The sequence below is a fragment of the Myotis lucifugus genome, unplaced genomic scaffold, assembly GCF_000147115.1.
Source record: "Myotis lucifugus unplaced genomic scaffold, Myoluc2.0 scaffold_163, whole genome shotgun sequence".
NCBI lineage: Eukaryota > Metazoa > Chordata > Mammalia > Chiroptera > Vespertilionidae > Myotis > Myotis lucifugus.
In genome coordinates, this window is record NW_005871211.1 from 2117885 (window position 1) to 2189973 (window position 72089).

A 72089-nucleotide genomic window follows, 5' to 3' on the forward strand; every position below is an offset into this window, starting at 1 on the left:
AATTTCCATGACCTCAGCTCCAAGGTGGCACATATGACTCTTGCTCATATTTCATTGGCTAGAAATAATTACATAAGCTATTCAAGGTGACTGAAAAACATACACAAGACAAATAGAGTGCTCATTGAATACCACTTTCTCTGTGACAGCCAACTCTTTTATAAAGACTATCTTTTTTTAAAAGTATTTTTAGGTTCAAAGCAAAATCGAGAAGACGGTACAGACATTTCCCATATACTCCCTGCCCCTACATATGCACAGCCCCCCACTACCAACATATCCAACCAGAGTGGTGCAAAAACTTATGAACCTACATTAAAAGATCATAATCATCTAAATTCCATAGTTACATTTAGGGTTCACTTTTGGTGTACATTTTATAGGTTTTGCAAATGTATAATTGCCATGTATCCATTAACCTATATAATAAAAGCCTAATATGCAAATTGTCCCCTCCACAGGGAGTTTGACCAAGAGTTCTACCTCTCACTATGATGTGCGCTGACCAGCAGGGGGCAGCGTGGAACATGGCAGGTGTCGGCAACGCAGTGCTGGCAGCTGCTGGCCCCGATGGGCCCTGACTAGAGCAGGACCATAGTGGGATGGTGGAGCAGGGGAATGGGCAGCACCAGTCCAAGGCAGTTGCAAGCAGGGGCCCAGTCGCCCCACCAATCACCCTGCAGATGGTGACCAGTGGCTGCGGTGGGAGGTGGGGCCACCTCCCGGCTCCCAAGGGCTGAAGGATCTGGGCAGGGGTTCCCGGCCCTGACTGATCACCCCGCAGACAGTGACCAGAGGCCGGCAGGCCCTAATCGCCAGATTGGGGCCGGGTCCCCAGGCTGGGATGGGAAACTGGGAGTGGGTGGCAGAGATCAACCTTCCGAGGTGCCCAGGTGGGGGCTGCGGCCTCTTGCTGGTAGGTGGGGGCAGGGGTGATGGGGATGGAGGTGTGATGAGAATGCAGGGTGTCCGCTGAGCTCAGTCTCACTCCCCCTGCTACCCTCCCCCTGAATGTCAGGGCTTGTGCACCAGGTAAATCCCCACGCTCAGGTGCCAGGCACCCACTAGGAGCCCACCCCACACCCGTGCAGTCTCTTCTGGGTGATCCAGGCCACAGCCGCCAGGACAGCAGGGATCTGTCGGGCTCCCTGTGGGTTCGCACAGGAGCCAGTCTGCGAGGCCATCCGGGAGAGAGTGCGCTGCCTGTCCAGCTTCCATGCAGCGCCTCTGGGTGACCCAGAGGCCTATGCTGTGCCCGGCCCACTGCACCCGACCATGCTCAGTGCATCTCTGCATGGGGACTCGGGTGCCGTGATTCAGGCAGAGGGGAGCGCGCGGGAGCCCAGGGCCCCAGGTGCTGCCCAGAGCCCAGAGGTCAGCTGGAACCTGCCCTTCCATGTCAGACGCTTGAGCTTGATTGCCGGCCAGGCCTAGGGACCACACCCATGCACGAATTCCATGCCCTGTATACTGTTACATGTATAACTCATTCAACTTCTACCAAAGAAGTAAATCCCAAGGTTTCATCAGTCATTATCTCTGATTCAAAGTATAAGATCTCTAGGTTATGTGTGGCAGATTAATAAATGAGTAAACATATATAGTCTAACAAGCCAACTATTTAATTCACAGTACTTTAGTATCTCTAAAAATGGAAAATATAACTGTTATGAATATCTATATAATAAAAGCCTAAGCAACCATTAAGGTGGAATGACCATGACAACCGGTCACTATGATGAGCACTGACCACCAAGGGGCAGATGCTCAATGCAGGAGCTGCCCCTGGTGGGGGGAGCACCGCTCAGCCAGAAGCCAGGCTTACAGTTGCGGTAGCCTCTCCCGCCTCCATGGCAGCGCTAAGGAGCAGTGAGCTGAGCAGGCGGGTGGTAAGGAGCGAGGGGTCCTGGACTGCGAGAGGGCGCAAGCCGGGCTGAGGGACCACCACCACCCCTCTATTGCACGAATTTCATGCACCAGGCTTCTAGTTACAGATATTTATGTATTTATAGCTTTCAGTAAAGTGGCCTTTAGGTGTGAAAATGATGTCAGTTAGATTTGCACAATAATTTCTTGGAAAGTTATGATTAATAAAGAATGAACAACATCAGTAATACCAAAAGGACATAAAATTGAAAGGGGAATAAGAAAAGCAACTTGGTATAAATAAAAAGTCTCTCCAAGTTCCCTAACACTTATGATTTGAAGATTAGAAAGCAAGGTGATATATGAATTAGTTTACTTTGGCCTTTCTTCTGCCACATACTGACTTCATAAAATGTAAAGTTGCTAGTATAATAAGACACTTTATGGTATTTTAATGTCCTTATTTATTTTGTTTTGTTGTGGAATCAATAGCTGAAGTGGAAGAGATGACTCAATTAACTATTGTTTCTTATATACTTCATGAAATACATGAGCTGTTCAACAGTCATTTTTGCCTTTGGGATTTCCTTTAAATTGAACCTGGGGAAGAATAGCAGGATAACCAATGAGTAAGATTCTATATTAGTGAAATAAATATGGTGAACACTGATTCATCAGGTGACTCCTATAATCCTTGGCTGGAAATGGTGCTATGGAAAATGTAAATGATGACAGTTTTAATTTCTCTTTTGCAATGAGAAAGAACTAAATTAATCCATCAACAAGCAGAAATGATCAATTTACCCAAATTATTGAATATAGTGTAAATGCAAGCTGCATTCATATTTTTAAAGTATTAAGTACCAGTATATAAGAATAAAATAAACATATATATTGTTTCATACATTTTTCAATTAAAATTAAACAAGCTTTTTAACTATCATGACAGATAAGTATGAGGCACACAAACAAATTTAATGTTTAATGGAGGTACCTTAGAGATATCACTTAGGTAAAATTAGAATTCATTCAAGACTGGATCTGAATATACTACCTTCATCTGGCAGTTATGTTGAAATTCCCCAATGTACTTCTCATCTTTATATTACATGTCTCATAAAAGTAAATGTATTTAACATACTCTTTGTTCATACTATAGATGTCAGTAATCAATTAGGACCTTTGTTAAATATAGGGTGGGGCAAAAGTAGGTTTACATATTTTGTATGGAAAGTAATACAATAATTAATAAATAATAGCACAAGAATAAACTCTATGTTTTGTGTGCTTACAGCTATAAACCTACTTTTGCCCCACCCCGTATGTGGGACTAAAGTTCTGAAAAAGCTCCATGGGACCCAGTCACATGCCCAGTTACAATGGCATGTGAATAAGATTAATATTCCAAGACAGAATTAAGCCTTACGGTGAAATTTTTTAGGAAGTGAATGCTGCTTACCTGGTTTTGTCCTCTATGAAGCACCAAAAATTGAAATACAGTGCTTTGGTAGGACTTGTTTAATTTCTGTATGCCTTCATACAATTACCTTGTGCAACGGCAAAGTATTTCATAACTTAGGGAACAAAAAGGGAGGGTTGGGGGGCAGGAGGGAGGGGGGTAAGAGATTAACCGAAGGACTTGTATGCATGCATATAAGCATAACCAATGGACATAAGACACTGGGGGGTAGGGGAGGCCAGGGGATTGTCAAGGGCGGGGAAAAAAAAAAGGACACATATGTAATACCCTTTGTAATACTTTAAGCAATAAAACAATTAAAAAATAAAAATAAATAAATATCCATAAAAAAAGAATTCATGACATATATAATATACAGAAAACTAAATAAATTTTTCATAAAAAGTGTAGTTTTTTAATTTAAAAATATATATTTTTTATTGATTTCAGAGAGGAAGAGAGAGATAGAAACATCAATGATGAGAGAAAATCATTGATCAGCTGCCTCGTGCACGTCCCACACTGCAGATCGAGCCACAACCTGGGCATGTGCCATGACTAGGAATTGAACTGTGACCTCTGGTCATAGGTCAACACTTAACCACTGAGCTACACCAGGTGGGCAAGAGTTTAGTTTTTTTCCTAATACCATAGAGTGGTAAAGAGAAGCATCTACATCTTTGGTTAGGATTCTCTTAGGTGGGTTTTAGTTTGTTCTTATCCCAGGGAATCTGGTCTCAGTCTGTGTTGGAATGAGCACCTTTTCTTTCCTTTCTGGCTTTCTTTAATCAGAGTGATCCCACTCAGATCCAATCATTGCATGTCTTTGTTCAGAGCTTGGATCTGAAGTGTCCATCCGTCCCTCAATAGCCTGATGACCACAGCCGCTACCAAACCTGGAGAAGGCATACTTTTGCATTGTCTCACTACCGCAGGTGCTCTCTGAGTTTGTGTTGTTTGTTTGTTTCTGCTCTGAATGGTGCTTTATGCTCTCTTTTACTTTTTTGGAGGACATCTTATCAGAAAAGTCACTGCTGCCTCTGCCACCTAAAGCAAATCTCATCCTATTATTAACTTGGTCTCATGTCACATTACAACAAATGTTTATTTTATTTGTTTACCTCCGTGTTTTTGTCATTTTCATACACTAGAATCTCAGTTCCATGAGGACAAGGATTTTTATGTTTGTTGTACCATTGTCCCTGACACCTAACACCATCTGACACACAATGGGGGCTCAGTAAATCTTCTGCTGATTAATTTATTAGCATCACTGTCGATGTACCTTTATGCAGAGATACTCAGTGAGCTGGCCTTGTTTGTAAGCATACCTTCATTTCTGTGGGTCCGTAATAGGGTGTAAATCACAGAGTAGTCTTCAAGGTGGCAGGAGTTTATACCACCATATCCATGTTTGCCTCCAGTAAGGGTGATGCAACAGGAAACAGCCCTCACCTACAGGTGATTCTCCAAAAAGAAGTCAAGGTGTATGATGAACCACACCCAGCACTGACAGTGGCCAGGCCAGTAAAGAGAATCCGGGAAGGGCAGTGATCGTACTGATTACCATTCATTCCATCAAATCAGTAGTATATTTTTTGAAAAGTAATGTCCTTTAGCAAATGCTCATTAATTGCATTTCTTCAGGGTACTTTGAGACTAAGAATTTATGAAAGCTTCAAATAAAGCAGACTGGTAGCTATAAAATAAAAAGATATTAGGTTCTGACCCTTAATATTCAAATGTGTGCTTCGTTTCATTTTCTTTAATAATAATTTCACAACCCATTTGGAGAGAAAAAGGATGCCTGTGTATTAGTCAGTAAATACAACTTTGAAGGCATGAAAGTGTACTCAAGAGTGCTCAGATATTCTTAAGAAGTGGTTTTTCTGTTAAAATGTCATGAGATGATACTTGGAACATGCTTTTGGCTAATGGCAAGGGACTCAAATCTTTGATGAAGGAATTCAGATCTGGATATTGTCACCATGCAGAAAAAGTGATCCTCCAATTTTTTAGTAGGAGGAAGCCAATGCTTTGGACATGATGTTCCCTTCTGTTGAAGGCACATATTTTAAATCGTGGAAAAGAAACTGCTGCTCCGGATTTGCTTCTAAAATGCTTTAATACTCTATTTTAATTTCTGTATGAAATATTATTAGGGCCTGGGTAAGTGATGCAATTGTTGGTTTGGGGTTGGCAATATGAGAGATTTCCCTTTCCTCTGTTTGGGAACAAAAGATGAGCTGCTGAAATTTAAAATCTTATAATCTGTACTAAATATAAGGGCAATAATTTTCCCTCAGCACGTGCATTTTTCTTTCAGCAGACACATTTTTATCAAGTACATCTACTTTTTATTAAAATCATCTGGAAACCCTCAGTTATAGTTGCCATTGGGAGAAAAAGCTGATAAGCATCATTCTCGCAAATGCATTCTGTGAGTTTAAAAGACCAGGACCCTGTGTCTTCAGGAGTAGAAAGTAAATGTCAATCAAGTAGCAGAGTTGTTTTATTAAACTACTATGATAGTACTTCCCACGGAAAAGCAGGTTGTAACACCTTTTGTTCTGAACCCCTCTGTACACTCTTGATAATTTTAAAATACAGGAAGGTGGAGGGATTGAGTATAAAAGAAAAAAAGAAAGAACTCATAGACACAGACAACAGTGTGGGGATTGCAGGGAAAAGGGGGGAAAGGGTGGATGGAGGTCAAAGAAGATATAGGGGAAATAAATGGTGATGGAAAATAAATAAAATAAAGAAAAAATACACAAGCAATACATTCCATTATCAGCTATGGTGATGTCATCATGATATGCCGTAACCCCTGGAAAATTCCACTATACGTTTGTAAGAGGATGAGAGTATAAAAGACATATTATGTCTTAGCATTCTTAAAAGAAAAGGTTTTGTTCCCATAGATCTACTAAAAGACAAACAGAGGTTTCAGAAACCATGTGTGTGATCAATTTGATTAAAAAAAATAAATGTCTAACCGAGACGATAGGAACTGAATATTGCTCAACATTGCTCTCTCTTCTTAAACTTAGCCTAACTATTGCAGAACTAAGAAGCATTATTTGGCAAATAATATAATCCAGTATTATATATCAGTGTATTTATTCTCATAATAGTAGTATATTTTTTCTTGCTAGATTATTTCTACTATCACTTGTTGTTAATAGAAAAAATAAATATTACATTGAGTTAAAGGCCACTTACTGAAATTAAGGATAATTATCCAAGTTGTTTGAATATTAGCTCATATTTCTTTTTAAAAATATTTTTATTAATTTCAGAGAAGAAGGGATAGAGAGATAGAGAGAGAGAGAGAGAGAGAGAGAGAGAGAGAGAGACATCAATGATGAGAGAGAATCATTGATCAGCTGCCTCCCGCACGCCCCACACTGGGGATCGAGCCCACAACCCAGGCATGTGCCCCCACCACCGGAATGGAACCCAGGACTCTTCAGTCGCAGGCCGACACTCTATCCACTAAGCCAAACCGGCCAGGGCTCTGAATCAGAAGTGATACTTTTAAGAAATCTCATTAAAATACATACTGTTTGATGCTCTAAATTGAGACATAGACTCTACCTGTTTTCAAAGGCTTTCAGATCTGTTAAGGAAAATGCATGAATACATAAATAACTGTGACATAAGATGGATTGTGTTCATTACACATCTGCTTGTAATGTCAGGAAAATCTTCTGGAAAGAGTAAACTTTTAAATGTAAACTACATTAATCATGAAAAAGATGGTTGCCATTTAGTAATTCTTATAAAGAATTTGCATTCTAATTAATGATCCTGATGACTCAGACTCTTTACACCCTAACAGGCTGGTTTTTGTAAGAGATTAAAAACAGAGCATGACTTTTCTACTAAATGTTTTTGTCTTTGAATCTCCAGATTGTTCAGATAACCATAGGAGAAGGAAGAAACATTCTGAAGTATCGTTCCCTGAGGTACAAGAAACTGATTTAATTTAGGGATAGGGCTGAAAGTCTGAGTTCAGACAATACTCATTCTTAATCAGAATGTTACTCATAAAATGCAGGCTATACAAAATAAAGGAAAGTTCATGTGGCAGAAAGTTCAAAGACTATTTATCTAAGCCATGCCAAAAAAAAAACCACAATGTAATAGTTTCTTAAAAAACATAGAATGAGAAGGAAGTATTCGACATATTTAACATAAGTGTATACTAAAACATTCTCTTAAGGTTATGTACAAATTATTACAAATTGAATTTCAGTCCCTACCAGATAAGCATATGAGAATCTGGAGGTCCAGAAACTGCCTACCTTTAAGTTTGTTTTGTGTTAATGTCAATATTCATTTAGGAAATTATATAAAGGAGTCTGTATTCTTTGATATATATCCTGAGAAGATCAACTTTATTTTACAGAAAATATAATGTCTTTAAATATTTAATGAAACATGACATATTACAAATATTTTAAAGGACATTCAACATATTCTATTCTCTTAATATGTATATAGTAGGCATCAGTTGAGATCCAGACTGCAATTGTATTGTGCTTTGTGTTTGCAAATATCTTCATTATGCATTTCCATTGAGCCTCACTACTTCACTGAAATATAGGTATTATTATTACCTGTTCTATGTTAGACTCAAGCTCAGGAAAATTAAGTTAGACAGGAGTATGACCCAGGTCTTCTGACTTCCTTCTCATTATAATCTTTCCCATAACAACACAGCTTAGCCTACACGAGGTACCAATATACCCTCTCTTCTGGTCTCCTTATCCGCTTGGGAAAGAAAGGATTAAATCTTGTTTAATCTCATTAGTATCCTTATAAAAACCTATAACCTAAGCAGTCGAAGAGCTTACCATCTCACCCCTGGAATCCTTTGTTTACTAGCTGATAACCAAGAAAAACTTTTTGTTGGTATTGCAAAGATTTTTGTTCTAAAGCTAGACACGAAAACTTCAAATTGAAAATGTTTTGAAGTTAGTGTACACTCACGTTACAATTAAATCAATAAATCAATCAATCAACTAGAATAAATCCCTGATAATAATATAATAGTAAAACTACAATTTCAGCCAGAAGACCACACCCTTCTAGTGCTGGCTAAATTAAGAGTATCTCTCATCTCTGGATGAGAATCTGCCTGAGCTAGCCTGAGATTTTTATCATGCAAGAAAATTCCCTTCTGGAAGTAAGAGAGACTAGATAGCTCCAAGATATACCCATGATAAATTGTTTTAGAGTTCAGATAACTTTCAAGACATCACTAACTGCTTTATTAGTTTAAACCATATGAAATTGCCACTATCTTTAGGTTAACACCAGTTTGATAACTTCATATGGTTCAACTTAATACCTTCATTGTATGGGAAATAATAAAATACATTCATTAAGGGTATAAGCTTTAGGGTCCAAAGACCTTCATTCACAAGTAAGCACTTGCCCATGCTAATTAGAGCAAGTTAATTAGCTCTCAAATGGACATGATTGTAATAAAGATAGGCCTCATAAAATTGTTGTGAAGACTCACTGAAGCTATGAATATCTTTATATTTAACACATCTGGTACTAGATACCAGAGTAGTACTCAACAAATAGAAAAATATTATAGAGCTAATATTGTCGCTGAGCTCCTGTATACGAACTTTGAACCCTTCCCAGCTTTCTCACTCAGGAAGACTTACTAGTTATTTCTGATGAAACAGGACTGAACCTCCATTTTTGAGCTTATTCCTGCCATGGTCGCCATACAGCACCTTCCATCCAGGGTGTTCTGGGAATGGCTACCTCACTGAGCCTAGGTAGTGCTAACACTAGGATTTGCTCAAATGTGACTTTAAAGATCTCATAAATAATTTCACTTTTAATTCATACATAAAGAATGCTTTTATTATTCTATAATAAAGTCATGTGTAAAAATATAATGTGTTACTTCTGAAATCTCACTGCTCTTTGCTCTTGGATCTGGAGGGCATGGATCTGGGCAATCAAGATCCCATATTTGTTTCTTTACTAGCCTCCCACACATTCTTTTGAAATTCTTCCTTCAAATTCACAGACTATTACTTTTCTCAGCCATTGGCTTCTTCACATCTTTGCTCTGACTGCTGTGCAGCATCAATTGTACATTCCTTAAAAATAGGTCTGTTTTTACATTTGACATCATCATTGCATATGATTAGCACATGACCTTGTATATTACCAGCACCCTAATAATATATGTTGAATATAATTTATTTCACTATCCAATTTATAAGTAATTTCAAAAGTGTGTTTCAAAATTTATACTTAGAACTTGGAAGACTTAGGAAGTTTTTTTTTTATTATTTGTTTGTTTTAATAGTAAATTACATATTAATTTACTAATTTAATAGTAAATTACATATTAATTTACTATTAATTACATATTAATATTACATATTAATTTACTATTAAATATTGGAAAAATTTTTATGTACTTTTTATTTTCCAATTACAGTTGACATATGATATTATATTAGTTTCAGGTGTACAACCTTGTGATTTGACCTTTATATAACTTAGAAAGTGATCACCTGATAAATCTAGTATCCATTTGACATCATACATAGTTATTACAATACTAGAGGCCCGGTGCACGAAATTCGTGCACGGGGAGTGGGTCCCTCAGCCCAACCTGCACCTCTCCAATTTGGGAGCCTCAGGGTAGCCCTCTCCAATCCGGGAGCCCTGATGGCTTAGGCCCACTTCCCATGGTTCTCTGCTCTCTGTGGGGCCTGGCCGCTCCATGCCCACTGCCCAGAGGCTCTCCGTGGCCAGGGCGGGATGCTTGCCTCATCTCTGCAATGATGAAGCAAGCATTCCGCCAGGTCGCTCACACTGCCCGCTCTCAGCAGCCGCCTCCCAGGACTGGAGGACTCCGGCGGGGCTGAGGGGACTGGGCGCCTCCATCTTGTGGCTATGGGCACTGCCATCTTTGTGACAAAGTGATGGTTAATTTGCATATTACCCTTTTATTAGATAGGATTATTGATTATATTCCCTATGCTGTACTTTACATCCCTATAAGTATTTTGTAACTACCAATTTGTACTTATTAATCCCTTCCCCTATTTCACCCATGCCCCAAAACTCTTCCATCTGGCAACCATCAAAAAGTTCTCTGCATTTATATATATATTTTTCTGTTTTGTTTGTTTATTTATTTTGTTTTTTAGATTCCACATGTAAGTGAAATTATATGGCATTTGTCTTTCTCTGTTTGACTTATTTCACTCAGCACAATATCCTCCAGGTCTATCCATATTATTGCAGATGGAAAGGTTTTACTCATTTTTGTGGCTAAGTCATATTTCATTGTATATACGCACAACTTCTTTATCCATTCATCTATTGATGGACACTTAGGTTGCTTCCATATCTTGGCCATTGCAAATAATGCTACAATGAACATATGGATGCATAAGTCTTTTTGAATGAATACCTTTAAGGCTTGCAGACCCACCATGACTGCCTATTGACCCACATTGTAGCTTAAATAATACTGGGGGGGGGGGGAATCTACCTGTGAGTTTCAATGCCCCTGCAATAATATCTTGAGTACTTGATGCCAGAACTTCTTGCCTCTAAGTAATGATTCTTTTGCTATGTGGGAATAAGGATGATTGCCTGGGTTACTGAGAATGAAGGCTCCAACTTCCAAGGATCCTTGGTTGCACCAAGGGAAGATTTTTACAAGAGGAGAATTCTTCAAGTTCTTATGTCTATGTTTGTATTCACAATAGCCAGTCTGCTGGCTCAACCTGGGCTACACAATATGGTAGCCAACAGCCATACAGGGTTATTTATATTCAAACTAGAGGCCCTGTGCATGAATTCATGCATAGGTGGGGTCCCTCAGCCTAACCGGAAATCAAGGCCTATTGGGGGGACAGCCATCAGGGGGCAAGGACCATAGGTTGGCCACCGGTTGGCGGGGCTGGCCAGGGGAGGGGCTAAGGGAGGTTGTCAGGGGGAGGTGATGGGGGCCAGATCAGGTCAGTTAGCTGCCCGATATATATATGTTTTAATTAAGTAAAATTTAAATTTCAGTTCCACAGTCACATTAAACATATTTCCAGTATTTATAGTCATATGAGGCTAGGGTCTAACAAATTGAATAGCACAGATATTGAGCTCCCCCCCCCCCACCCCATTTTGTAAAGTTCTATTTGGCCACATTAGTCCAAACAATTAATGGCAACAAAGGATGGGAGTCACAGGGGAAGGAATAATTCGTAACTCCCATTATCAAGGAGAGTCAGTACAGGACAGTCATGGTTTCAGAAAAGACTTGCCAATTCTCAGCCATTGGAGGCATTAACACACCTCTTCACATGGAACTGGGATTTCAACTTCTCTTTATTTGACACATATAATCTTTCTATACCAAGGAAACACAGATCTCTTTTTCCAAAGCTGAAAGGTAATAACAAGTAAAAGAAATATTTCCTAGTGTATTTTTCTTATATTCTCTCTCCAACACTCTATGATTAAGTTATAAAATTTTCATTATATATGAAAGCATTTTATGTAGTTTTATCCATCAAATATATATATAATTCCAACCTTTAGGTGATGTTTTTATTTAAAAGACTATTCAATCTAGGTAATATTGCAGAACTTATTATCTTGGCTTTCCAAGATGCAAGAACTTTGACTTTTAGCAAATTCCCTCTGCTGTTATTAGCAGGATTACTATGAGGAAAAATAACACAATTTAGAAACATGTAAAGTTCACCTTTGAAAAGGAAGATCCAATATTGATTCTACTTTTTCAAGGAAATTATTTTCTGAGGTTTAAGTTTTCACCACTGACATATTTGAACATTGAGACAAGAAAAGTCTCTCTTGCCCCTTACTTGGCTCATATTTTTCAATTATATATAAAATTTCTCAAATAAAAGGAAGTTGTCTTCTATAAGTGACCTCAGGGTTTTGGTTAATTACTTACATTCTATGCAAACTCTGAAACATACATAAAAATAAGAATGTAAATATTGCTGGCACTCTGCATTTTTCTATGAAGTTCTATGCCGAGGCTACTGTCTAGTTGTATTTCATCCTAAGGTTAGTAGAAGTTCATGAATATTGATACTTTCATAATAAGACTTTTAAATAGTTAATTTTTCAATACAATAGGGACCCTTTGACCATGTCAACATTTTTAGCCAAAACTGGAGCAATTATTTGGCAATTGGTCTGGAACATAAATCCCATCCTTTGCCCAGACTTCTCTTGCGAGGCTGCTCCTGGTTGATTAGAGAGCATCTCTCTGATACGACCATGGATAACTTCATTCTTCAAATCCTTGTCTATCAACATTTGTACTTTGATCATCAATTGTCTTTAATTCAACAATGCCCAATTAACTCAACTGACAATGCAGTCATCAGAAACAGAAAAAAATATATAAATAAGTGACTGGATCAAATGCTAGCTACCCAGTCTTCTGTTTTCTATGGTAGTGGTGCTCTTTATATATTTCCCAAAATATTCAACAAAGGTCACACATGATCTTGACTTCGTATCACATATCTTGGAAATTCACTTTGATCTAAATTTTTTTTTCATCAAAACAAACTAAATAAGATTTTTTTCTAAATGTTACTATTTACTTTTAGCAAAATATCCTTTAATTGGAGTTACCTAGACATTTGGAAGGGAAATATTTTATTTAACTATAAAAAATTATTTAGGCTTTAAGTAGTATTCAAAACTTACACAAAGACATTCAATTTCAAAGAGATGTTATAATTTTTTTGGTTTTATCTCAAGCCCACAGAAATCTCTACCTTATGGCACAGTCAGGTAAACAGACTCCCAATATCTAAACATATTGGGTTATTGCAGGAGCTCAGTGCCTTACAAGTTTGCATATTTCCTTCCTTCTTTCCCTTCTTATTCTTTTACAGATTTTATGACTAGAATTTAAGACCAATTTTATTATATTCCATGACATCAAAAATCTACCTTATCGCTACATCCATTAGGTCTAAATCATACTTCTGGAACTAAGCAGAAAATATCTAATTTATTTTTCATGTGACTATTTTTTCTTATCTCTCTCCCACTCACATTTTTTTGGCTCAATATCATTCTCTACTCCAGATAATTAATTAAAAAATATCAACACCAACTTAACATCACACCATGTGCCACTAGAGACAATGAGTTCCTCATATTTTAATATTAAATTTGAACAAATATTATATTCAATTAACTTTCAACTTTAGAAAGTTCATTAGGATTTTAAGTAGATGATTTTAATAACTTTATCCTAATTTTTTATTATTCTATAACATCCGTAAGAAAATTATACACCCCCTAGACAAAGATTTGCATAATTACTCTTAGTGTAAAACATCATTTGCTTCATAGAACTATTTTCAGTAGTATATAAAATAATCTGTATAAAACACTTAGTACATTGCCTGATATATAGAAATATGTAGTAGTTATTAATAAAATTTTTATTGTGACATCTGGCTACTGTGCTTACCTTTAACTGTGATTGAATGAAATTTGCACAGAAGCACAGTAATCTCATGGTATTGAGAACATCCTTCCAATTTCAATGTTAGTGAGTGAGTCAGCTAGCTAGTGGTATGATCAAACAGACTTGGAAATGCCAGTAACTCCCATCAGGCACACAGATTGATCTGTTTATTGCAGGAAATAATGCTCCCATTGTTCTCGACACCTCTCTATCACCACAAAATATTATGGACTAGACAGTTTAATCCTTTTCAACATGTGTGCTTTAGCTTGAACTGTAGGGAAATAACATGAAATTTAATAAGTAGTAATATTAAATCAATGGAGAAGACAAATAAAAGCTTTTCATGGTGTTATCTGGTTAATATTAAATAAGTCATTTGTTTTATTTGTACACCTACATATTTTAAACTATGTGGACCATTTTATATTTCAGGAGTTTATATTCCTATTTGAGAGATTATATTTCAACTTTGCGCTCATGTGAACAATGTTGAATTACATAAGCGATATCATTTTTTTTTTAAAGATAGTACTTGTCCCGTTAGGGATTAATTTACCCAAAATAACAGAAGAGTAATTCATAAAAGTATAGCACCAGCCTATATTTATCACACAATTACTATATGTTAAGCATGTTCTGAGTGCTGTGCACAAGTTATTTTGTATGTCCCTTTTCCTGAAAATATTTCTAAAAGGTAAATTTACCTGTCACTTAAATTGACAGTAACATGTAAATGTCTGTCTATCATTCACTTAACTGATACTCACACAACAATTGGAAATTAGCATTTAAACAAAATAAAAGGTCATTTACTTGAAACCCTAATGTAAGGCTTGAACTTACCACCCACCATCCTTACTGTTATTTAAAGTTAAGGCATGAGGGGCTCATGGCCTCTGAAGAGGGACCATCACATCTCTGAGCAGTTTGTAGCTGTTAGAAAACTCTAAAATGAACAAAAATCTGCCTCTCTTTAGTTCCTCTAGTTGTCTGCTTTCTATAAGAAAAACAGAACAAATTAAATAATTATTAATAAATGTATACTATTTCCTATCTGAATGTCCAAGACTTTTCTTTCTCAGACAAAACTTTCCAGACTCCTTTAATTGTCCTGCATATGATCTATATCAAGTTTCTTCACTCCCTGTAAATTGAATCTGGATTCTCTCTATTAATCTTAAAGGCTGATGCCTATAGTAGCCTGTTATTCAGGTCAGCAGTACATACTTTCATTTTGACTAACTGCCTAATTTCTTATTGTCTCTCATTTGCCCTCTAAGAGTTTAGCAACTTACTTCAGCTCCTCTGTATCTCATCTTACTGGATTATAACAGTCTCTCCCTCATAGACTTGCTTCAGTGTACAATGAGATACTCTATGTAATGTCCATGACCTAGGTCTTGGCACATAAAAAATATTTGACAAGTGTCTTGTATTATTGCCACCATAAGTACTATTTTTAACGTTTGATCTTTCCGTAGTGCAATGGTAATTTCACTAATTTGTCTAAAATGAAATTAGTTTTTGACACAATATGACAGAGGATATTAAAATTATTGATTATATACTTTAATATATACATAGAATGTGTACATATTAAAAGGTGTGTATATAATTTACCCTATGGTGAAAACATGATTTATTTCATTATTAATTTTTCTCTTTTTTATGCCAGTGAGGTGTAGTCTTTGTTTATTGTTGAGTCATTCTAGATTGGCAACTCAACACATAAATTCTGTAATCTACATCAAGGTGAACCAATGACACAACTAATGTTACTATGCAGGTAGCCATTGAACAGTGGCTGTATGTCCTCTTTAATTTAGTCCTCTCTGACTGCTATACTAGCTGGTACTTAATTTATACTTGTGAAATTTAACTTGACATCAAGATGAATTAAAAGATGCAAAATTTAAAAGGACAGAAGTAGCAATGTTCCTGGGTCTCCTTAACAATACCAAATGAAAATAAATATTCTCTAAAAATGTAGATTTCTCTGACTTCCCTTCCCTCTACTTCAGTGGTATGAAATTCCAGTTAGCCAACAGGTGCTCTTGGCACTAAAAGATCACAACTGTTGCCAACATTCTTCCTTATCTCTTAGGATAGAACCAATGAAACACTTGTAAAGTTGCCTCCCTTTAAACTTCATCCTAACTTGTTGAGCTGTCTAGGCTGTGTTTATCTAACCCCTCTGGAGGTAAATTCTCTCACCTTGGCTACCTTATCCAACTACTCCCTCATCATGGGTTCTTTCGTGTTTGCTAATGTAGGAGGTACTAGTCTGTCATCCAAAGTTTTATCACATTTCTCAGCCATGATATCATCACTAACACTCCCTTTTATCTTATCAATAAATATTTAGCCCTGACACAAACACAAATGAAAACCCATATTATTTGAAATCATATAAGAACTATTAATGTTGTTAAACTGTGCAGAGAAAGGAAAGTTTTCAACACTTTATGCTGATACCCATGACGTGCAAGCAGTAGTTAACCTTTATTGGGAGTGAAGTTTAAAAAATAAGATAGAATTCTGCTTTGAGATAAAAAATTTGAATTTAACTGATAAAAATATAAATAAATTTAAATTTAACACTGAGTGATAGAGTATGTAAATCAATTTAAACTGAACACTACCTTCTCTCTTATGGTAGGGAGAATGTAGTTTCCAAAGTGGGAGCTGCTAACACAAGCATGATCTATAATAATAAAAGTGTAATATGCTAATTAGATTGGATAGCTTAACAACCTCTGGATGAAGGGGCGGCTGCAAGGGCTGAGGCAAGCCACCACAGCTGCGAGGGCCAAGGGCCAAGCCCCTTGCACGAATTCTGTGCATTGGGCCTCATGATAATATAGAAAATGATACAAGAACTCAAACTATAAAATCATATTTCCATAGATGCCCTAGAACACAAATACTCAGGAGTCTCTAGGGCCATGTGGCCTGCCAATGTCAAGGAACAGAAATTAATCAGAGGGGGGTGCATAGGGGACGTCTACCTTAGCAGAGATACTTATGCATATGGAGAAGCACATCTTTGAGATGACAACCAAGAGCTCTGGTGCTTCAAAGCTCTTGCCCATGATTTGGTTAATGTTCTGGCACCTTTACCCATCACCTGCTTAGGTTAGTAGCACAAGTAAAGCACAAAATTAGGATAAGAGCCTCGCAGAATCTTGGTACAGATGGAGAAGCAAGTAACTTTGTAGTGTTTGAAGTATAGAGTATGACTGGAGGTAACACAGAAACTAAAGGAAATTACTCACAAGATGAACAAGTTGACTATTGAAAATATAATGATCAGGAACATTTTAGGTCATATATTTATGAAGCTTTCCTATTTATACTATACCTGGTGTTATAAGAAACTTTAGAGGGAGAATTCTATGTCCTATAGATTGAAATTGTTGTTGATGCTTCCATTACAAATATTCATTCCAATTTACATGTAAAGGTAAAGAGAAAACAGCCTAGACCCATGGTCGGCAAACTGCGGCTCGCGAGCCACATGCGGCTTTTTGGCCCCTTGAGTGTGGCTCTTCCTAAGCCTTAGGAGTACCCTAATTAAGTTAATAACAATGTACCTACCTATATAGTTTAAGTTTAAAAAAATTAGCTCTCAAAAGAAATTTCAATCGTTGTACTGTTGATAGTTGGCTCTGTTGACTAATGAGTTTGCCGACCACTGGCCTAGACTATTTTGGAGTCTCTTCATAAATGAGAAAACTATTGATCAAGTCTCAGTTTTCTATTCTTTCTATGGCCAGTTTATAGATGGGGCTGAAACACCATAACTACATGTAAGTGAGCTATAGGAAGAAGAAAATATATAATAAAAGAAAATAATTGAGGGAATGGTGATGATAAAAAGTATTTTTCTAGCATTTGCTGAGTTGGTTTTATTCTCCTTAAATTTAATTGACCTTTCTGTGTGTGTGAGTCTGATCTTGAAAATCAACTCACATGGACACAACTTCCATGTTACCTCCAGATCCTCTCCTCTGGTTGAGAAGAAACTATGACCAATAATCCATTTTCATACCTCTGAGACTGAGCACTCTTTCTTAATTCAATAGAAGGCCCACTATGTGCCAGGCCCTCTTTTAGGCACTTGGGACACACAGATGAATGAGAAAACAAAGCTGAAAAACAAAGCAACTTTGACTTTCTTGAGTTTGCATGCTAGTAAGGGGTGGTCATAATAAATTTTATATAGTAGCTTAGAAAATAAGTATTTTGGAAAAATAGAAACAATCAAAGGATTGTTGCAAAAGTTGAGAAGAGAACTGCAGTTTCAGATATACTGGTCTAGGTAGGTCTTATAAAGATGACTTTTGAGCAAAACTTAACTCATTATTATTGACTGTCAGCCATATTTTAACTGCTGGGGTTACTTAATGAACAAAGTCTGTTTCCACTGTTTATATTCTAGTGGGAGAAGGCGCACAATAATACTAAATAATTACGTAATATATCAAGTAATGGAGATGCCTAGAGGGCAGGGAGTGATCAGAATGGGGTGCCCTTTCTGATAATGTGAACTGTGAGGCTTTTTATGGGGTGGTATTTCAGCAACAGAACCTAATTCATATAATTTCTTAGTGTAGGACTCACAGAAAGTAGACCTCTGGCAAATCATATGTTGTAACACTTCATTAGGGAGAGCAATTCCAAGGAGGGGTGGTGAAGGAGAAGAGAGTGGTCAGAGAAGGAGGGCAAGCGAATTAAAAAAAAAAAAAAGGTTTGTTCTTGATCTGGTTACCAACTGCAATCAGGATGCTCATTCTCCCAGGATCGTCTTCTGAGAGACTGGTGTACTGTGTTATTCTTGGGCTCTCCATTGGGAGACAAGAGGAAAACATGTACCCGTCAGTCCAGTGTCTCACTTGGGAAAATTATACCCCATGGTTTGTTAACTTTCCAGCACTGTTGGACTGCTCATGTGTAGGTGCTAAGCTGATCCCATGGTATTTCATGCTTTATCTTTACCAGGGAAACAGAGGCAGATGGTGAGGGGGGGCACGCAGAATACAGGCATGGGGCACCTCACTGTGGACTGCGTCCCTGTGAAGTTGGGAGGAAATCCTGCCTGTGGGGTTCATGGCCTCAATGATGCTCAGGGACTGCATGGCAAAGGTCACTGGAGATTTGATGCAGTGCACAAAGGAGAGCACCAATCTTACTCCATGAGCACAAATTGTTTTTAATTAACAGTGGGAAAAGTCTCTTAAATCATTTAATAGTTTTTTCTAAATATTATGATTTTTCAATAGTCCTCCACTTACCACAGTATCCATCAACCTTAACAGAATTACTGGTCCAAATTACTGGTCTTTAATATTCATGGAAAGAACCATGGGGAAAGCAATAAGGAGTGAAAGGGGAAAAGTGTGTGGGCAGGAACACTAGAAGGAAACATTTTTATTTTCCATATTTTTGAAAGCAAAGAAAAATTTCACCTAAATGCATTTTCTCATACCTCATTTTGGCTTCATCAGATAAAAACACTGAATTTAAAATTTTGAACTAGTACTTAATGCCACATCTTTACATCACTATTAAAAATATATATTTCAACCTGCATGTTAAGATAAAGGAACATGATATTGTATTTCAACATGGTATACAAGACAGTTGAATACCTTTATCTTATATTATGAACAATTTGACCTCCATCTGCTTTGGGCATTTTGGTTCTAAGCCCCAGTTATCAGAAGCAAGATAGACAGGTCAGACCTTCATTCAACACGTCAGTGTGAAATTTTACAGGCCCAATAGAGAGGATAGAAGAACAATTGGTAACAAACTCTGCTATCTTCTTGTCAGTCTCTGTTCTGTATGTGAGATATTGTCCATTTGATTGAAGTCATTCCAAATCTCTAAGTCAAATAAATATCTCTAATTCCACTCACTTAGGGCAATTTTATTAGTATTTAGTATATCCATGTATATATTTATGTGTATATTATTAAGTTATATATTGTATTATTTGGTATGTCATTAATTAAAATAAAATGCCCTTAATTCACAATTTTGTATAGAATCAGTTTTCTTCCAATATTAGGCTAACTTGTAGAGCCAGAAATTTCTTTTCTTGAGGTTGGAAAATGGTATTTAAAAAGTACCTTTTTTTTCATAATGGAGAAGTGGATCAGACAACATAATTACAAACAGGACTTTAGATTCGTCTTTGGGTAGAAACTCAGAAGAGGGGTTATGGACTCATCTTCTTGTTTAAATGTCTATGAAAATACAAGTTAAACTTTGTCTTTGACTCAGTCTTGAAGTGGTTTCTCCTCTTGTTTGCACTGAGCACTTTCTGCAGAGCAAAGAGAAATCTACACCTCTGCAGAAGCAACCCATTAGGAGTGGTTATAATATTTTGGCCTCCATCGTTGTTGTTGGTTAAATGTAAATCTGATTTTTTTATACTCAAGAACACCTAAATTCTATCTCCCAAAGAGGACAAAATGATTCATCTTTCTGTGTCATTTTCCATCAATGAACCAGAGAAACCAGAGATAAAATGCCATCTAAAGGCTTCTGATTTCTTATTCCATCAACTAGTGTTTTATTAGGGTAGACATTTAGCTGATGAGGGCAATTTTAAAACAGATTTTAAGGAAGAAACTTTCCTGAAGTCTATATTTACTTCTGCTTTTAAAACTATGAGCTAAGGTCAAAGATCCTGGTTTTTTCTCTAGTCACTTCAATTAAATCAGCAAGGTTCACACAATAAAATTATGGGGAAAATAGTGGAAAACTTTGGGAAAGTAAAAATGAGCTTACTTCTGCTTGTCCTTATATTCATAAAACTGTGCTATAGCCACTCAGTAACATATCAGCAATGTGCTTAAAAAACTACATCGGAGCCCTGGCCATTGTGGCTGGGTGGTTAGATTGTCCATCCCCGAATCAAAGGGTTCCATTCCCAGTCAAGGGCACCCTATTTGTATTGTGGATTCACTCACCATCTCTCTCTCTCTCTCTCTCTCTCTCTCTCTCTCTCCCTCTCTCTCTCTTTTTCACTCTCTCTCCTCCATCTTCCCTTCCTTCCATTCTCTCTGAAAAGCAACGGAAAAAATATCCTCTTTGATGTGAATACTCTTCCCTTGCTTTTCCTGCCTCTCAGCCTGATTACCCTTCATTGTGCACATCACAGACTTCTGCGAATACTTTCTGGTCACCCTAGAGAATCAGCCGTGTCCTTCTACGTGCTTTTGTAGAAATTGCTCTGCTTCTCCGTGGCAGATGGGTTATGTAAACTCCTTGAGGCTGTCAGCAGCTCATGTCTTCGCTCCGCTCATAATAAACAAGAGCCCACTTTGCACCAGGCATTCTACTTCATACTGAGCAAGCAGCAGTGAATACAACACACAGTCTCTCCATTTTAGAGGACTGGTAGGACTTCAGCCTCAGAATTCATATTGATCACGTCTGGCACTTTACAAAAATGCATAGTTTTGAGATACATCCTCAGATATTCTGACCCAAAAGCTTGGGATATGGCCCAGGATTGTGCCTTTTTGTTAAACACTCTTGGAAAGGATGGTGCATGTGGCTCATTTACACAATGTGAGAGACACTGTCATAGACTCTGTGCTCTAGTAGAGATAACAAATGTCTTTGTTCATTTCATCTTATTTTATTTTACTAGAGGCCCAGTGCATGAATTCATGCATGGGTGGGGTCCCTCGGCCTGGCCAGTGATCAGGGCCTATCAGGGCCAGGAGGCCGGGTGGGAGGAGCCATGGGAGGTTGGCCGGGTGGCCCCCCATTGGGCCAATTAGGGGGGTGGGTCAGCTGAGGGGAGTGGCCACAGGAGGTTGGCTGGCCATGGGAGGTTGGCTGTGGGAGCACACTGACCACCAGGGGGAAGCTCCTGTATTGAGTGTCTTTCCCCTGGTGGTCAGTGCATGTCATAGTGATCAGTCATTTGGTTGTTTGGTCGTAATGGTTGCTTAGGTTTTTATAAACATAGATTCTATTTCTACTCCTATAGTCCCAGCAATCAGGCCAATACCGGTACTTTCTAGGTGCTCAATACATATTTTTGACCTAATGAAGCTTTCATGGAATTTACATTCTAGTGGAGGAATGCAGAAGATTATGCAGGAGATCACAATACTATATGCTGATATAGAAATGAGGGTATTATCTAATAAAAGGACATTTAAGCATGGTTGCTTAGTCAGGAAAGCCTTCTCAGGAGAGATATTGAAATTACCAGGTGAAGTGGTTGAGGAACGAAAGAATGTGCCATGCAAAAAGATTGACCTGCTCAATACTTGCTAACTAAGGAGAACATGCCCACTGGCTGGGGTAAGGTGAGGCACACAACACAGATGTGCGCTGAGTAAACAAATACATTTTGTATATTTTTGGACCATCTGCTAAATATGTAACACAAGAGCTGGCATGCAGAAGGTGCTAAGTTGTACAAAATGAGTATTTATAAAATAAACAAACTAGTTTTCTCTTGGTCATTACAGCCCATCAAAAGCTTTAGGTGACTATCTTTTAATAAATAGTAAATACATTTCAAGTTGGATTATGAAACCCATTTTGTATATTAAAAAATTAAGCACAAATAAGAAGCACACATTTCTCCAGTTTCTCTGTTTGTAGCCATCTAATTCCATGTGCCTAGATGCATACATGAATGCCTTTAAGACCACAGTCATTTCGACAAACAATAAAAAAAAATAGACTTGCCCTAGCCTGTTTAGCTCAGTGAATAGAGCCTGAGCCTACAGAGTGAAGGGTCCCGGGTTCGATTCTGGTCCACTGCACATGCTCGGTTTGCAAGCTCAATCCCCAGTAGGGGGTGTGCAGGAGGCAGCCAATCAATGATTCTTTCTCATCATTAATATTTCAATCTCTCTTTCCTTCTCCCTTCCTCTCTGAAATCAATACAAATATATTTTTAAAAAGTAGACTTAATATTTCAATCCTGGCAACTTACTTGTGTCACTTTTTAAGAGAAAGCAATTTTCATCATTACTAGTTCTTCACAAAATTCAATTTTAATTGTTAGGTATTTTAATCAGAAAATATAGAATTTTAAATTCTTTTCTTAATGAATTAAATAATTGAAAGTATATGATCTAGTAGAGATAACAAGGTGTTCCTTTCACAGGATGTGAGAAACTTTCTAATAACCGCCTTCAGTCACATGTTTTTTTTAAGTGTGTAATTACATACACTCACTTAATTCCCAAATTATAAATTCAAAGTCCATTTCCTAGAACTTCCGGATGTTCTACTAGACAGAAAGAAATCTTGACAGTGACTTTTTTCATAACTCAGTTCCTGTGTTACTGCCCAGCAATGCAAAGCACTTACTTCCTCTAGTGGCTGGTCCTGTGGCCGACATAAGAGAGTTTACTTTTCTCCTGGGTCAGTAGATAGTAGCTAAGGGAAAAGGCAAGTTATGATACTTTGCCTTTAACTGGAAGAAGTCTCATCTTATTAAAGAAATCTTTTTGAAACCAGTAGAAGAGTACATTAAACTATAAAAGAGAAGCTGTTGATGTTATTTTTGAACGTAATAAAAGATATGAGAGCCTACCATATGTGTGTGAAATCCATGAGGCAAAGTCTTTGTGATGTCTACCCAGCTCTTAATGTAGAGTAGTCATTTGTAATGTACTCGCTGATTTAGTGGCTTGTATAGAGATGTCTTTCAAATATTTATTAAAACTGTATCTGCTAAGCGGGAACATATATTACCAGATTCAATGACAATAATTTATACAATGTGGTAGTAAGACATGAATGACTAATAGCTCAAAATAATGTAATTAAAAATTCAGTACAGTATAACTGCCTGTATCAGAATTAATGAATTATCCAGGCAGCATTTCAAAAATGAAGAAAGCATAGATTGGTCAATAACTGGGTGGAGAGAATTAGCTGTACGCTTGGGAGGAGATGGCATGGCAGTTGTATCCCTGTTTCACAACTTTTGCAAAGAATAAATTCCAATTGGATTAAAGATCAAATCATGAAAACTGAAACCATATGCAAACTAGCAGGCTTTGCTTCATGTGATACCAAAGACCAAACTGAGGAAGGATAACAACTCAACAGATTTAAGTGTTTAAAGACTTCTGCTTGTCAAAGCATACCAAATCAAGTACTAAGGCAACAGTCAAGGGTGAGAAAGATTTTGCAATGTATAGAGAGAAATTGTTAATACCTTTTACATATACGTATACATCTATGTATGCCTTTTATAACTTATTAACTAAAGTGCCAACACTCTGTAAAGTGGGTAAAGAATATGAACCAGTAAACTATAAAAGAAAGAATTAATATATTTTTTGTAAATAATCAATATTGTTAATAATCCAAGGGTTTCACATTATGAGTTAATTTCAACAATGAGATTACCAATGATGAAAACAGAGGAATTTCCATTTTTGTTAAGAGTGAGGCAAAAGGTGTATGCAGTGCAGTTTTAATGAAGGAAAAAATTGCTTCACTTCCAGGAGAGCCATCAGCAATACTTATTAAAAATTTAACTATTAATGTATCCCTTTCTCTAGAAATTTCACTTGCATTATAGATTGGCAGATTTTGAATGGTCACATTAACTCAGAATAAGTTCTATAATTGGGATTATTCATACTATGTTATCAGGAAGGATTTTAAAAATCCCAAAGTTCAGGCCATCTTACCCCAGACCAATGAAATCAAAAGCCTGGCTACAGTATCTTTTAAGGTTCTTCACATTTTAAATGTGCAGCCAAGATTGGCAGCCAGTGCTATGGAGTCTGTCCATTCTCATCACTATCCTTGGTAATAATTCTCCTATAGTCTTACTAGAGGCCTGGTGCATAAATTCGTGCACCAGTGGGGTCCCTCAGCCTGGCCTGAGGGATTGGGCCAAAACAGGCTCTCTGACATCTCCCAAGGGGTTCGGGTTTGCAAGAGGGTGCAGGTCAAGCTGAGGGATCCCACCAGTGCATGACAGGCCGGGGAGGGACTGCAGGAGGCTCCGGGGTGTGTCCGGCTCGTCTCACTCAGTCCTGGCCAGACCCCAGCAGCAAGTTAACATACCAGTCCGAGCGTCTGCTCCCTGGTGGTCACTGCATGTCATATCGAATGGTCGACTAGTCAACTGTCTGCACCCTGGTGGTCAGTACATGTCATAGCAAGCGGTTGAGTGGCCTTAGCATATCATTAGCATATTATGCTTTGAATGGTTGAATGGATAATCAATGACTGGACACTTAGCATATTAGGCTTTTATTATATAGGATGTCTTCTAACTGAAATTCAGAATCATTCAAAAAATGTTTATGCTAAATGATTAGATAAAAACTTCCTAGGAAATCAAGAACAGACCAGCATAAAAACAATAATCCTGCAATTTATTATTTATAATTTTGCTATAAATAATTATTAATTTTTCTCAATGATATGCCTTTGAAGATAAACTAAAATCACATATTTGACATTATGCATATTAAATTTTAATATGTATATATTATTTTTAATATTGTTTTTAATTAGTTGCTGAAATATTAAATATATTTCTCAACAAATAAGGAGAATACAACCATTTATCACTGTTAAATGTAAGTGCTGAAACCTTATTCATCATTTCTTACATTTCTGTGTTTAAATTGTTAAATTCATTCATATGTTTTTTGCAAGACCTATAGTTGATTTTGGCACATTTTCTTCAATCATGATTTTTTCCAATGTCTGAAAACCATCTGGGAAACTAGAAAATCCACAGACTTGTGGGTATTTTTTGGTTTATGAGATTAAGAATGCCCACAGAGAAAAATTTTAAGTCAACTTTGTGAGTCAAAATTTCAACTCTCTGCCAATTTGCTTAATTTTTATTCATTTCCAAGCCAACTATCCATTACATATATTGTTCATTCCAGTTACCTAGGTGTGTTAGAATAATTGATATAATATACCTTAAAGTACCATAAATGTGAGAATAAATTATTGACACAAAAATGTAATTTTAAATTTCTTCATAGATAAATTCCAGGTAATGAACAACCCTATTAGGTTTTAACAACCTGTCAAAATTGAATTTCTTATCTTTCCACTCACAAAATTACTTTCTTCTATTTTTAATTATTAATTAAAAAAAATCTGACTTTGTTATTTTTATTTTCTCTAAATTCAATCATTCCTTAGCTCTATCACCTCTATATTCAAACATTTAAATCATTCTTGCATTTCTCCTGCTTACCACCTAATATTAGATTTTCATGACAGATGGTTCATCATTATTACAAAAACTAGAGGCCTGGTGCATGAAATGCACAAAATTATGGGGGGTTCCTCAGTCTGGCGTGCACCCTCTCACAGTCTGGGAGTCCTTAGGGGATGTCCTACTGACGGCTAAGCCACTGCCCGGCCTCCCTCTGCAGGAGACAACCGGGCCAACCAGGACGACCGGCCCCCATCATCCCGCCGCTGCCACCACCCAGCCTCCCTCTGCGGGAGGTGACCAGACGGGGGATCAAGGGATGGCACAGCCCACCCCTCCCCCACCCCCGCAGTCGCTGTCCCTCCCTCTGCCCGCTGGCATGTGTCTTGGCTGGCCTGGCGCTGCCTGCTTGCCGGTCCCGCCCCCTGCCAACTAGTGGTTCCGCCATTTGATCAATTTGCATATTACACTTTTATTATATAGGATAGGACCCTAGCCCTCACCAGTTTGGCTCAGTGAATAGAGCAGGGGTGGGCAAACTTTTTGACTCAAGGGCCACAATGGGTTCTTAAACTGGACCGGAGGGCCAGAACAAAAGCATGGATGGAGTGTTTGTGTGAACTAATATAAATTCAAAGTAAACATCATTACATAAAAGGGTACGGGTTTTTTTTTTTTAGTTTTATTCATTTCAAACGGGCCGGATCTGGCCCGCGGGCCATAGTTTGCCCACCGCTGGAATAGAGAGTCGGCCTGCAGACTGAAAGGTCCCAGGTTCAATTCTGGGCACATGCCTGGGTTGCAAGCTGGATCCGCAGTGGGGGGTGTGCAGGAGGCAGCCAATCAATGATTCTCTCTCATCATTGATGTTTCTTTCTCTTTCTTTCTCCCTCTCCCTTCCTCTACTGAAATCAATAAAAACCTTAAAAAAAAAATAGACCCTTAACTCTTCTCTCCCTCCCTCCAGCATCTTGCTCTTGCAAGACATCCTATCTTTCTAGGTTTGTTTGTCTCCAGATCCATTTTCTTCCTAACAATCAAACACCATCAGTGACAATCAGGAGCCAGCGTCCCAAGTGCCTGCATCTTTGGCTTTAGTGCAAGTGTATGTAATTCCACATGATATTTTGAGGCCACCTAAGGCAGTGGTTGGCAAACTGGCCCCTTGAGTGTGGCTCTTCCACAAAATACCACGTGTGGGTGCGCACGTACAGTGCGATTGAAACTTCGTGGCCCATGCCACGGGGCCAAAGAGCCGCATGTGGCTCGCGAGCCGGGGTTTGCCGACCACTGACCTAAGGCACTAAAATCACCACACTAACTTCATTCAGACAGATTGGTTTACTGTGCCTGGCACCAATCTCCAAATACCCACTACCATGTCTCATTTTGAGTCATGATTATTAACCCTGGATTTGTCTTAGATTTACATGTAGAGTTTTTGAAAACATCTGTCCCTATGTCAAGCCCTCAATATTATAAGTGTCATTTTGGTGTCATCCCAGATTTGATTGTTTCTGACAGCTTCTCACACACCAGGGGACCACCACATCCTCCACCCTCGGGACTTAATCCCTGTGTAGGGAAGAAAGACTGGCTTCCCAATTTCCCAGGTGATAAAGGTCCACTATTCCAGACTATGAGGGGGAAGAATAAATAATGAAGGAGATATTTCTCTGCGGAACGCATGCCCAGAAGAAGCCAAGATGGCATAGGGCAGCCGTGGGCAAACTACGGCCTGCGGGCTGGATCCGGCCCGTTTGAAATGAATAAAACTAAAAAAAAAAGACCGTACCCTTTTATGTAATGATGTTTACTTTGAATTTATATTAGTTCACACAAACACTCCATCCATGCTTTTGTTCCGGCCCTCCGGTCCAGTTTAAGAACCCATTGTGGCCCTTGAGTCAAAAGTTTGCCCACCCCTGGCATAGGGGGAGGTCTCTCACTCGGTAATACATGCATTTACCCACCCTTGGCCTGTTCTTTTGTGTGTTCTCTGTCTGTAACAGCCTTGGGGGCCTGGCAGCTATGTGGGCTCCAAGCTCTGGTTGGGAGCATAGCCAGGAACAGAGACTAAGCTCGCAAGTGGGGACAGAGACTGCACTGCACTAAGCTTTGTCATGGACTAAACTAATGGCACAGAATCCCTGGACCCTGACCTTCTTCTGGGTTCGATGAGGACAAGGCTGGATTTCTCCCACAGCAGAGAGACAGAGAGGAGAAACTGGGGGCAGTTTTTTATTTCTACTCCAATAAATCGTACCACTACACCTCACCCTCCCATGCGGGTCCCAAAATGCTTTTCTTGCAACTCCATGGAAGAACCCCATTTCCACTGGCAACACCTTCTATCTTACTTTGACCACACCTCATGTCTCACCCACCCCACCCTGCCTTTGAATCATAAAACATTTATGGGAAGTTTTTTTGTCTCTCCACTTTGTGGTGAAATGTGCCATTTTCTGTGCTTTTTTTTTTTTTTTACTTTGTTGTAGGAAAGCATGAGACTTGGTTGGAAAGTTTCTAAGAAGAACATTCTTATGAAAGGGAAGTGTGTGGAAGGCCGCCTGCCCTGTTTATCGGAATTCCCACTTAGGGGAGACTTAGAGGAGTGTTGAAGGTGGCACCCCTAATTATTCCTTGACTTTTCCAAACAAGTCTGTGCATATGCAGACCCCCGGGTGTTTACTGGAATCCTTATGCTTAATCCCTGGATGCCCTTGCCTAGAGGACAATGTAAACCCCCGTGTCCTCCCAAGATTACTCACCCTACTGATTGTATCTAAAGATAAAAATGCCAATAAAAGCCTAACCAGGCAGGCAATCGAGGCTGCCTGGCTCCTTCGGCCGGGCCGTCCCTTAGCCTTCTCCTCCACAGTCAAACTGTGTCAGAGTAATCTGTTCATCCGTTGTTCAGGGGCTGCTGGTCAGCCCCGGCCCCTTGTCACTATAAACCCTTACAAAGCAATAAATCAGATACTAACAACCCCTGCCTTCTTTAAATGCATGAGTATAGAACTTAAATCTTTCTGTTCTAGTTATCTACTCTTGTATAATAAACTAGCCCAAATTTACTAGCATGAAACAATAGTCTTCTTATGTTCCACATTCTGTGGGTCAAGAATTTGGAAAGACCACCGTGGGAATGGCATTTCTCTACTCCACAATTTCTGAGGCCATATGAGCAATGGATTTAATGGCTGGGGCAATGGAACTGGAAAAGCAAGTGCAGACTGCAGAATACACTTCCAAGATTACTTGTTCACTCATGTGTCTGGCTCCTAAAAGTGGTAACTCTAACAGTGAGTACTCAGGATAGTTGAACTTACATTTTTGTTCACAATTTCAAGGCCAAGTACTCTCAGCAAACCAGGCAGAAGCTGGAGGGAGCATTAAGATGTAGCCTTGACCCTCTCGTATCATCACTTTTGCTCTACTCCTTTGGTCAAAGCAATCATGAAACCACCTAGAATCCAAGAAAGAGAATATAGGATCCCTTCTCACTGGGCAAGTGTCTGAAGACCACCATCCCCCCGAGTCATGCTCTTGAAGCATGCTTGAGTTGGTTGAAAGGGGGAGAAGGTTTAAAAGTACTTTCTTATAATGAGACATGGGGAACAATGAATTAAGACACTCAAACCTGGTTTATTTCCATTGTTTCTGCAAAACATCTGCATTGATATTTTTCTTGACACCTCATTTTAACAGGGAGATATTCTTGATCCCTATTGTTTGGTTGTGAGCTACAAATTTCTGAGGTGTGAAGCATTACATTTTAACAACCTATAACAATGTGTTTTAAACTGCTCTTTTTCCCTTATCCTCTACAAAAATCAATATATCTATATTTCTATCTAATGGCTGATTATTCCGCAGAGCTATTGTGTGTATATTAGGTCAATATACATATATATATATTAGGTCTAGATGTTGTAGATCAGGATTTTCTGTGGGGTCTCTCCGCTGGAATTACCAGGGAGGATTTTAAAAATCCCAAAGGCCATCCTACTCCAGACCAATTAAATCAAAAGCCTGGCTACAGTATTTTTTGAAGTTCTTCACATCTTAAATGTGCAGCCAAGACTGACAGCCAGTGCTATGGAGCCTGCCCATTCTCACCACTGTCCTTGGTAATAATTCTCCTGGCTATATTCCTATGTCTTCTAACTGAAATTCGGAATCATTCAACTTGTTAAGTTTCAAAAAAAAATCTTTGAAATGTTAATTGTAACATTTTAAATATATTGAATATTTTTGAAGAGAACTGTCTGCCATCTTTACAATATTAAGACGTTCCATTCAAGTGTTATGGGAGGGATTTCCTATGTGTCCCCACCTGTTGTTGGTGGAAGTGGAACTCTTGGGGTGCCACAGGAATAAGAATTTCCTGAGGCCCCCATGGGAGGATGAGGTATCATGTACAGCTTTATTTCTGTGGAATTAAACCCCTGGGTTTCCAAGGTTCCATCTCCCTCCATCCAGCCATGGAAAAAGTCCCAGTTTGTCTTCAGCAGAGCTAGGATTAAAGCCATTGTCTGGAGTTTCAGCTCCATATTTGCACAATACAGTCCAACCTCAGGCTAGCTTAGCTTGTGTTCCCAGCTGCAGTCCATTCCATGTGGGGTCCACATGGCCATGGGCCATGCAGCTGCTAAAAGCCACATGACATGGGCGAGTGCAGGTCAAGGAGCCAGCAAGTACAAGGCAGCAGGAGCAAAGCAAGAGGAACAAGAGGTAGAGAGTTCTTTGGGAATTATGTATTCCCAAATTACGCATGTGTGCAGTGGCTTTACCCCTTCTAGCCAATTATCTTTGTTCCAGGTTAGACTGACAGGAATGAACATGCCTTACCTGACTTCATTGCACATGCACCCATCTCCCCCCTTGTTGTTCCCCTTTGCCCAGTGATTTGCAGGGAATCAACTGGTGGTTCTCTCTGGAATGTGAAGTCACAGCTTGCTGGTGAAGCTGACCAGATGACCATGCTTATCATGTCTGGCCTTCCCTTTGCTCTTTTTCTATTATTAATACTAGAGGCCCTGTGCACAAAATTTGTGCATTCGAGGGGGTCCCTCAGCCCAGCCTGCGCCCCCTCTCAGTTCAGGAGCCCTTGGGGGATGTCTGGCTGATGGCTTAGGCTCCCACCACTGCTGCTACGCTCACCAGCCATGAGCCTAGCTCAGGGTTCCTGGCTGAGTGGTGCTCCCCCTGTGGGAGTGCACTGACCACCAGAAGGCAGCTCCTGCATTGAGCATCTGCCCTCTGGTGGTCAATGAGCCTCATAGCAACTAGTCATTCTGCTGTTTGGTCAATTTGCATATTAGCCTTTTATTATATAGGATTACTAAGCTAGCTCATTACAATGATAACACAAGGACATCCTATTTTTCTTAGATTATTTTTATTTACATTATTTTATTGTGTTGAGTCTTTATTTAGGTACTATGTAGTACATAAGTTTTATTGCTAGATATTTTAATATTTTTGGATACAATGAATGGAATTTTTGAATTTATGTTTTATATTGCGTTATCTATATGTCTAGACTACAAATTTTTAAAGAATTTTGGAACTGAAAACCATTGTGAATTTTGTTATAGTTTACATTTTTTTCTGTTAGAGAGTAAAAAATGAGATTTAAATACTGTAAATATCAACATATGTAATTGCTAAATATATATTTATTATTAGTAAATTTTAATCTATTTCAATGTGATTTTAGAATTTTAAACAAGATTACTGCTCTCTTAATTGCTTACAATGTGTAAAATACTGACCTACTGACCTGTACACTAATACACATTTACTAGTTTTAAGAGAAAAATTTTGAAAAGTTTGCTAAAAAACAAACTTGTGCTGGACTTGACTATACCTTGAAAAATATAGAATGCATGAGGGGAAGAAAAAATGGCATTTGAGAATCAGAAAAAAAGGTGGGTTGAGAGTGATGTAGAACCTAATCTTATCAAAAAGAAGGGAGTAGGTCTTAAATTTGACATCAAGGGGATTTGATATTATGTGGAAAGGAAGTCAAAACCACTGATGTGACATTGGAATGATAAAACGTGGGAAAAGGAAATGCTGTCCTCAGAGTCCTGCCAATGATTGTTTAAGTGGGTCATTAAATTGGGATTAACTTCTCAAAAAAGAGTATCTATTACTACCTCCCTCTATCTGATTTTGTCGTGACTCTCCCTTGTTATTTTTCCCCCATCACTGAGTTTTAAAGCATATACATATATCTGTGTTTGACACCCTTGTAATCGTTCCAGTAAATGCAGATTCCCATGAAAAGTAACTCAAAAGAATTAAAAGGCAGAGCATAGCCAATTCCTCCTAAGACCAGTTGCCTGGCTTTTGTTAGACCCACCCAGATTATTCTGAGGTCCTGGGAAGAAGGAGGGTTCCTTAGTTTCATGGGTAGAGTGCATTGCAGCGAGTGTGCATCACTTGTTTCTTCTTGATTAGGAATGGTTACGTTCATTTGGAAAAAGTGATCCCGAAGTTGACCACACAGTTCAGTTGGCTTTCTCATTGTTCTTGGCTTGGGTATTGTGTAGGAGTCCAATTTCCTTTCATCTAGGTCAATTTATCTTCCTATAACACTAAAAGGAATGGTTCTCTGCTAAAGTCTCAGAGTGATGTGCTAATCTTCTGCTTTGCAGCTGTAATTAATTTAGACTAAAAAGAACTGTTATATATAATGTTTACATCATAAATCTCCATATTTCTTAGAAAAGGGATTAAGCCCATTTTAGTTGATCTGATAGATAAAAAATGCCTTTTCCTAAGACTCCGGAGCTCATGACAGATTACTAATTGAATTATGTTGCATAAATTACATTATATCACTTCAATCCAAATGGACTCTCCCATGTACTTTATCCAATTTGGTATTAAGTTAAAGTTTTCTAATTTTGTATTTTTAAAGCTAATAGACTTAGTTAGGTAAATCCGTTACAAACATGTTTTTCTATCTATATTAAGGCAACATGTTACATAATCCTATGTTGTTATCCAGAATATATTTCTGAAAACATTTCTTATGATTATTGGAAATACTAAGTTTCCACAATTCTTTTCCTGTGGAAAATGTTTTCTCCTGGTAGATTTTAATCACTTTTAGAAATCTTCCAGAAATTAGAAATACTTGCAAATTCAACAACTTATCTGCTCCAATCTGAAATTGTCTTGGTCACTTCATAATAACCCATATGTAGAAAGACTGTGAGTCAAAATAAAAAACAGTTGGATTATAACTTTGTGCAAGTCATCATTAGCTACACCTGCCTTTCCACACCATTATCTAATGTCTACTATCATTTCTCTACATTGCCCAGGCCAAAGCATCTCAAATACTGTGATTCAGAATTCCATGTGGGCTTACTAAGTATGTATTTTCTGGCTCACTCAGAAATTCTAAATTGGTAGCTCCAGGGTATGGCTTGTAAATATGTTGTCATTTTGGTGAGTATCATAGTTGATTTTAATGTAAATTGTCTGCAGATTACACCCAAAGATACACTAACAAAGGGCAGTAGGTTGTGCGGTATTTCTTAATTAGAAGTATTACACATATTTTTTCCATTTATCACCCCACTCAAATAGAAGCTTCATGGTGTGTGTGAAGAGAGATACTCTTTATTTCTGTTTTGTGATCTATCCTCAAAAGCTAGGACCTGGTCTATTTCAGGTGCTTATTAAATCATTGCTGAATATCTACACTAATAAAAGACAAAGATGCTAATTGACCATCCCTTCCCTACACCCTAAGCCACGCCTGCCAGCCAATCAGAGTGACTATATGCAAATTAACCCAACCAAGATGGCGGCCAGCAGCCACGGAGCTGGAGCAAGCAGGAGGCTTGGTTGCCCCGGTGATGGAGGAAGCCAAGTTTCCCACCTTCCCTGAGCCGGCTGTGGCCTCCGCTCATGGCAACAAAGTTTCAATTATAGAAGATAAATAAATCCCAGATACCTGCTTCCAGCCAGCCTCCACTGGAAGCTTGGGTGGCTGGGGGCTGTGGCCAGCCTACAAATATCCATCAGCCCCTCACCCAGGCTGGCCAGGCACCCCAGTGGAGACCCCCCCACCCTGAAGGTGCTTTGGCCAGCCTGTAAACAGCCATCAGCCCCTCACCCAGGCTGGCCAGGCACCCAAGCGGGACCCTCACCCTGATCTGGGACACCCTTCAGGGCAAACCAGCCAGCCCCCACCCATGCACCAGGCCTCTATCCTATATAATAAAAGGGTAATATTCAAACTGATCCTAACAGCAGAAAGACTGGGAATGACTGGTCACTATGACACACACTGACCACCAGGGGCAGACGCTCAATGCAGGAGCTGCCCTCTGGTGGTCAGTGCACTCCCACATGGGGAAGCTCTGCTCAGCCACAAGCCAGGCTGATGGCTGCCAGTATAGCGGTGGTGGTGGGAGCCTCTCCTGCCTCCTCAGCAGCGCTAAGGATGTCTGACTGCAGCTTAGGTCTGCTCCCCGCTGGCAAGTGGACATCCCCTGAGGGCTGCCGGGCTGCCAGAGGGATGTCTGATTGCCAGCTTAGGCCCAGTTCCCCGGGGAGCAGGCCTAAGCCAGCAGGTGGTCATCCCCTGAGGGGTCCCAGACTATGAGAGGGCACAGGCCAGGCTAAGGGACCACCCCCCGCCGAGTGCACAAATTTTTGTACACCGGGCCTCTAGTTTAACTATAACATATAACATGAGAGATATTATAATTTTATGTGTAAATATAAAAATTATATATATATTTAAATTGTTAAATGTTAAATTCCAAAATGTATTTTTCAGTTTTAAATACATCAGAAAAAGATTTAAAAACTTCAGCCAGGTTCAAGGATAAAATCTGATTTTCTTATAATCCCATGTGATGTAGTTTTTAAATTAGTTCAGCATTCTGCTTTGCCATCACTGTTTTGTCATAACAAAACAGGTGGGTATAGAATCAGGTCTAGGAATAGCACAAGGTTGTATTGCTTTTATACAGGAGAGACTGCAACCCAAGTATTATAAAATGTTAGATTTATTTAGTGACAATATTTATGAAAATTACAATAAATTTTATTGACTAAAAAACTTTGAAGAGTGCAAATGAAATTTTCAAACATTGTGTGTGCTTTTAAACTGAGATCTTAGGGTATCATTAATGAATCTAAATGAAAACTAACTTCAGGAAATTTTTGATTTAATGAAATTAAAAATTCTGAAATAGATATGCTCAATATTGAAATATCTTTCACATGGTTATTTTGGGTCCAAAATGCAGCAATTGTTCTTGCAAATGTGTATTAACTCATTTTAAATAATAAAAGTACAGATTTTCTTTATGTATTCCAGAAAATTGAACCTATTATTATAGCCTTGAGGAACTGAAATGTGTAATTCTATTTTCAAAATGAAATTCTATGAATATTAGTACTTTAATGTAAAAATAATTTTGAATGTATACTAGTAAATAGCTTCAAGGCAGCAAAACAAAACTCACTTGAAATATGTTAACGGATTGAATTGAACAACATATTGATTTTTTTAAAAAGTGACCATCAATATAAGGAGTATCTGTGTCATTTCACTAAGTGATAAGACCATAAGAGAAATCCAACATATGTGTTTTAATATAAGTTACAGAACCCCTTTCCTAAACTTAGCAGAAGTATAACTTGGATGAAATTACTTCACATCTCTGGGTTCTGATTTCTTCAGCTGTAAATTTGTGGTACCTATCTCATTTGGTAACTAGAAGATAAAATAAGATTTAAAACTCTTACTACTGCCTGACATTGAGTAAGGACTAAAAAAATATGTAGCATAAGAGTAAGAGGGGAACATGGCTGTCCTCTCTATTCAGAGACATCAGTTTGCTTTCTTTCCTATCAAGTGGCATAAGGGTTGGCTATTTTATTTTAGATTCATTACTAGAATCACTATTGTCACTAATTAAGAAATGAGATACTGTTAGGAAACCTACTGAAGATTTAGAAATAGGGAAAGAGGCACATGTTAAAAGAAAGGTGTAAAATATTCAGTGAAATTCAACATCAAAATCCTCAGGGCGTGATTTCCATTCATTGCAATGATGCTACACAGAGTTAACCACAGTGATAAAACACAGCTGCTGGAGTCAGTCTCATTGGTTACACACAATTTTTAAGTTTGCTACCACCTGCCAGACTCTCTACTATAACGTTAGTTTAGGGCAGCGGTTCTCAACCTGTGGGTCGCGACCCCTTTGGGGGTCGAACGACCCTTTCACAGGGGTCGCCTAAGACCATCGGAAAACACATATATAATTACATATTGTTTTTGTGATTAATCACTATGCTTTAATTATGTTCAATTTGTAACAATGAAAATACATCCTGCATATCAGATATTTACATTATGATTCATAACAGTAGCAAAATTATAGTTATGAAGTAGCAACAAAAATAATTTTATGGTTGGGGGTCACCACAACATGAGGAGCTGTATTAAAGGGTTGCAGCATTAGGAAGGTTGAGAACCACTGGTTTAGGGGGATCACTTTAAAAGTACAGAAAATTGTACTTTTTAATAACAGTTTTTATAACAGTTCTCCATGAACAGAACTTTTCGTTCTAAAATCCCTTCCTTCCTGCCAATTAGTGCCAACTCTCGTTAGAGCCACCTACACACAATCATTAGCCAGGTATGCATAACACTTTGCCCTCAGCCATCACAAAGATCAAGCATCTGAACAAATGAGTGCAGGGCTTACCGTCAGAGCCAGCTATTGAAACTTGGGTGGAAACCAAACCCCAAATATGCTAGTTATGGATTCTGCTTTATTTACCAAGAATGTATCATCTTGATCCAATCATTGTCCAAAGGGATTCTCAGGTGAACCTTGGAGGCAGTAAAATATTTTCCTCTTAAAATAAACAAATGGATTTAACACCGAGGGAGAAATGTAAGTTTAATCCTTTCCCAGGTAAGAAGGAACAAGTTCAGAGAATATTATTTACTGGCCATTTTGACTGTGTTGTTTAAAACTAGACAGTGACCCAGTGACTTATACTTGTATTACTTCTTACCCGCCCAAGGTAAGTTCAGAGAGGTATTATAAAGGGAAGATTTGTACTACTGACACTGCATTAGCTGTGGAGTAATTAACCCAACAATGCTCATTCTGACATGCAATTTGTATGGACTCCTCATAGTGTGGTAGAGGAAAATATAAACAAACTTCACACATATGTAACATGGCTGATAGCAATTACCAGGAGAAAAATGACTAGACACTTCTGCAGCATTGTTCCTTTCTTTCCATTTGACGTAGTGTACATAAATCTTCAAACACCACTGATGTTATGAACTGAGCTGCTTAATTATGTACACAAATTGGAGAGAAAGGAGTCAACATTTGAAACTGGCTGCAAGCTAAAATAGTTTTGAGGGTTAAAAGAGAAGTTTTTGCTTAAAGGAGTGAAAGTGGGAACGAAGATGAGACTGGGAACAAAACACTGGAACGAGCCATGAAACAAAGTTAATTGAAAGTCACTTTAAATTTTATGATTTGACCAGGAATTTTAGGAATGGCAGCTGAAATGAAGAGCACAACTGACATTAAAAATACATGTATACATATATATAAAAAATATGAAATATACATATTTTAGTAAAACTGTTTAGAGATATATGTTTAACATTTTAATATTGATATAGTTACTGGTCAACAAAATCAATAACTGTATATCAATATTGAAAAAAATCAATAATTATTTTCAAATAAAGAATTTATGATAAAAATGTATGTATTATTTTATTATATAAATATGTTGACATGAAAAACAATATGAGAAAGACATTTTAAAGTGCTTTATAATGGCTTTATTGTTGAATAGATTAATTCTAATAAAGACAAAATATGCAAATTGACCATCACACCATCACAAAGGTGGCAGTGACCCTAGCCACAAGATGGCAGCGCCCAGTCCTCTCAGCCCAGCCAGAGTCCCCCAGTCCTTTCAGCCCCCCGGGGGCGTGGCAGGCACACGGCCTCGGCCAGACCCACCCTCAGCCCCCCAGCCTCTCAGGGCTGGCCCGAGGCGCAGGCAAGCCTCAAATGGCAGCTGCCCAGCCACCTAGGGCTGCTGGAGGCTCAAGTAACCAGGGCTGGCTGAGGCTTATGCTGCCAGCAGTGGCAGCAGCAGAGGTGTGATGGGGGCATCACCTTCCCCTGATCGCCGGGTCGCTTCCGACCGCTGAGCAGGCCGGGGCCGAGGGAACCCCCCCTACCCGCCAGTGCATGAATTTCATGCACCAGGCCTCTAGTTCAGTGATGGCGAACCTTTGAGCTCGGCATGTCAGCATTTTGAAAAACCCTAACTTAACTCTGGTGCCGTGTCACATATAGAAATTTTTTGATATTTGCAACCATAGTAAAACAAAGACTTATATTTTTGATATTTATTTTATATATTTAAATGCCATTTAACAAAGAAAAATCAACCAAAAAAATGAGTTCGTGTGTTACCTCTGACACATGTGTCATAGGTTCGCCATCACTGCTCTAGTGTGATGATGATTTTCCAAAATCTATGGGGAAAAAAATTCCAGACTTCAAGCTTGAAAAATGTTTTTCACTGATAAATACATGTTTTTTTACTGCCATTATCTCACTAATAGGGGTTGTATGGTTTGATATGTTCCATTGTCTGTTCAAAATATGTTTGAAAGCTTCTCCAATGAGATCTGAAAATTCTACTCTCTTAGGATGAGTTAGACACAGCTTTTTACATAGGTTACTGGTTTTTGTTTATTTGTTTGTTTTTTGTTTTTGGTGGGTCTTTTTGTTTTTAATGATTTTCTTTAACACACACACACACACACACACACACACACACATTGATTTCAGAGAGGAAAGGAGAGGGAGAGAGAGATAGAAACATCAATGATGAGAGAGAATCATTGACTGGCTGCCTCCTGCATCCCCAATACTGGGGACTGAGCCGCAACCCAGGCATATGGCCTGACCGGGAATTGAACCATGACCTCCTGGTTCATAGGTCGATGCTCAACCACTGAGCCATGCCAGCTGGGCCATTAATTATTTTCTTGGATAAAATTTTACTCTATTACAGATAGTGTTTGTTTCCCCAATGGCTTTTACAAAGTGTTGATAGCAATGATTCTTCTCTGTCTTCCCAGGGACTATCAAGTGTTGTGAGGTGTATATTAGATCCTGATTGAAGAAAATCAAACAAAACTTGTTTCAGAAACAAAGATTAATAAGGAGCTGTGAGCTTTGGGATGAAGCATAACTAAATATTTCTCAGGCAATGTCAATGTACATTAAATACTGGGAGATTGTTTGAAGATATAAAACATGAAGTCTTAACATGTCCAAATTAATAACAGTATAATGAGCAGTGATCTATAATCTCTTTCTTTAAACACTGTGTTGTTGTTGTTTTTAATTTGCAAGAGGCAGACACATAAACTTCTAAATATATATAGAAGCATCTTAAGGATTTTACTATTTTATGAATTTGTCTCTTGAAAAATGTTAGATAGCCCTAGCTGGTTTGGCTCAGTGGATAGAGTGTAGGCCTGTGGACTAAAGCTCCTGGGTTCTATTCCAATCAAGGGCACATGCCCAGAATGTGGGTTCAGTCCCCAGTAGGGGAGCATGCAGCAATCCTACCTGTGGAAGGAAAAGGAATAACAGCTACAGTGAAAATAGTACCAATCTTAAACCTAAAATATTTTAGTTGTTTCTATCACTAACCAGTTCTATGACCTTGGTCATACTTTAATTCTCTGAGCCTTGGGTTCCTCAAATGATTTGTGGGATTCCCTGCATTTTCCATGGCTGTGCAAACTTGAGTTATCTAACAATGACCAGCCATACATACTGAATATGCTACTGGGTAACGTTTTAACCTAATGGGCAAGAACTATCAGGGAGACCTCTACTTGGGATTTGAGGGTGGATATTTTTTTACAACTGTATGAAAGCTTTAAGAACAAAAATCTCCTGTAAAATACTAAGAAAAAACAATTTGAGTATTTTCTCAGTGACTGAAGGAGTAATTTTTACTTTACAGAACTTCGGCAGTCTCAATGGACTTATCATTTTACTCATTTCACCTTGTTTTATGATTAAACATTAGAACACCCTCTCATAGCCTGGACTCATGATATTATTGCAGCTGGCCAGTCAATGCATCAGTCATAGTGGAGAATGAAAACCAAATAACAGATTCTACAGGACAATAGGTAGAGACTTGTGTATACAAGTCAGTTTTAGAGGGACTTAGAAATATGTGAAATGTTGTTGGTAACATTTCTGCAAAGATAGTGACTTAATTTCAAACCCCAATGCCATACTGAAATTTTCCATTAAAAAAAAATCAGCTCATGTTACCATCCTTGAAGAAACGTACCAGTGCATCTCACAAACTTAGAGAGAGTCAACAAGGTTACCTTTTTACATGAGGGGATGGACGATGTTATTTTAAGAGTGATTTTACCTAAATCATTTATTTAAACAAGGCTGTTTACTACACATCTGTTTTAGTCAACTCAGGCTGCTATAACAAAATACTATATATTGAGTGGCTTAAACAACAGAAATTTGTTTTCTCACAGTTTGGGAGACTAGAAGTCCAAGATCGAGGTGTCAGTTGATTCAGTTCCTGGTAAGGACTTACTTCCTGGTTTGTGGAATCCTTCTTAAAGCATCCTCACATGTTAGGGAGATAGAGACAGAACTCTCTGCTGCCTCTTTATATAAGGAGACTAATCTCTTTTCATCTTAATTTCTTTTTTATTCCAAATACTGTCACAGGGGGTTGAAGCTTCTATTTATGGATTTGGGGGAGACATAATGCAGTCTGTAGTGTCATGCTTAACATTTTAAGTCTGCCTTGATATATAAGCATATTGTAGTCCTGCTACTACTGGGAGCACCAGGTTGCTCAATCCTACTGAGCGGAGAGTCTTACAATGTGCATCCCAGAGCCATCTGCCTGGAGAGAAGGGAGGAACATCCATCTATTGACTCTCCTACACATTCATGTTGAACATTGGTTCATGCTGAGTGGGTTCCCATGGGCCTATCACAGAATAGTGCCAGAGATGCCCAGGGCAGGAAGTCAGAGGCTCACAGTGGGATGCAGTGGAGTTGTGTCTGTGCAAAATGAGTTAGAACCTGAATGGAACTAATTAGCACAGCAGTGGCTGGAATAGGAAGTGAATCCCAGAGTCCCTGATTTGGAGACACAAAAAATGTGTGATTAAAAATGGCCACAAATCCTTTGACACTCTTCCCAATGAGGGAAAGGGGGATTTTGTCCCCTCTCCTTGAATCTGGGCAGTTCCCTAATAGAATATAAGAGAAGGGAAGCTGTGTCAGTCCAGGCTTTAAGAGACCAGCAGCTTCCAGTTGTTTCTGTCTGTTGGAATACCAGCTCAAAGAAGCTGTCATTCTGTGAGAAGTCCATGTGATGTGGAGAAACTGTAGGTAGGCAATCTGGTCAATAGTCTCAGCTAAACTGTCAAGGCCCACTCAATGGCCAGCAAGTGAGTGTGCCATCTTGGACACCCAGCCCAGGTCCAGCTGCCATGTGATATCAACCACATGAGAGAATCCAAGTGAGAATGTCCATCTGAGTCCACTCAAGCCACCAGTTGTGAGAGAGAGAACTAAATCATTGTTATAAAGCACGAAGAGCACAAATTTGACATGGTATTAATTCTGTGTAACATTATATATATAAAAGGTTATTAATAATCATTTTTTAAAATTTTACTTTTGATTAACACTTTTATGTTACTATTTGTTGTTGCAGAATATTTTGAGAGAGATGCTAGTGTATTTTGATCTCTTAATGACAGAAATTATGCCTAATTCTTTCTATTTTTATGTATCCCCATGGCACATATTAGACATTTAAGATTCATTACTTAAAATGGCAAAAGTTCACCACAACGCATTAGTGTTGAAGTGAAAGTAAAGAAGACCACTAAGTAGGAAGCCCAGAAAAAATGGTAGACCACAACTATCCAAACACTGTTTATAATAAATTGGTGCATTTTTTTCTCTGAAAATTTCCTATAATTTAAAATAGTCTTTGTAACTTTCTGATCTTAATCAGTAATTAAAAATCTTTGTGAATTACAAACAGTTCAGGAAAATATTTAATTTGCCCACATTTCTCCAGACATGACTAAATTAGGGGGCATCCCCATTGCAAACCAGTTTTTAATCCAAACTACCCATAATATGACCATTGTTTTCCTAGTGGCTTAACAATAACATGCATTATACAAATATTTATATATTTTTATTATGCAACCCATCATTATTGCTTAGAGCTACATTTAAATAATGTGGGTAGGAAGCTAGGATATGGTCTACAAGATGACCTAAGGCATTGATGAAACTTAGAATTCTCAACTACTATGCTCTCCAAATTGAGTAATAAAATACCTGTAAGATTTTTATGATTTTCCTAAATAGGTTTCTGATTGTTGGAGTTTTATACATAGAAACAGTCCTCTGTTTCATTAAATGGTCATATTAGATTACTATAAAATATTTCATATTTTATATTTTATTTTATATTTCAGAATGGCACACAAAGGAATAATTATAATACCTACATGTATTGTTGTTGTTTAATGATTTTTCAATAGAATGAAACAAGTACAATCTTCACACCAAAGTGCTCCATAAAATTATTTCAATTTTAGGAATTAAAGAGATGGAGATATAAGCATACTTTTAAATTAAAAAATTCACATTTTAGGCTGTGCATTACTGTGGCATTAACTAATTATAGTTCACGGAAGGTCACACTGCTAATTTCATAATAAATACAGTCTCCCTTAACTGACATTCATGCTAATAATCATTTTTCTATTTAAGATTTTTCTATTTACTAATCATTTTTAATTTGTTATTTATTTATATTTACTCATTATTTTTTATTTACTAAGACACTTGTTCATTGTGGAATCCAGTTTCAAAATCAGGAGCTTGTGTGCATGCACACACACACACACACACACACACACACACACATGAGCGCGCTCTTCAGGCACTGACCATGCAATAAGGGGTGATTTCTCAGTTTCCTCTCTGTTCCTGATCCTGTAGAAGTAGACTGACCAAAGGGCCCCTCATCTACTCTAACAACCAGGATCCCTTCCTTGGTGGTTCTCCCCTCCCCAGTACTTGTCAGAGCTCAGAAACTATTACTTCTGGCCCAGCCAGTGTGGCTCAGTGGTTGAGCATTGACTTGTGAGCCAGTGGGTCATGGTTCAATTCCCAGTCAGGGCATATCCCCAGGTTGTGGGCTTGGTCCACAGTGTGGGGCATGCAAGAGGCAGCCGATCAATGATTCTCTCTCATCATTGATGTTTCTGTCTCTCTCTCCCTCTCCCTTCCTCTCTGAACTCAATAGGAATATATTTTTAAAAAAAGAAAAAAAAATTATGACTTCTCAGAGCACTTTTGACTCCTGCGGCAAACTTCTGGGAGATGGCTGAAGTCTGCTTTTAGAGAAGGGCATGCAAGTGATACTCCAGAGTCTAATGCTAGAAGATAAAATCTATAATTATAACATTAATTAATAAAATAATTGTCATCATTTAACTGTTGAATTTTGCATGTTTTACTGTCTAATAATATTGTGCCCTTATTTTATAGGTAGACTAAGATTCTCATTTTTTTCCACAAATATCTTCCTGGAGCACTTTCATCTTTGGGAAGAAGTTAAAAAAAATGATAATAGTTATTAAGAAAAGAAACTTTGTAGGTAGGTATCTAGGCATAACTGAGAATTATGATCATAATGGGCATTCTACCAGCCCTTTAGCAAAGTTTACACTCTATACATGTTTGAGAAATTATCTTTGCTCGTTATAATACCTGGTACATCATGTTATAAGTAAAACTGTCATATTTTCCATTATAAATTACTATTTTAACGACTTATAAAACAGCTATAAATGAGTTCCAGGCTCTACCTGGCATGTGAAATATTTCCCCAAAAAAATTTACGTTTTTTTATTTTTTTAATTTAATTTAATTAATTTATTTATTTATTTGTTTTTTACAAAACTGTCTTTCAGATCTTTTTAAAAAGCAAAATTCAAGTAGATTTTTTTTTTCAGGTGCCTTTTTTTCACTTCATAAATCAAAACCAGTTTTGCTTGTTAAAACCCAAATCATGCAAGCGCTTGGTGAATTCATTTGGCGTGCTTCAAATAGCTCCTTTAAAAGTGCCTTAAATAGTTTCAACATTACATGTGATCACTAAATATCTTAAGAGTTTTTTAAGCCACCTACTAGGAAACCTTTCGCTCCTTCCTTTCCAGGTGGCATTAAAGACTTTAATGATGCCAAAGTATAGTGTAAGGCACTTTGCTATTAAAGGTGTGACTCACTATTTCAAAAATGCAAGTTCCATAAGACAGCTCGCTGCGGCAAGTCATGCCAGCCTATTGGTGGAGACTTTTCCACCTGCGCCCACCAGGCATGCACAGTCTCAGCCTGGCTGGTTTACACTTGCTAAATCCACCTTGTAAACTTCAACCAAATGCATATTTGGAAGGAGACTTTTCAGGATGCTAACGATATAAAGAAAATACTTTGCCACTGATGGGCATAGCTCAAATGTAAATTAAGAGCCGATTTGGCCCAGCAAGATTCAACTGCAGAAGTGAATGAAAAGTGAACAGGTTGCCCTAGCCAGTTAAGCTCAGTGGATAAAATGTTGGCCTGTGGACCACAGGGTCTCAGGGTTGATTTTGATGAAGGACACGTACATTGGTTGTAACCAATCAATGTATTTCTCTCACATCGATGTTTCTCTCTGTCTTTCCCTCTCTTTTCCATTCTCTCTAAGATATCTGTGGAAAAATATCCTAGGGTGAGGATTTTTAAAAAATGAACAGGTAAAAATGACACTTTAAGTAGAACCAAAAGCTAAGTCATTTTATGAGTCAACTTTGTTCTCAATAATTTTGGAATCTGTTTTGTTTCAAGTAAAAATCTAATTGACTTTTAGGGTGAGAAAACTGATTATTCAGTGGGCTCTTTTCTGCATGGTTATCCTTCAAATCTGAAGAAAGAATGTGAATAGTTGACTGAATTCATGTTATTAGTGTTACTTGATAGAATTCATTTTGCTAATGGAATCACATTATTTGGGCCCAGAAATACTCCTTATTTATTGTTTTCCTCCCAAGTACAAGGTTCTATGCCAGGTACTTTTATTTACACTATCTCATTTAATCCTCACACTATCCCTGTGTTTAGTATTAACTTGGACTCCTCTGTGAAGTTGAAGAAATTGAAGTGCAAAGAATTTAAAATAACTTCCAAATTATGCAGAGCAGATTTGAGTCTGATACCAAATAAATAACCACTATACTATGGTAATTCTATCTTTGGAGATGGCTCCCAAAACACCTCTATACCAGTTGAACTGATGGAAATTAATCTGGTCATTTATTTGTGCTGCACAAAAATAAATGCTAAAAGAAAGTAGGAAATTTTCAACTACCACACAAAAATAGCTCAGGCACAGACAGTATGGACATACACCACAGCATGAAAATATTATATAGCCCCTGAGAGCCAATCAGTATAATGAGTGATATATTCTGACAGTGTGGAATAGAAAGGGGTGTGTGCTCTACAGCATGGCCAGAAATTATTTGACATTCTTCCTACCTAGGGGTGGATCTATGTCCTCTTCCCCATCAGGCTTGTCAACCAACACAGTATGGCTGAAGTGACACTATGTGACTTGCTCTTTGAGCCTGGGGCTATTATTTAAGAAACCCAAACTGGGAGGAAGTCCACAGGGGAAAACAGCATACTGATGCTAAGGTAGAGAGCGGGAAGTTGAGCCCAGTCTTCATAGTTATCCAGGCCAGTCAATTGACATGAAAAACTTCCAGATTGCTCTAGCCTCTCAAGCATGTCAAACTCGTGGCTAGCAGGCCACATGCCTCTTTAAATGCCTGGGGAGCCACTCAATATCTGAGTCTTTCAAGTTAAGGCTCCAATCATTACACAGCAGAGACACCTATATTTGGTCTGCCTCCTGTGAATTCCTGAACCACATAATCCATAAGTATAATAGTTATTTAAATTTAATAGCACTCATTCATTCCAAGATAGTGGCCAGGAGGATGGCAGTGAGGGAGAGAGTGTAAGTGAGTGAAGGAGTGAAAGGGGAGTGTGTGGACGTGTGGTGTGTGTGTGTGTGTCTGAGTGAGGGACTGCTAGATCTTGCAGGACCTTTGGGGGCTGGCAGACAAAGCTCGCCTAGCAAGGCAGCCTCTGCTACTGCAGTAATCTCTCCTGGAGCGCCTGCTTTGCCACAATCTTGAAGGGGAGAGCTGCTGTGACTGGGAGCCCAGCCTCACCTCCACCCAGGATGCCCTCAGACACCACCTGGGATCCTACAGCCACACTGGCCAGGGACCTGCTGCCTTGGCTGCAAACCCACGAACACCGAGACTCTAGCCTCCCTGGTTGACGGATACTATGAGTTCCGAAGCATGCTCTCTTCCCACCAGCCAGATGCTTTAGCCCCAGGCACCATGACTATGACAGCAGCCATGCGAGCAACCACTGACCAAGATCATGCAGGGAGCAAGCAGGTGCTGCCCATGACCGTGCAGTGGGGAGGAGCTGCTGCACCATCAGCCCCAGGGAGCGGCCAACACCCATGACTGCACGAGGAGCAGTCGCCGCCCACAACCGAATGGGGAGCAGCCGTCTCCCCACGACTGCCTGAGAAGCAGCCTCCCCATGACTGCGAGAGGAGCAGCTGCTGCCCAGTGACTGTGCAACCCGACACCAGACCCTCCACTGCAGCCACAGGCCCTGTGTGATTTGACACCTAGATCCTTCAGTGAGAAAGAAAATGGGGAGACAGAAGAACAACCCCCAAAGGAAAGAAAAGGAGGAATAGCCAGAAAAGGAACTAAATGAAATAGAGGCATGCAGTATGTCAGAAAAAGAATTTAGAATAAGGGTCATACAGTTCATAAACCAGATGGATGAGAAAATCAATAACCAATGTAAGAATCAGGAGGAAATAAAGAGTTATATAGCTACAATAAAAAAAACCACTATGGAAGCCTTCAACTGTAGACTAGGAGAAGTGGAGGACCAAATTAGCAAATTAGAAGATAGGGAAGCAAAACACACCCAAACTGAACTGCAATTGGGGAAAAAATCAAAAGACAGGAGGAGAACCTGAGGGAGCTTTGGGACAACATGAATGGAGCAACATATGTATAATAGGGGTGTCAGAATGACAAGAAGAAGAGCAAGGGTTAGAAAACTTACTGAAGAAATAATGTCAGAAAACTTCCCTGGGTTAGGAAAGAAAAATTCACACAAGCACAGAGTCCCAAACAAGATGAACCTAAAAGACCCACACCAAGACACATTGTAGTTAAAATGGCAAATGTTAACGACAAAGAGAGAATCTTAAAGGCTGCAAGAGAGAGACAGAAAGTTACCTACAAGGGATCTCCCACTTGATTATCAAATTATTTCTCAACAAAATTACATCAGGCCAGAAAGGAATGGAAGGAAGTATACAAAGTGATGCAAAGCAAGGGACCGAATCCAAGAATACTCTATCCAGCAAGGTAATCATTCAAGATTGAAGGTGAAATAAGGAGCTTCACAGACAAAGAAAGGCTAAAGGAGTCTATCACTATCAAGCCAGCAATGCTAGAAATGCTAAAGGGACTGTTGTACAAAGAAGGAAAAAAATAGAAAGAAAGAAAGAAAGAAAGGAAGAAAGAAAGAAAGAAAGAAAGGAAGGAAGGAAGGAAGGAAGGAAGGAAGGAAGGAAGGAAGGAAGAAAGAAAGAAAGAAAGAAAGAAAGAGAGAAGGAATACAGGCAAAAAGAAAAAGAAAAATGGCTGCAAACAAGTACCTATCAATAATAACTTTAAACATAAATGGACTAAATGCTCCAATCAATGAATCAAAAGACATTGATTCACTGAATGGATAAGAAAACATGACCCATATATATACTGTCTGCAAGAGACAAACCTCAGAACAAGAGACTCACACAGACTGAAAGTGAAGGGATGGAAAAATATCTTTCAGGCAAATGGAAATGAAAAAAAAAGCTGGAGTAGCCATATTTATATCTAGCAAAATAGACCTCAAAGTGAAGGCCATAACAAAAGATAAGGAAGGCCACTTTATAATAGTAAAGAGATTGATACAACAAGAGGATATAACTCTGGTAAACATATATGCACCCAATGCAGGAGCACCCAAATACATTAAAAAAAAACTTCTGGAAGATATCCAGGGAGATATCAACAGCAATATGATCATAGTAGGAAACTTTAATACCCCACTGACATCACTGGATAAATCCTCTAGACAAAAAACCAGCAAAGAAACAGCAATCCTAAATGACTCACTAGATCAAATGGACTTAATTGACATCTTCAGAACATTTCACCCCAAAGCTACAGAATATATATTCTTCTCAAGTGCACATGGGACATTTGCAAAGATAAACCACATATTGGGTCACAGGAAAAGTCTCTCCAAATTCAAGAAAATTAAAATCATATCAAGCATCTTCTCAGGCCACAATGGCATAATATTAGAAATCAACTACAATAAAAACAATCAAAAAATTCAAACACTTGGAGGCTGAATAGCATGCTATTAAACAATGATTGGGTTACCAAAGAGATCAAAGAAGAAATTAAGAACATTCTGGAAATGAATGACAATGAAAACACAACAATCCAAAACCTATGGGACACAGTGAAAGCAATCCTGAGAGGGGAGTTCTTGGTAGTGCTCTTGGTTTCATTGATCTTTTTTTTTTTAAGGATAAAAAGATTGATGAACCTCTAGCCAGGCTCACAAAGAAGCAGAGAGGACCCAAATAGACAAAGTCAGAAATGAAAGAGGCGAAATAACAATAGATCCTACAGACATATAAAGGATTATAAAAAAATACTATGAACAACTCTATTCCTGCAAACTAAACAAACTAGAGGAAATGGACATATTCCAGAAAAATATGACCTTCCAAAACTCAATCAATAAGAATAAAAAAATCTCAACAGGCTTATAACTAAGGAGAAAATTGAAGCAATCATCAAAAAACTTCCAGTAAACAAAAGCCTGGGGCCAGATGGCTTCACAGGGAATTTTACCAAACATTCAAAGAAGAACTAAAACCTATCCTCCTCAGACTATTCCAAAAAATTTAAGAGGAAGACACACTTCCTAACGCTTTCTATGAAGGCAGCATTACCCTAATCCCAAAACTTGATAAAAACATTACAAAGAAAGAGAATTACAGGCCATTATCCCTGATGAACATAGATGCTAAAATCCTCAACAAAATCTTAGCAAATCTAATCCAGCAATACATTAGAAAGATCATACACTATGACTAAGTGGGATTTACTCCAGGGATGCAAGGCTGTTACAATATCTACAAATCAATAAACGTGATGCATCACATAAACAAACTGGGAGACAAAAATTACATAATCATATCAATTGATGCAGAAAAGGCATTTGACAAAATCCAACACCCTTTCTTGATAAAAACTCTCAGAAAAGTGGGAATTAAGGGATCATACCTCAACATAATAAAAGCCTTATATGAAAAACCTACAGCCAACATCATACCCAATGGGCAAAAACTAAAACCATTTCCCCTAAGAACAGGAACAAAACAGGGATGCCCAATTTCACCACTCTTGTTTAACGTAGTACTAGAAGTGCTAGCCATAGCAATCATAAAAGAAGAAGAAAAAAGGCATGCAAATTGGAAAAGAAGAAGTAAAATTGTCATTATTCACAAATGACATGATACTGTACTTAGAACACCCTACAGACTCGCTAATAAAAACAAACAAACAAACAAAAAACAAATACTAGACTTAACAAATGAATTAGGCAATGTAACAGGATTCAAAATTAATATCCAGAAACTATGGCTTTTTTTATATACACCAATAATGAACTCACATAAAGAGAAACTAAAAAAAAATCCATTTATATTTGCAACACAAAATTTAAGGTACCTAGGAATAAATTTAACCAAGGAGGTAAAGGACTTATACTGAGAAAATTACAGGATGCTGAAAAAAGAGATAGAGGAAGACATAAACAAATGAAAGAATATACTGTGTTCATGGATATGTAGAATCAATATCATTAAAATGTCCATACTACCCAAAGCAATCTATAGATTCAATGCAATCCCTATCAAAATACCAAGGGCATACTTCAAAGACCTAGAACAAACTATCCAAAAATCCATCTGGAATAAAAAAAGACCCTAAATAGCTGCAGCAATATTGAGAAAGAACAAAGTAGGAGGTATCTCAATACCAGATATCAAGCTATATTACAAAGCCACTGTTCTCAAAAGTGCCTGGTACTGGCACAAGAACAGACATATAGACAAATGGAACAGAATAGAGAACCCAGAAATCAACCCAAGCCATTATGCTCAATTAATATTTGGCATCACAGGGAATTTTACCAAACATTCAAAGAAGAACTAAAATCTATCCTTCTACTATTCCAAAAAATTTAAGAGGAAGACACAATTAAGAGGCAAGAGCATACAAAGGAGTCAAGACAGCCTCTTTAATAAATGGCGTTGGGAAAATTGGATAGATACATGTGGAAAAAAAATGACACTAGACCACAAACTTGCACCATACACAAAATAAACTGAAAATGGATAAAGGACTTAAACATACAGTGGGAAACCATAATAATCTTAGAAGAAGCCATAGGCAGAAAAATAGCAGACATATGTTGTAGCAATATCTTTACCGATACAGCTCCTAGGGCAATGGAAGCTAAGGAGAAAATAAACAAATGGGACGACATCAAAATAAAAAGCTTTGGCACAGTAAAAGAAACCATCAACAAAACAAGAGAGCCCACTGCATGGGAGAACGTATTTGCCAATGTTATCTCCAATAAGGGCCTAATCTCCAAAATTTATAGGGAACTCATACAACTTAACAAAAGGAAGATAAACAATCCAATCAAAAAGTGGGCAAAGGACCTAAATAGAAACTTTTCAAAAGAGGACATACAGAAGGCCAAGAGACATATGAAAACATGCCCAAATTCACTAATCATCTGAGAGATGTAAATCAAAATGACAATGCGATACCATCTCACACCTGTCAGAATGGCTATCATCAATATGTCAACAAATGACAAGTGCTGGCAAGGATGCAGAGAAAAAGGAACCCTCTTGCACTGCTGGTGGGAATGCAGACTGGTGCAGCCACTGTGGAGAACAGTATGGAGTTTCCTCAAAAAGTTAAAAATGGAACTCCTATTTGACCCAGTGATCCCACTCCTAGAAATATATCCCAAGAAACCGGAAACATCAATCAGAAAGGATATATGCACCACTATGTTCATACCAGCACAATTTACAATAGCTAAGATTTGGAAACAGCCTAAGTGCCTTCAGCAGATGAGTGGATTAAAAAACTGTGGAATGCTATGCTGTGGTAAAAAAAAAAAGGGGGACTTTTACCATTTGCAACAGCATGGATGGACCTAGAGAGCATTATGCTAAGCAAAATAAACCAGTTAGAGAAAGATAAATTTCACATGATCTCACTCATTTGTGGAATCTAATGAACAACATAAACTGATGAACAAAAATAGAACCAGAGTCATAGAAGCATTGAACAGACTGTCCAACCTATGAGGGAAGGCATGGGGATAAGAGATCAACTGAAGGACATGTATGCATGCATATGAGCATAACCAATGGACACAGACTTGGGGGTGGTGTGAGGGCATGTGCTGGGGATTGGGGGCAGCTGGGGAAAGGTCAATGAGGGAAAATGGAGACTTATATAATACACTAGAGGCCTGGTGCATGAATTCATGCACAGAAGGGGTTCCTTGGCCTGGCCGGGGAAGGGACTGCGGGAGGTTGGCCAGTCATGGGAAGTTGGCTGTGGAAGCACACTGACCACCAGGGGGCAGCTCCTGTGTTGAGTGTGTGCACCCTGGTGGTCAGTGTGCATCATAGCTACCAGCTGGTCATCTAGTTATAATGGTCGCTTAGGCTTTGAACTCCTTCCTTAGTTCTCTATGTGTAAGCCTCACTCAAAAGATGCTCTTAGGTAGCTTCCCAAAATAGACTTCAAAATAAAGATATCATGATCAAATCGTGTTTTCAGTGGAATCTGATATGAGCTGGCTTGGGAATTCAGTCAGGTATTCTTGGATGGGTTTGCTGGTTCCACTACTTGTAAGCTGCACAAACTTAGGTGAGTCACTTAGAATCCAGAACTTCATGTTCTTCATGCGCGTTGATTCTGTTCATTTTTTATGTTTTATTTGACAAACATTGTGCTTGGTGCTTGGGACAGACAACTTAGCAAAATCAGATAGAGTTCCTGTCCTCATGGAGCACAAATTCTGCAGGAAATAAAAATTAGTGAAAACAAACTATGGCTCAGTTAAAAACATTATGAAGTTGTACACAGAGAAGGAACCACAGGGTCAGTCTATGCATCTCAGCCTTATCTATACTAATAAAAGGGTAATATGCCAATTAGACTGGACATCTTCCAGGCAACCTTCCGGATTCCTTCCAGACAAAGCCACGGTGGTGGGGCTGAGGCAGAGGCATCCAGGCAACCTTCCGGATTCCTTCCAGACAAAGCCACGGTGGTGGGGCTGAGGCAGAGGCAGTTAGGGGTGATCAGGCAGGCAGGCAGGTGAGCAGTTAGGAGCCAGAGGTCCCAGATTGCGAGAAGTATGTCCATTGGACATCCCCCGACGGGTCCCAGATTGGAGAGGGTGCAGGCTGGACTGAGGGACGCCCCCCCCCCTGCACAAATTTTGTGCACTGGGCCTCTAGTTAAATACTAAATTTTCAGTCCACCATTCTTTTCAGCTTTTAATTGTTTATTTACTGAGTAATTACTAGGATTCATTCTGAAATCTCAGAAATATTACCAGGTTTTAAATTGAGAAAAGTTTATCTTTAGTGACTTTAATATATTTATCTAATTTTTATCTTCTATCAAAAAATGCAGATACAAGGAAATGAGTGGAACAACTTCATGCCAAGTGTTACTAGTTTATAAGCACTTGGAAACATTTGCTGTCTTATACTGTCTTTATCACTGAGCAAAACAATGTGTCAGCTGTATCCCTTTCAACACACTGTAAATCGATGATGTCTATGCAATGCCACATTGGAATACAAGAAGCTCTACTGTCAGAATCCAACCACCCAATGAGCTTGACTCACAGAAACTATAAAATCAACCTTGTGTAGCACAACCCACTCAATATGTATCTGGCATTAAAAAGTGTTTTCAATTGAGAAGAAATGAAGTTTGCCCTTGCAATCTTTGAGGATGATGTTACTGTGTGTACTCCCTGGCAGCATCTCTTAAGTTATAAACCTGGGGGTCAAATAATTATATTAGAGGAGTAAAGGAAATAAATATGCTATGATAGCCAAAGCAAAGGGAACACAGACCTAGATTGTCCTAGTTGTGAGCTGAACTATGTCTCTAGAAAATAAGTTGAAATTTAAAAAAGAATATAGATTTAGAGCATTCAGTTCCAAGACATTGAAAACACAGCAGACACATAATAAAATATAGGGTATCCCAAAATTCACGCAAGATTTGAATTTTGCGTGAACATTAACAACAACAACAACAACAACAAAAAATAAAAGCCTAATTTTACTTGGTTTATTGAATCAGATTCTAATATCTGTTGCCCTTTGATTTCAATCCCTTCAATTTGATAAGCATGACTAAGTACCAATTATGGCCCAGGAGCAGGAACAATGAAGACCAATGAAGACCACGGCTTTGCGTATGTGCGTGGAGGCCATTTACTTGATGTGCTATTCCATACATAACCCTATACTGTATATTTTATGAATCAATAAAAAATTTACAATTTTTAATTATAAACCTGTGTTTTCTATCAAAATTACTTCTTGCGTGAATTTTAGGACACCCTATAGATATAAAAGAAGAAAAGCAACAAATTATTATGTTCAGTAAACTTTATAGGTAGCTGAATATAGAAACATCTAATGTTTTCCTCTTTCTTTGAAGCAGGACAGATTGAATTACCACCATGTCAGTCATCTACAAAAGAAGGAATAGACACAGTTAATTCTTTATCTTCACTCTACACAGTATGAACACATGGATTCACACCTGCAAATGATGAAAACTATACTTTGTTTTAGCAAGAGTATGTAACCATTTGGGAAACTAAAGTCAATCTAATAGAGACAGATGCCATTCCAACCTTCTGCTACTCTTCAGTAAATGAATGACATTTTGATTTTTATATTTTCACTCTGTTTTAAAGATGTCCTTGTACTTTTAAATTTCATATCATTTAAAAATATTAAAGAAGAAATAGGATGAGTTAGATTAACCATATGGTGCTTCCACTTCTTGACCACCGGGAAATGTTCCTGGGTTATAGATTTTCCTGAGTAGTCAGTCTCAGATTCAGACTCAAATACCACCTGTACAATATATATCCTTTAATGAGAAGGGTGGAGAACTCTTTTACTTTTTCTTCCTGTTGTTCAAAGTCAGAACAGATTCATTCAGGCTTGATCACCCAAGAGGCAAACACTGAGTTTAAATCCCAGTTTAAATTCTTTTACTGGCTGTTTAATTTGGGGGCAAGTTAGTAAACCCTCAATCTTTAAAGTGGGGGGAATAGTAGTCCTTACCACACAGGAATGTATGAGGATTAAATGAACCAACATGGATAAGGTTTAAAAGTGTGTTAGGATCCTAGTAAGCATCATTTACAAAATAGCAAGTCACAAAGCAGGAGGGTTGGAGTCCTTTTGCCTCTTGTAGGTATTTTATAATCTATAATAATAAAAGCATGGTGGGGGCCAAGGCAGAGGTGGTTAGGAGTGATCAGGCAGGCAGGCAGGCCAGCAATTAGGAGCCAGCAGTTAGAAATCAGTGGTCCCGGATTGCGAGAGGGGTCCCAGATTGTGAGAGGGTGCAGGTCGGGCTGAGGTACACCCTCCCACGCACAAATTCCATGCACCGGGCCTCTAGTTGTGTATATAATATTATATAAAACCAAGAAAAGCACTAGCCCTCCTCCGTTTTTCCTCCCAAACACGATTCGCTTGAAAAGTACTTACTATATCCTCTAGGTAGAGAAATAGATACCTTCTTAAAGATACAACATGGAAACAAAATTTTTTGTGTTTGCATTAGGTGCAAAGGCATGTTCCTTGTGAGCATGAGGTGAGGACGCATTGTTCAGTTTAAGGGCAGGATGACACTGGGTCAGCATTTGGCCTCTGTTATTTTGGCCTTGCTGTGAGTGTGTTTTGAATATCTTTACTTGCTGAATCACAACACTTGAAGCACATCTGCAATCATATGACAAACAAAGCACGGGGCGTCCTTTTTTGCTTCTCTATTTTCAGTCAGCTTCAGCACTGTCCTTAGCTTCAGCACTTCTGTTAGCATAATCCTTACATGGTTCTCCTGAAGCTGTATTTACATGGATGCTTGACAGAAAGAAGTGGTAAAGTACAAGAACGTGATTAAATGGCCTTGTGAACTATTTGTCATGTATTATTCTAGTCTTGTGGAGGAGAGGAATGTGGAGTTGTCTTTTTTTGAGAAAACAAAACCAAACCAGATGTTTTGTTTAGTTGAGGATCTTTCTATCCAGCCATGCTAGAAAGCCAGTTTTGTGAAGGGCAAATAAACAAATATGCTGGAGCATATTAACAGAATGGAAGGTTAAATAAATTTATCTTTATCTTTAGGGCACCAAGTAAATAGTTTTTAAAGGAAAGCCCTTGAATGCATGTTTATGCTTGAGATATAGTGTATTTCAAGCTGACTCAGTTAAATATTTGAAGAACAACTCCACAACTTTATAAAGTTTTCCAGACTATAAAATGTAAAAAGAATTAAAAAATAATAATCCACATACAAAAAAGATAATATTAACATAAAAATTCATCATAGCCCATTTGGTTTTAACCTAGGAATTCAAGGATGGTTTTGTAGACAAGTTATATGCCTACTTAATATCTATTTCTCTCTTCTTGCCTTCTAATAAAAAGTATACTTAGTTGGTAACTAATTTATCCTTTAAATTTTTCTTTCATATCTTCCCTTGACACTGTTACAACCAATGAGATGTTTTCAAATTTGACTGAGTGCTTGAGTGAAAAACTTTTTCTCTCCCAATGAAAGGGAACAGCCTTCCCCATCTCTTCTTTTTCTGAATGATGATGTGATATCTGAAATTCTAGCAAGTATCTTGGTACAATTAGGTAAAAACATGAGCATGAGATATAATAAGATGAGGATAGCAAAATGGCACAGTGAAAGATGAAAAAAACCCTGGATCCCTGATTACATGTTTAAGAAACAAATCAAATTCATCTAATACTATCTCCCAACTCATTCTTATGTGAGAAAAAAAAACATGCCTAAGTTGTAGTGAGTTTTCTTTCCTGTTTATTCACAGCTGACAGCGCTGCAAACCAATAAAATTTTTTGAGATGAATAAATCTACTCATCCCAGATGGTCATCTAAAATCAAACTATAAATCAAAAGAAACTTTTAAAATCTGACAAAGAACAAGGGCTTGAAACTTGTTTCAAGCATCATACTTGGTGGCAGAATATTTGAGACATTAGCTTTAAACTCATAATGTGGAAGTAAGTGTAACATAACACATGTAGCAAGACTAAACTTTGCCCAAATTGTCATGTTGATTTATAAATGTAGATGGGTATGAATGGGGTATTTAGCATTTTTCACAAAATTTTGGCTGAAGTTCAAAAGCAGCGAAAATATTAGAGAACCACACCAATATTCAAAGAGACACAGCTAGACACTAACATTCAGGACTTGCTTAAATATAACTAGCTCTCTTTAGATCCATTATAAAGAACCTTCCCATAGATACAGACTCTAGATTGTGCAAGAGCACAACTATTTGTTCCTTGTTCTCTCTGGGCTCCAGGTGGGAGATTTTCTGGAGCTTCCTGCAATAACAGGAAGTTGCCTACATTCTCAGTGTTTGCCATGGCAGCCAGCGCCTCCCTTTTGCACAACTGTAGGGGTCATTCCCTCAACTTGTTCAATGCACAGCCAATCCCATAATCTATAAAGCAAATGCACTCTGGCACGAATGCATGCAATTCCTGCAGGTCAAGCAGATGCCATGGCATATAACTGGCATCACTTAAGAGCTAGCTGCCTGAACTACCTCCCTCTGGAGGGAGATTCCAGAAGGAATCCGGGAAATCAAGCTGGCTTATAAGAGCCAACAGAGAGTCCTATTAGGGAATTACACTGCGTACATCCTCAAAAGATAAATTTTGAGGAATCTATTAACACAGCCCATGGAAGAGAGAGCATTTGGGTGTGTGCCACACACAGAGATTTTGGCAATCAGAGGAAGTCTGCAAATAATCCAACCTAGATGCAAAAAAAAAAATGTGTCCTCTTCCTCTAAACACTACTTTTCTCTCAATTCAGGAGGATGCAGTATGTTAAGAGGAGAGGTAGACAACACAATAAAACAAACAAAACCCAGGGCTTTAACAATTCTGACATGTTGATTTCACTAGCTAGGGGAAAAGATATCAAATGAAGGAGAAAGAAGAAGCCTTCAATTAGATACAGGTTTGAAATTTTGGATTAAATCGGAAAGTTAAACACCTCAAGAGTAATAGTAATTATCAAAAACACACCTGTATTTGTAAATAGCATGATCTAAAAGCCAGGAGTCTCTCCTGAGCTCTCATTATCAGAGGACAGAGAAAAGACATTTGACATAGCACAGAAGACTCAATGAAGGTAGGAAAACTAAAGCAAGTTTTGTTTACATTCCATTGAGTTAAGAAATTTCAAAATCTGGAAACATTTTAGGAAATTCCAAATATTTTTGGAGACTTTAAATATTTTCACATGTTAATCTGTTTGGTGTCAATAAATAATATTGAACTTAATTTATAAATAATGAAACCAGAATCTAATTTTCCTGTAGTCATAATCAGGATGAGAGATAAAACAATACATATTTGTGAGATTCCTACTTCATTTATCTATCTTCTAAGTACTCTTGACAAGCCATCTGTTTTGTCTGGTTTCTTATCTCATGTCTTCCACATGTATTAAAGGATTAAGGACTTTGGGTCAAAACTTGGTGAATTAAGCTATCTATGCACACCTTAAAATGTATCCATACCCCAAGTGAATGTGGGGGACATTTTATGCTAGTAGTATGCATCTGTCAATGAATTTATATTTTTTCCACATCTCATCATTTTAGCCATGTGAGATGAGAGATTTGAAGTCTTTTAGACAAGCACTGGATGAATAGAGCAACAGTAAAATAATTTCTTTCCCTTATGTGTGCTGAGCTATTCTACAGGGAGAACAAACTATAGCCAATGTAGATTTTCGGTTACTATGGTTAAGTAAGCAAGCTAAACAGAGTCTCACGATGCCCACCAATGCTACTGAGACTGCAAGGTTGAAAGTCATGTCTGCTATTCGCACAGGCTGACATTCTGATTATCCTAACCAAAGGTTTATGAATAACACAATTGAGTTTGTATTATAAAGTCTTGTCTTCTTCTGAGTGTAATATCTTCCATTGAAAGGGTTTAAAAACATAATAAGATAATATTTTAATTGAGTCCAGCCACCTTTATAATAGATTATTTTAAAAATTATCTTTATTGTTTAAAGTATTACAGATGTCCCTTTTTTCCCCTCCCCATTGACCACCTCCTCCCCACACCCTTCCCCGGGCCTTCACCCCACTATTATCCATGTTCATGGGTTATGCATATATGCATATAAGTTCTTTGGTTGATCTCTTCCTTTCCCCCCACCCCCACCCCCACCCTCCTGAGGAGCCTCATTCTGTTGCATGCTTCCATGTCTTTTCTTTATCCTGTTTATAAATTTTACCCATCTGGTCAAGGATAAAATCAGAACCAGGGAAATTATTTGAACTCCCAAGGTTCATTTTGGATACGTTCTGAGGCTTGATCCCATTCAGATCGGTCCCTTTCGTTCTGCTTGAGAGGGGCCTGTGGTTTGTGGTGAAAGCTGCAAAGACCTCTCTAAGTGGAAGAAATGAGTATTAGGCGAGTGCCAGGAACAGCGCTGATGTTTAGATTATGACTGTGTAACAACTTAGTCCCACTCATGTGCCGTGGCTGTTCAAATTTATGAGCTGAAATGTTTGCATGTTGCTATCAACTCAGTCCTGGGTGGTTTTTTTATCCTGAGATATTTGCAGGCTTCCCACTTTCAAGTACATTTAGATAAAACAACCCCTGTCAAAACATCTGGCATTGTCCTTACAATACCACTTCACTCAGTCATTGACTGCCGGCTTGTTTTTCTTTCTAACCGGTTCAATTCAGGACAACGCTGTCATGGCCTTCCGTCTCCCCGTGGTGTTCCTCTCCTGTGGAAAACAATGTGCAATGTAATACAAACCCTTCCCCAGACCCTCCGGGAGGCTTGTTCTATATAAAACAGGCAAAGCCACAATGAGGGGCAATCGATGTCCTATTACGTATCACATTTAGCATTGATTTTCTAGGACCAATGAATGCAAATCCTGGTAATTAACCATATTCTCTTACTCTTACGATTTTTGAGTTTTTGAAAGTCCTTTGGTCACCAAAAAATAAATAAATATTTCACTTACTACAAATTTTGTTTCACTTCCAAAGAGAGCATGACCATCTCGTTTGAAAGGACAAATTAACACAAATTATTTTGAAAAAAAGAAGAGAGTATGACATTTCAAATTGTTTGAAAGTGTAAGTTGTTGGTTTGAATAAATAACGTATCTTTTGTCTCTGAACAGTTTTGTTCCTCAATCTCTATACAGCCCTTCTTATTAGGAAGTTGTTCACTAGAGCTGTGAATAATGATATCACTCATTTCCTGTCTGATTCAGATTTATTAATTAGTGTGATTTACATTTATTAAAGAGCACTCTACTTCCATCAGCAATTGGTGTTGCAGTTTCATGTTTGTCTTATTAAAATAATAGACTCTTGATTTGGGCTGTACCTGCCCCTTAAAAAACAAACTGCATATTCAAAGCTATCATTTAATGTTTTATCTGAAAACGTGTATTCGAATATAGCACTAGGTCACTAGTGAATCTAAAATGCCATCTTACTTAAAATGGAAGAAGTGACTCATCTGTGGTGAATCATTTTCAGAAGTCAAGAATAGAGGTGTATTAGGCTACCCTCAAGCTTTTTCTGTAAGTCAGGGGAGTAAGTAAAAGGGTCCTTTGTTTGTGAAAAATAAAGGGACAAAAAAGAGGTCCACTGTCCAAGTAGATATAGCTTTTATAGATTTAAAAATAAAACCTGAAGTATTATGTTATATTTTTGTATTTCAGTATGTATACACATAACAGATTTTTAAAAATCAAGTTTATTTTCTCCCTATTTATGATTATTTTACTTAGAAAACATGAGACCTGCAAACCAAACACTAAAAGATATTCTTTTCAAAATTGAAAGAGTTCACTTATGATATTTAATTAACTATAGAAAGACCATTCTCATAGATTTTGTTTTGCTATTTGTTGTTCGGTTGAAAATAATAGTCTTTTAATCAAAAGTTTTTTTCTACTTTATGTAGTTGAATATTTCATTATTTCTTATATGCTATAGGATATAATAAATATATACCTTATTTTAGGATGGGGATATTGTGACATACTAGAGGCTTGAGATTAAGTAGATGGTTTTAATAATAGTAAAAGAGAAATATTTGTTTTTCTAGCCTAATTTGTTTGTGATATTCATATTTAAAGAATCACTGTGCCCCCCGTGGAGAGAGTTGCATGGTATTTATCAGCTGCCTTCCTTAGGGCATAAAATAAAACACAGAACGCTTGCCATGTCCCTAATCTAAGGAAAATCTGGTCATAAACCAAGTTATACTGAAGTGCCTACTATATTTGGATCTTAGACAATTTGCCAACTGTGTGACTTGCTTTAACTGTGTATGTTGTTCAGCCAAATGTCAACAAGTATCATTTCATTATACCGAAAACCCTGGCTAGAAGCCCCGTGTTGCTGTAGAGCACACACCTAGTATATAAAACACTTAAAAATTTATTTTCTGTAACCAAGTATCAGTGGGCATGGTTACCATAGTAACTAATTACACCAAATCATAAAACAGCCCTTTACCCTAATGTTTTACATTTTAATAGTATTATGGGTCAGTGAAAGAAATGTCCCTCTTTTAGTGTTGTGGGGATAAAATACAGAAATGTACAAAGCCCACCATATGTCCGTTACCCTTGTTCTCATACTTGGAGTCAAAACACCAGCAGTGTTCCTGTGCCAGGGAACAGGTTTTAGAAAGACACCCCAAATCCCAAAGACTTAAATGGAAGACCCAGTGGGACAACAAAAGACTACATGGATCTTTGTCCCAAAAAGCAATTCTATTTTTTCAGGGATGGCCAATCTCTGCTCTAAAACCAGCTTAGAAATGAGAATACTCATGAAGATAAGGTATGCATCTTGCCAGCCAGAACAGCTCATGCAATACTTTAGATTATTGGAGTAACATGTTAAAATACTATATAATTCACAGCTTAAAATCTGATGCAAAACCTCATTCTGCTATTTTATGTTCATGAATAGTGAGATTGCTTTTTACAAAGGGCGGGTCTAACATTTTAAATCCATGTTAACTTTGTCTATACTTGGCATTTTTCAAGCCTAGTTCCAGAGTGTTTATAAACCTTTTCTGAAAATCTGCAAAATTCTGATGCTATAAGCTTACATTTGGTTGGTTGGGGGTGCTTGGGGGGCAGCAGGGAAGTTGGTTAGAAGATCTCTATTCTTAGAATCAGAGGCTTCAGTCAATTTTGATCCATCCAGAAGCTAAGAAAGCTGCTATATCCGTTCTGCCCTGGTACTTGCCTGCTTTCTATCATTATGCATGTCTACCATTACCTTTCCTACTGTGGTTATTGTACTCTAGGCACATATTCCAAATAGTTGAAGTGCAAAGTTTCATGTTAATTGTTTTTGCCCCATGATGTAATTTTAAAGTGATCTGGGTAAGTCCTAAAATAGGATTTTTAACAGGCAACACCCTAATAAAATACACTTCCATGGAGCTTTGTTAAATATGTCTGCAACAGTATACTATTTGTTTCGAAAACCATTTTCTAGTTTACATTACACGGCTATGAGAAAATTGGCATTCTATTCATTACAATAAGCTCAAATGTCTCAGAACAAAACCAGATGTGATTCACAGGTAAGTTTTGTGTTGTTGTTTTTTATTACCTCCCTTAAATGAGCTGTACCCTTTCCTACCCCCTCCCCCACTCCACTCTCACCCCACAAGTCCATTGTGGTATAAATGTCTTAAATGTTGCTGGTGTTTTGGAAATACAAAATCCATGGGAAAGAGGTATAGTGAACATTATTTGAATGGTTAGTTGAAGATGTTGATAACAATGTCTATTTTAAAACTTTTCATCATTCTTTTATCACTTTATTGTTATGTTTGTCCTCCTTCACCCAGAGATTGGAGAAATAATTTTAAAATATATTTTAAAGGATTCCTTAGAAGCCCAGTTTACGCTTAATTATTCTACTTGCCAAAGTATTCTATTAAGCCTCACAACATTCTTATTCAAGTTTTTGTAGACTTTATTTTATTTAAAAAAAGAGATTTAAAATACCAATAATTAGAATTTAAATATTTTTAACTTTTTATTTTGAGATAATTTTAAATTTGTAGAAGAGTAACAAAAACAGTACAAAGAAGTCTAGTAAACCCCTACTCAGCTTCCCCTTATGTTAACATCTTACATAACCATACGATCATTTAAAGAAAGAACATAACTTTGATACATTTATTTTTAAGATATATTTTTATTGACTACAGAGAGGAAGGAAGAGGGAGAGAGAAATAGAAACATCAATGATGAGAGAGACTCATTGATTGGCTGCCGCCTCCACACCCCCTACTGGGCATGTGCCCTGACCAGGAATCAAACTGTGACCTTCCAGTTCATAGGTCGATGCTCAACCACTGAGCTATACCAGTCAGGCTGATACATTTATATTAACTAAATTACAGCTTTATTTGGATTTCACCAGTTTCCCTATGAATGCTCCACTTCTGCTCCTGGCTCCAATACAGCTTCTTAAGTTGCATTTATTCGTTATGTCTCCTTATGTTCTTTCAATTTGTGACAGTCCGTTAGTCTTTCCTTGTCTTCCATGATCTTGGCACTTTTGATTATTATTGGTCAGTTATTTTATTGAATGTCTGTCAATTTGCATCTGCCTTGTATTTCTTCATGATTATACTGAGGTTATGCATTATTGGTAAGGATCTATGGAGGTAATATGACCTCTGTCTGCATTATATTAGTGTATATAGGATGTCAGTATGTAGAGCTGGGATATTAACTTCAATTACTTGGTTAAAATTGTATGTGCTATGGCTATACAATTAAAATCATTATGTTTTCCTTTGCACATACTAAATATTTTGGAAGAAATACTTCTAATCTATGAAAATATCTTGTTTTCACTTAAACTTTTGCCCATTAATCTCATTATATGGGTGGATGTTGTCTGCAACTGTGGTGTTACGTTATCAGTTTGCTATTTCCTCTATATCTTCTACATTTATTAGTTAGAATTATTTATAAAGAATAATTCTTTTTTATTACATTTAAAAATGTTTTATTTATTTTTAGAGAGAGAGGAAGGGAGAGGTAGAAGGAGAGAGAAACATTGATGTGAAACTACAATATTGATCAGCTGCCTCCTGCACACCCCCTACCAGGGATCCAGCCTGCAATCCAAGTATGTACCCTGACAGGGAATTGAACTGGTGACCTTTCAGTGCACAGGAGAATGTTCAACCAACTGAGCCACACCATCGAGGGCAGTAATAATTCTTTATTAAATAAATAAAATTATTCAGTTCTTTTTTAAACAACATGGAATCGTGTTTGATTGCTTTATTCTTTGGACTATTTTCATTGTTGCTGTTGTCACTAATGTTGTTCAGCTTAAACAACAAAACTTTATCAGGTTGTTCATTAAGTTTGGTCCAGGTACCCTTCTGACATATTCCCATCCTTCTTTTTCTGTTGGTTGGTTTGCTTGCTTTGAGCACTGCCTTAACTTCTGGCACCACAGGATACTCTAGGCTCATAATATTTTTCCTTGCCCTGGACCTATAATCGCCCAGGTCTCCAATAAGCCATAATTCTTTTCATTAAAAATGATATTTAGAAACCAAGAACTGGGAGCTAAAGTACTCATTGCTAGTGAGGTGTCACTGCTTTTAGTAGCTCTCAGAGGTTAGAGACAGAAATTTTATGTATGTATATGAATACATTCACTCACATATTATCTATCATCTAAGTATCTATCTATCCATCTATCTATCATCTATTATCTATGTGTGTGTTTACATACATACACACACAAATCATTCTACAACCATAAGGTTCAGTCCATCCTGCCTCTTTTCTTATTAATAATTTCTTGAGAAAACTGGCTCTGATTATCAACAGTATATTTACTTAGTTTTTAAACATAGTATACAAATAAAATAATGTAAGAGTTGCTAATCAATTTCTAACTGGAATACAGTGTTTGTGTACACTTCATTTTGTCTTTAGCCATACAGTATTCTTTCAAAATACTGTTTTCCAAGGTTGCCATGAACGGCTCCTTTTTCCCCCATTCCCCTCAGTGTAGTTATGTGATTTATTTGTAATACAGTTAGAGCCATTGCCACACTGTGCCTGCTATCTTCTCTCTATACTCTGATTTATATGTTTTTAACATTTATATACCATAATAGTTACTCATGGTGTACAGTCTTATTTGTTTTGACAAACACATATAGCATGTATTCTCAATTTTACATGGAAGAGCTCCATCATCCTCCATATGTTCTTGTGATACCTTTTTATAATTACCCCCTCCCCACATTTCTCTAAACCCTGTCACCATTGATCTGTTTTTCAGCCTTATAGCTTTGTCTTCTCCAGAATCTTATGTGAATGAATTCATGTATTATATAGCTTTTTAGGCCTGGTAATTTTTTTTTCCAGAATGTCTTCTCTTAAAAAGGGTTTGCTCTTAAAACTTTTCTTTTTTTTATTTTTTATTTTTCGCTAAAAGTATTACAAAGGGTATTACATAAGTGTCCTTTTTCCCCCCCCACCCTTGACAAGCCCCTGCCCTCCCTTAACCCCCAGTGTCTTATGTCCATTAGTTATGGTTATATGGATGCATACAAGTCCTTCAGTTGATCTCTTACTCCCCTCCCTCCTGTCCCCCAACCCTCCCTGGCCTTCCCACTGCAGTCCTACAATCGGTTTGAGGCAGCTCTGCCACTGTATTTATTATTGTTCAAAAGTTTGTAACGGTCTTAATTATCCATGAAAGAGTGAGATCATGTGGTATTTTTCCTTCATTGACTGGCTTGTTTCACTTAGCATAATGCTCTGGCCTGGTAATTTTTATTTCACTTAGTAACTTGACATAATGTATTTAAGATTCATCTGTATTCTAGCACAAATAAATAGTTTGTTTCTGTTTATTGTGACTATTGTTTTCTTTGGCAAGATTTTTATAAAAAGATTATTCAAATTCTAATAATTTGGACTTGATTTCACTTTTTTAAAAATGAAAAAAGAAGTATGCTCTAATTTTAAAAATATGTGGCATTTATTTTATTTTATTTTAAATGTATACAAAGAGAAGTTTCTTTGTTCTCATTCCACTTTCAGTCTAAACTATTATTTGCAGAGTTTTAAGGGAAAGTGAATAATTATTGGTTAAATTGACATTTAGTAACTGGTATTTAAGGACAATTATTTACTGAGATTCCCCTTACCATTATATCCATGTCTAAGGACTCTACAGAAATAAGAGTGTAGTTAGAACAAATGTGAGAGTACCATCCCTTGTTTAAATAAAGAGCAGTATCTGGGGAGTCTTATGACCAGCCACAGTAGGCTATTACTATAATTAGAAGCTGATTTTAAAATCCAAATTCTGCTGAGTAATTATGATTAGATATCCATTTTTTCATCTACTTATGAAGAATTTAATTATTCCCAACTATTCTTCTAAGTACAGGAATATTAACAAAATAAATGAAATATGGCCCTTATATATTTTTCTCTAGGAGGAGATATTTTTATAAATTAATGCCAAAATTAGGTGTAATCAGGAGAATGGGAGAAAGATTAAAAAAAATCATTATAGAAGACCAAAGAGGGACATCTAGTCAGACTGGCAGTCAAGTAAAGCTTCCTGGAAAAAAAAATGCATAATCTGAATTTTAAAATCCAAAAACAAAGTAAATAGATGATAAATAAGGCTGGCATTTCATTTTCAAACAACATCAGCTGTAAAAGCACAAAAGCATGAAACACAGGAGAGATTTTGAAGATGGAAAGTGCTTTATTTAGCTAAAATGAGCATAGTATGAGAGATTATGTTGAAAGGTAGTAAAAATCTAGATCAGGACAGAACTTAAAATAAACTTCCCAACTTCATTCTAAAAACTTTGGAGAAGTACGTACAGATTTCAAGTCCCGGAGTAACATGGTTATAATTTTAGAAACATCACTCTGAAAATAATGCAGAGGGTGGACTAGTCATAGGGTATGGGAACAGATGAGGCCAAGCAGTCAGATAAAAAAGGATATTGCAGTATTTCAGGATATAAGCAATGAGTGCTTTGAATTGAGAAGTATTAATGAGACAGCAGTGAAATGAGGAGATCTAGAAAAACAGAAAGCAGAGGTAGAGATAGGAAGTGAGGACTGAGACCATGAATTCAGGAAAACACATATCTGGTGTGAACTTGTGGGTAAATGTGTCTTGCATACAAATATGGAGTTAAATGAAAGAGACAGCACAGACCACATAGGACAGCCTGGCTAGTGTGCCTTCGTGGTTAGAGTGTTAACCTCTTCACTGAAGGGTCAGGGTTGTAGGTTCACTCGTGCCCTTGATTGGGTGTGTTAACATAAAAAATATTCAAAAAATGTAAAGACTTTTTGTGAGTTTATTTGAGCCAAACTGTCAACAATTGTTTTGAAGCAGAATCTCAACATATTGGGATAATGCTCTGGAGAATGGCAGTTTTTTTAATCTTGTTTTATACATTATAATCAAAAGAGGAGATATAAGTGGGTTACATGAACTCCCTGGTGGTAGATTAGGGAGGTGGGAGAAAGCAAAGTGGGGGAAACCTCTGGGGTTGGATAAAAAGTAAAATGATAGACACATACTTGTTTACTTAGGTGGCTACAGGATAGTTAACAGTCAACAATTGATTAAATAACAATGAGGGGATTTCTGTTCTCCACAGAGTGGTGCCTGTGCTTTGAGGGGTCCAGGGAAAAGAAAATTTACTTTGACATTCCAATGATATGTTATCATAGATGCAAAAAGGCAACAGGCTCAGTTACGGCAAAGATTGACTTTTGTCAAGGAAGATACCTGGAACATGACTAACCACCATAACTGCTTTTAGTTCAAGTTTTAATTTCAGACCATCTTTGTGGTTACTTTAGGTCTTTGGGTTTGCAAGATTTCCATGCAGGCCTTCCCTGAGCTTGTCAGGTTAGCATGTGGCTCTTTTCTCGTCCACAGGCACAAACAGGAGGCAGCCATTGATGTAACTCTCTCACATCCATGCTTCTTCTCTCTCTCTTTCTTTCTCTGTTTCTCTATTTATCCCCCTCCACCCGACCCTTCCCCTCTTCATTCCCTCCCTTCCACTCTCTCTGAAAAGCAATGGAAAAATATCCTCTGGTGAGGGTTAAAATAGATCACATTTTGTTTTGAATATTTTGAGTTTAACAAGACATTTGGTAGGCATTTGAATATATAGGTCAAGTGCTGAGCACAGAGGTGTGAGATAGAAATAGAAAGATGGCATTCATTAACATACATAGACAACCCAGCTAAATGTCTGAATGAATTTACTTAGGCAACTGATGTAAGGAGGACAGAGGACTATAGATTAAAGTAGAAGTATGGGACAGAGAAAGAGGGCGTGCAGAAAGTTGAGAATAGATGCCAGATGTTTTGAAAGATAACAAGCAGTAATAGCATGGGTATCAAGAAAGAAAAAGGATTCCAAGAAGAAGGGAGTGCTGTACTTTGCAAAATGCCAAAGAATCTCAGCCAGAAATGACTGACTGGACAATATCCACTGTATTGATAATATTAACTTATTGAAAGACTTACAAAGAGCATTGGTATGGGCCAGTGCTTGGTGTTATGGACTAAAGTGTGCCCACCTAAACTGAAGTCCTAATTCCCCACTACCTCATGATGTGGGTTCAAGATACTTTGGAGATGATACTTTGGAGATGGGGCATTAAAGCTGTACTTAAGATTAAACGAGGTGGTTAAGGGGTAGATTCTAATCCAATCTGACTTGTGTCCTTATAAGAAGAGGAAATTTGAACTTACAGAGAGACCTCACGTGTGTGTGCATACAGAGGAATAAACATTGAGCACACAAAGAGAAGATGGCCATCTATAAGCTAAGAAGAGAAGCCTCAGAAGAAACCAAACCTGTTGACACCTTGATCTCATGTCTAGCTTCTAGAACTGTGAGAAAATAAATTTCTGTCATTTAAGTCACCAGCGTGTGGTCCTTTGTTTTGGTAACTACAGCAAATGAATATGGGTTAGAAGAAAGTCCATCTTACCAAAAGAGAAAGATAAGGACAACATTGGAGGGAAGGAAGAACAAATGATGAATGTGGCTGTCTTATAGTTAGAGGAAAGTACTAAGATAGAGAGAAAGTTGAAATAGCAACAGAACGTTAAAGTTGAAGATTGTTGATAGAACATGGCTCTAAGGAAACTTAAGAAAAGAATGGTCACTCATTCATTTATTCATTTTGGAATGACATATTAATGAATACCGGCCACATGGAAAGCACTAAGAATCACTATGGAGTGTCAGAGATAAGTAAGGCATAGATATTTCCGTTAAGAACTTTCTTTGCTGCAGAGAAAACACCCAAACATAGAATAGTATGATGAGTGCTAGGGAAGAAGACACAGGGACATCTGGAAGAAATATCTACCCCAGCCAGATGTTTTCAGGGACGGTGCTTGAAGTAGGTTATACCGCACTTGAATCTTAAAGGAAAATAGAAATTATTCAGGAAAAGAAGGAAAGATATGGCTAATAAAAATGACAAGATAGGTTAAGCAAGTTTTTCAAAGGCAGGAAGATAAAAAGCATAGAACGATACTGTTGAGGAGATACATGCATCCTTTAGTTAACATTAATTGATTTCTTTATAATCTTACTAGAGGCCCGGCACAAGAAATGCATGCACGGGTACAGTCCCTAGGCCTGGCCTGCGATCAGGGCCATCTTCCCCAGGTGCCCACAGCTGGCTCTGCCCCCCCCCAATCCCGGTTCCCCATTTGCCATCAGGTGATTGGTGCCTGATGGCCAGGGGAAGGGACTGAGAGGTCAGCTGTTCCCACTCGCTCACCGGCCCTGCCCCTGTCATGGGTGGCCATCAGGCTATTGGAACCTGCAGGCCAGGAAAGGGACCAAGAGGTTGTCAGTGCACCTCATAGTGACTGGTCCAGTGGTCGTTCTGGTAGTTCTTCTGTTAGGGTCACTTTGCATATTACCCTTTTATATATAGGATACACTAAATAACATGTATCTGGATTAGTTTAACTAAAGATTGTGTGTGTGTGAATTTAATAAAAATACTAATATTTTTTTCAATAATTCTATTTGTTGTAGTGCAAAACTTAACACAAACAAGATTTATATTGGGTTGGGATCCAGAGGATTTAGTTACTGGGATTAGTTTCCTGTTTTAACACAGCACTACAGGCTTAGTGGCAGAAAGCAACACAAATTTATCTTCCGGTTGTGATGTCAGAAGTCTGATGTGGGCTAAAGTTGAGGTGTCATGAGGATCGTACTCCTTTCTGGAGGCTCCAGGGGAGGAGTAACTTCCTGCCTTTTCTGGTTCCTTGGTTCATGATCCTTTCCACATACATAATGAATAAATACAACAGGTTTGAAATTTGACTTTAGTCTTTTTAGGTCTTCTTTTCTTCTAAGTTATAGATTAGGGGAGGAATAACACAGAGATAAAGCCATTTTTATCAAACATATCCTATATAATAAAAGGCCAGGGACCATAAGCGTAACAACTGGAATGACTGCTCAACCAGTCGCCATGAGATGCTTTGACCAACTCTTGTCCCCTCCACCCCCGCCCCCCCGCCGGCCCACAAGTGGTGGCGTGTGGGGCAGCGGCAAGCGGCAGCAAGCTACCCATGCACAATTTCGTTCACTGGGCCTCTAGTCCTATATAATAAAGAGGTAATATGCAAATTGACCCTCACACCCTCACAAGATGGCTGCCTATGACCAGGTCTGCAAGGGTTTAGTGAGGGACCACCAAATGACTGAACAAGCAGGCTGCAGGGGGTGACCAGCCCAGCAGTGGGGGGGTCCGTTGGAGGTGACCAGGCTGGCAGGCAGGTGAGTGATTAGGAGCCAGCAGTCCAGGATTGTGAGAGGGATGTCCGACTGCCGGTTTAGGCCCAATTGGGCCTAAACTGGCAGTCAGACATACCCAAGGGGTCCCGGATTGGAGAGGTTACAGGCTGGGCTGTGGAGACCCCCCCTTCATGCACTAATTTCGTGCACCGGGCCTCTAGTTTATTATATAATATCAACTGGATTTGTTGATGTTGACTTGGTTACCTAGTTAAGGTGCTGTTTGTCAGGTTTCTCCACTCTACCGTTACTACCCGCCCCCCCTTTTTCTCACACTGTGGTCTTTGAAAAGAAGTCACTACACAGCCCACACTTAAGGAAAGGGGATATTTCAATTATTTGGGCATCTTCTACAAATTAGATTTTCCTTTTTTCCATGTTTATTATTTTATTCAAACATTGTATTGGTATCTATAGAAGCTTAGATAATTATTTTATATATTGGGTTGTGATCTAATACTACTTTATTTATTGTATTGCTCAAATTGTTCCAGTTCTGGATACTGGTTGCTCTTTTAATTGGTCCCTCTGTCCCTTTGACATACCCCATTAATGTGGGTTTTCTTTTCTTCTTTTTTTAAAGCATTTCCTGGCAGGGCAAGGTATAATTCCAAACTCACCTTGTATATTTTATTCTATTTTTTAAAATATTATTAAATAGTGTGCACTTCATGATCCCATTTTGAAAAGTTAATATAATTGATGTGCATATATACTTGAAATAATAGCCATCAAATATTAACAGTAGTTATGCTATCTCTGGCTAATGGTGATATCAGTGATTTTCTTTTTTTCTTTCTGTGTACCTGCTTATTTTTATTATTATACGTTACTTATATTTGAAAATCAATAATACTGGCTGATTAGAAAGGAAATAAAAACAGGCTGAAGGCAATAATAACTTATTTATAAATGAGTGAAGCATATCTCCCAGTGTTCAGAACATGAAGTCAATTTTGAAGAGTCACAGCTGCCCTCTACTGGCCAACACTTCGGACCCTAGAGATAGGCTGTGTCCTTTCAGAAATGCAAGCCTGCCACTTTCTGGGCAATGACAATTCTGATATCTCAGGAGTTAAATATATTTAGGTTTCTGCAATAGCATCTATAGGCAGATTGAGCTTAGTTACATGTTTAGGGTTCATTATGAGAACTTAAAAAAATACCTCCCCTAAATGTGAAGTTTATGCTGTGGATTGTGAAGAGAAATGGATATGTGTGAGAACAGGCCCAGAAAAATATTGCACATGCTGACTGCCAATATTGTACCTCTGGGTCTAATCTAAAAAAATATATCTTTTTGGATGAGAATATTTGTTTCGTGACCTCTATGCTGAGAATGTGACCATGTCTGCC